At 35.5% G+C, this 72,089-nt stretch overlaps 4 protein-coding genes across 5 annotated transcripts; 3 read left to right on the forward strand and 1 right to left on the reverse strand.

Annotated features, from left to right (window-relative positions):
* Positions 1–12,642: 12,642 nt before the first annotated feature.
* Positions 12,643–13,533, forward strand: LOC129755172 (probable ribosome biogenesis protein RLP24). Its single transcript, XM_055751535.1, has 2 exons — positions 12,643–12,817; positions 12,882–13,533. The coding sequence occupies exons 1-2, from the start codon at positions 12,737–12,739 to the stop codon at positions 13,386–13,388; spliced, it is 588 nt and encodes a 195-aa protein (XP_055607510.1). The 5' UTR covers positions 12,643–12,736; the 3' UTR covers positions 13,389–13,533.
* A 517-nt stretch (positions 13,534–14,050) lies between these two features.
* Positions 14,051–30,571, forward strand: LOC129751867 (neither inactivation nor afterpotential protein G-like). Its single transcript, XM_055747618.1, has 4 exons — positions 14,051–14,269; positions 14,332–14,534; positions 14,611–14,868; positions 29,191–30,571. The coding sequence occupies exons 1-4, from the start codon at positions 14,110–14,112 to the stop codon at positions 30,517–30,519; spliced, it is 1,950 nt and encodes a 649-aa protein (XP_055603593.1). The 5' UTR covers positions 14,051–14,109; the 3' UTR covers positions 30,520–30,571.
* Positions 19,768–29,184, forward strand: LOC129751868 (uncharacterized). 2 transcript variants are annotated; one of them, XR_008738815.1, is made up of 3 exons: positions 19,768–20,707; positions 20,775–24,367; positions 28,568–29,184. XR_008738815.1 is itself a non-coding variant. In XM_055747619.1 (2 exons), exons 1-2 carry the CDS (start codon positions 20,440–20,442, stop codon positions 21,503–21,505), a joined length of 999 nt encoding a protein of 332 aa, XP_055603594.1. In that variant the 5' UTR covers positions 19,768–20,439; the 3' UTR covers positions 21,506–29,184. The 2 variants fall into 2 exon arrangements, 1 of the variants encoding a protein (XP_055603594.1); XM_055747619.1 differs by having other exon boundaries at positions 20,775–29,184.
* A 628-nt stretch (positions 30,572–31,199) lies between the features above and the next one.
* LOC129751869 (stress-associated endoplasmic reticulum protein 2-like) lies at positions 31,200–39,540 on the reverse strand. The gene is made up of 2 exons (XM_055747620.1): positions 39,214–39,540; positions 31,200–32,565 (listed from the first exon to the last, which is right to left on the reverse strand). Exon 2 carries the CDS (start codon positions 32,489–32,491, stop codon positions 32,297–32,299), a length of 195 nt encoding a protein of 64 aa, XP_055603595.1. The 5' UTR covers positions 32,492–32,565; positions 39,214–39,540; the 3' UTR covers positions 31,200–32,296.
* Positions 39,541–72,089: the final 32,549 nt, after the last annotated feature.

A 72,089-nucleotide genomic window follows, 5' to 3' on the forward strand; every position in this document is an offset into this window, starting at 1 on the left:
TGACAAAAATGACAAAAATGACAAAAATGACAAAAATGACAAAAATGACAAAAATGACAAAAATGACAAAAATGACAAAAATGACAAAAATGACAAAAATGACAAAAATGACAAAAATGACAAAAATGACAAAATGACAAAAATGACAAAATGACAAAAATGACAAAAATGACAAAAATGACAAAAATGACAAAAATGACAAAAATGACAAAAATGACAAAAATGACAAAAATGACAAAAATGACAAAAATGACAAAAATGACAAAAATGACAAAAATGACAAAAATGACAAAAATGACAAAAATGACAAAAATGACAAAAATGACAAAAATGACAAAAATGACAAAATGACAAAAATGAAAAAATGACAAAAATGACAAACATGACAAAAATGACAAAAATGACAAAAATGACAAAAATGACAAAAATGACAAAAATGACAAAATGACAAAAATGACAAAAATGACAAAAATGACAAAAATGACAAAAATGACAAAAATGACAAAAATGACAAAATGACAAAAATGACAAAAATGACAAAAATGACAAAAATGACAAAAGTGACAAAAGTGACAAAAATGACAAAAATGACAAAAATGACAAAAATGACAAAAATGACAAAAATGACAAAAATGACAAAAATGACAAAAATGACAAAAATGACAAAAATGACAAAAATGACAAAAATGACAAAAATGACAAAAATGACAAAAATGACAAAAATGACAAAAATGACAAAAATGACAAAAATGACAAAAATGACAAAAATGACAAAAATGACAAAAATGACAAAAATGACAAAAATGACAAAAATGACAAAAATGACAAAATGACAAAAATGACAAAAATGACAAAAATGACAAAAATGACAAAAATGACAAAAATGACAAAAATGACAAAAATGACAAAATGACAAAAATGACAAAAATGACAAAAATGACAAAAATGACAAAAATGACAAAAATGACAAAAATGACAAAAATGACAAAATGACAAAAATGACAAAAATGACAAAAATGACAAAAATGACAAAAATGACAAAAATGACAAAAATGACAAAAATGACAAAATGACAAAATGACAAAAATGACAAAAATGACAAAAATGACAAAAATGACAAAAATGACAAAAATGACAAAAATGACAAAAATGACAAAAAATGACAAAAAATGACAAAAATGACAAAAATGACAAAAATGACAAAAATGACAAAAATGACAAAAATGACAAAAATGACAAAAATGACAAAAATGACAAAAATGACAAAAATGACAAAAATGACAAAAATGACAAAAATGACAAAAATGACAAAAATGACAAAATGACAAAAATGACAAAAATGACAAAAATGACAAAAATGACAAAAATGACAAAAATGACAAAAATGACAAAAATGACAAAAATGACAAAAATGACAAAAATGACAAAAATGACAAAAATGACAAAAATGACAAAAATGACAAAAAAATGACAAAAATGACAAAAATGACAAAAATGACAAAAATGACAAAAATGACAAAAATGACAAAAATGACAAAATGACAAAAATGACAAAAATGACAAAAATGACAAAAATGACAAAAATGACAAAAATGACAAAAATGACAAAAATGACAAAAATGACAAAAATGACAAAAATGACAAAAATGACAAAATTGAAAAAAATGACAAAAATGAAAAAAATGACAAAAATGACAAAAATGACAAAAATGACAAAAATGACAAAAATGACAAAAATGACAAAAATGACAAAAATGACAAAAATGACAAAAATGACAAAAATGACAAAAATGACAAAAATGACAAAAATGACAAAAATGACAAAAATGACAAAAATGACAAAATGACAAAAATGACAAAAATGACAAAAATGACAAAAATGACAAAAATGACAAAAATGACAAAAATGACAAAAATGACAAAAATGACAAAAATGACAAAAATGACAAAAATGACAAAAATGACAAAAATGACAAAAATGACAAAAATGACAAAAAATGACAAAAATGACAAAAATGACAAAAATGACAAAAATGACAAAAATGACAAAAATGACAAAAATGACAAAAATGACAAAAATGACAAAAATGACAAAAATGACAAAAATGACAAAAATGACAAAAATGACAAAAATGACAAAAATGACAAAAATGACAAAAATGACAAAAATGACAAAAATGACAAAAATGACAAAAATGACAAAAATGACAAAAATGACAAAAATGACAAAAATGACAAAAATGACAAAAATGACAAAAATGACAAAAATGACAAAAATGACAAAAATGACAAAAATGACAAAAATGACAAAAATGACAAAAATGACAAAAATGACAAAAATGACAAAAATGACAAAAATGACAAAAATGACAAAAATGACAAAAATGACAAAAATGACAAAAATGACAAAAATGACAAAAATGACAAAAATGACAAAATGACAAAAATGACAAAAATGACAAAAATGACAAAAATGACAAAGATGACAAAATGACAAAAATGACAAAATGACAAAAATGACAAAATGACAAAATGACAAAAATGACAAAAATGACAAAAATGACAAAAATGTCAAAAATGACTAAAATGACAAAAATGACAAAAATGACAAAACTGACAAAAATGACAAAAATGACAAAAATGACAAAAATGACAAAAATGACAAAAATGACAAAAATGACAAAAATGACAAAAATGACAAAAATGACAAAAATGACAAAAATGACAAAAATGACAAAAATGACAAAAATGACAAAATGACAAAAATGACAAAAATGACAAAAATGACAAAAATGACAAAAATGACAAAATGACAAAAATGACAAAAATGACAAAAATGACAAAATGACAAAAATGACAAAAATGACAAAAATGACAAAAATGACAAAAATGACAAAATGACAAAAATGACAAAAATGACAAAAATGACAAAAATGACAAAAATGATAAAAATGACAAAAATGACAAAAATGACAAAACTGACAAAAGTGACAAAAATGACAAAAATGACAAAAATGACAAAAATGACAAAAATGACAAAAATGACAAAAATGACAAAAATGACAAAAAATGACAAAAATGACAAAAATGACAAAAATGACAAAAATGACAAAAATGACAAAAATGACAAAAATGACAAAAATGACAAAAATGACAAAAATGACAAAAATGACAAAAATGACAAAAATGACAAAAATGACAAAAATGACAAAAATGACAAAAATGACAAAAATGACAAAAATGACAAAAATGACAAAAATGACAAAAATGACAAAAATGACAAAAATGACAAAAATGACAAAAATGACAAAAATGACAAAAATGACAAAATGACAAAAATGACAAAAATGACAAAAATGACAAAAATGACAAAAATGACAAAAATGACAAAAATGACAAAATGACAAAAATGACAAAAATGACAAAAGTGACAAAAGTGACAAAAATGTCAAAAATGACAAAAATGACAAAAATGACAAAAATGACAAAAATGACAAAAATGACAAAAATGACAAAAATGACAAAAATGACAAAAATGACAAAATGACAAAAATGACAAAAATGACAAAAATGACAAAAATGACAAAAATGACAAAAATGACAAAAATGACAAAAATGACAAAAATGACAAAAATGACAAAAATGACAAAATGACAAAAATGACAAAAATGACAAAAATGACAAAAATGACAAAAATGACAAAAATGACAAAAATGACAAAAATGACAAAAATGACAAAAATGGCAAAAATGACAAAATGACAAAACTGACAAAAGTGACAAAAATGACAAAAATGACAAAAATGACAAAAATGACAAAAATGACAAAATGACAAAAATGACAAAAATGACAAAAATGACAAAAAAATGACAAAAATGACAAAAATGACAAAATGACAAAAATGACAAAAATGACAAAAATGACAAAAATGACAAAAATGACAAAAATGACAAAAATGACAAAAATGACAAAAATGACAAAAATGACAAAAATGACAAAAATGACAAAAATGACAAAAATGACAAAAATGACAAAAATGACAAAATTGACAAAAATGACAAAAAATGACAAAAATGACAAAAATGACAAAAATGACAAAAATGACAAAAATGACAAAAATGACAAAAATGACAAAAATGACAAAAATGACAAAAATGACAAAAATGACAAAAATGACAAAAATGGCAAAAATGACAAAAATGACACTAATGTCAAAAATGACAAAAATGACAAAAATGTCAAATATGACAAAAATGACAAAAATGACAAAAATGAAAAAAATGACAAAAATGACAAAAATGACAAAAATGACAAAAATGACAAAAGTGACAAAAATGACAAAAATGACAAAAATTACAAAAATGACAAAAATGACAAAAATGACAAAAATGACAAAAATGACAAAAGTGACAAAAATGACAAAAATGACAAAAATGACAAAAATGACAAAAATAACAAAAATGACAATAATGACAAAACTGACAAAAATGACAAAAGTGACAAAAATGACAAAAATGACAAAAATGACAAAAATGACAAAAATGACAAAAATGACAAAAATGACAAAAATGACAAAAATGACAAAAAGGACAAAAAGGACAAAAAGGACAAAAATGACAAAAATGACAAAAATGACAAAAATGACAAAAATGACAAAAATGACAAAATGACAAAAATGACAAAAATGACAAAAATGACAAAAATAACAAAAATGACAAAACTGACAAAAATGACAAAAATGACAAAAATGACAAAAAATGACAAAAATGACAAAAATGACAAAAATGACAAAAATGACAAAAATGACAAAAATGACAAAAATGACAAAAATGACAAAATGACAAAAATGACAAAAATGACAAAAATGACAAAAATGACAAAAATGACAAAAATGACAAAAATGACAAAAATGACAAAAATGACAAAATGACAAAAATGACAAAAATGACAAAAATGACAAAAATGACAAAAATGACAAAATGACAAAAATGACAAAAATGACAAAAATGACAAAAATGACAAAAATGACAAAAATGACAAAAATGACAAAAATGACAAAAATGACAAAAATGACAAAAATGACAAAAATGAAAAAATGACAAAAATGACAAACATGACAAAAATGACAAAAATGACAAAAATGACAAAAATGACAAAAATGACAAAATGACAAAATGACAAAAATGACAAAAATGACAAAAATGACAAAAATGACAAAAATGACAAAAATGACAAAAATGACAAAAATGACAAAAATGACAAAAATGACAAAAATGACAAAAATGACAAAAATGACAAAAATGACAAAATGACAAAAATGACAAAAATGACAAAAATGACAAAAATGACAAAAGTGACAAAAGTGACAAAAATGACAAAAATGACAAAAATGACAAAATGACAAAATGACAAAAATGACAAAAATGACAAAAATGACAAAAATGACAAAAATGACAAAAATGACAAAAATGACAAAAATGACAAAAATGACAAAAATGACAAAAATGACAAAAATGACAAAAATGACAAAAATGACAAAAATGACAAAAATGACAAAAATGACAAAAATGACAAAAATGACAAAAATGACAAAAATGACAAAAATGACAAAAATGACAAAAATGACAAAAATGACAAAAATGACAAAAATGACAAAAATGACAAAAATGACAAAAATGACAAAAATGACAAAAATGACAAAAATGACAAAAATGACAAAAATGACAAAAATGACAAAATGAAAAAAATGACAAAAATGACAAAAATGACAAAAATGACAAAAATGACAAAAAATGGCAAAAATGACAAAAATGACACAAATGTCAAAAATGACAAAAATGACAAAAATGTCAAAAATGACAAAAATGACAAAAATGACAAAAATGACAAAAATGAAAAAAATGACAAAAATGACAAAAATGACAAAAGTGACAAAAATGACAAAAATGACAAAAATTACAAAAATGACAAAAATGACAAAAATGACAAAAATGACAAAAATGACAAAAATGACAAAAGTGACAAAAATGACAAAAATGACAAAAATGACAAAAATGACAAAAATGACAAAAATGACAATAATGACAAAACTGACAAAAATGACAAAAGTGACAAAAATGACAAAAATGACAAAAATGACAAAAATGACAAAAATGACAAAAATGACAAAAATGACAAAAATGACAAAAAGGACAAAAAGGACAAAAAGGACAAAAATGACAAAAATGACAAAAAGGACAAAAATGACAAAAATGACAAAAATGACAAAAATGACAAAAATGACAAAAATGACAATAATGACAAAAATGACAAAAATGACAAAAATGACAAAAATGACAAAAATGACAAAAATGACAAAATGACAAAAAGGACAAAAAGGACAAAAATGACAAAAATGACAAAAATGACAAAAATGACAAAAATGACAAAAATGACAAAAATAACAAAAATGACAAAACTGACAAAAATGACAAAAGTGACAAAAATGACAAAAATGACAAAAATGACAAAAATGACAAAAATGACAAAAATGACAAAAATGACAAAAATGACAAAAATGACAAAAATGACAAAAATGACAAAAATGACAAAAATGACAAAAATGACAAAAATGACAAAAATGACAAAAATGACAAAAATGACAAAAATGACAAAAATGACAAAAATGACAAAATGACAAAAATGACAAAAATGACAATGATGACAAAAATGACAAAAATGACAAAAATGACAAAAATGACAAAAATGACAAAAATGACAAAAATGACAAAAATGACAAAAATGACAAAATGACAAAAATGACAAAAATGACAAAAATGACAAAAATGACAAAAATGACAAAAATGACAAAAATGACAAAAATGACAAAAATGACAAAAATGACAAAAATGACAAAAATGACAAAAATGACAAAAATGACAAAAATGACAAAATGACAAAAATGACAAAAATGACAAAAATGACAAAAATGACAAAAGTGACAAAAGTGACAAAAATGACAAAAATGACAAAAATGACAAAAATGACAAAAATGACAAAAATGACAAAAATGACAAAAATGACAAAAATGACAAAAATGACAAAAATGACAAAAATGACAAAAATGACAAAAATGACAAAAATGACAAAAATGACAAAAATGACAAAAATGACAAAAATGACAAAAATGACAAAAATGACAAAAATGACAAAAATGACAAAAATGACAAAAATGACAAAAATGACAAAAATGACAAAATGACCAAAAATGACAAAATGACAAAAATGACAAAAATGACAAAAATGACAAAAATGACAAAAATGACAAAAATGACAAAAATGACAAAAATGACAAAAATGACAAAAATGACAAAAATGACAAAAATGACAAAATGACAAAAATGACAAAAATGACAAAAATGACAAAAATGACAAAAATGACAAAAATGACAAAAATGACAAAAATGACAAAAATGACAAAATGACAAAAATGACAAAAATGACAAAAATGACAAAAATGACAAAAATGACAAAAATGACAAAAATGACAAAAATGACAAAAATGACCAAAAATGACAAAAATGACAAAAATGACAAAAATGACAAAAATGACAAAATGACAAAATGACAAAAATGACAAAAATGACAAAAATGACAAAAATGACCAAAAATGACAAAATGACAAAAATGACAAAAATGACAAAAATGACAAAAATGACAAAAATGACAAAAATGACAAAAATGACAAAAATGACAAAAATGACAAAAATGACAAAAATGACAAAAATAACAAAAATGACAATAATGACAAAACTGACAAAAATGACAAAAGTGACAAAAATGACAAAAATGACAAAAATGACAAAAATGACAAAAATGACAAAAATGACAAAAATGACAAAAATGACAAAAATGACAAAAATGACAAAAATGACAAAAATGACAAAAATGACAAAAAGGACAAAAAGGACAAAAAGGACAAAAAGGACAAAAATGACAAAAATGACAAAAATGACAAAAATGACAAAAATGACAAAAATGACAATAATGACAAAAAGGACAAAAATGACAAAAATGACAAAAATGACAAAACTGACAAAAATGACAAAAATGACAAAAGTGACAAAAATGACAAAAATGACAAAAATGACAAAAATGACAAAAATGACAAAAATGACAAAAATGACAAAAATGACAAAAAGGACAAAAAGGACAAAAAGGACAAAAATGACAAAAATGACAAAAATGACAAAAATGACAAAAATGACAAAAATGACAAAAATGACAAAAATAACAAAAATGACAAAACTGACAAAAATGACAAAAGTGACAAAAATGACAAAAATGACAAAAATGACAAAAATGACAAAAATGACAAAAATGACAAAAATGACAAAAATGACAAAAATGACAAAAATGACAAAAATGACAAAAATGACAAAAATGACAAAAATGACAAAAATGACAAAAATGACAAAAATGACAAAATGACAAAATGACAATGATGACAAAAATGACAAAAATGACAAAAATGACAAAAATGACAAAAATGACAAAAATGACAAAAATGACAAAAATGACAAAAATGACAAAAATGACAAAAATGACAAAAATGACAAAAATGACAAAAATGACAAAAATGACAAAAATGACAAAAATGACAAAAATGACAAAAATGACAAAAATGACAAAAATGACAAAAATGACAAAAATGACAAAAATGACAAAAATGACAAAAATGACAAAAATGACAAAAGTGACAAAAATGACAAAATGACAAAAATGACAAAAATGACAAAAATGACAAAAATGACAAAAATGACAAAATGACAAAAATGACAAAAATGACAAAAAATGGACAAAATGACAAAAATGACAAAAATGACAAAAATGACAAAAATGACAAAAAATGACAAAAATGACAAAATGACAAAAATGACAAAAATGACAAAAATGACAAAAATGACAAAAATGACAAAAATGACAAAAATGACAAAAATGACAAAAATGACAAAAATGACAAAAATGACAAAAATGACAAAAATGACAAAAATGACAAAAATGACAAAAATGACAAAAATGACAAAAATGACAAAAATGACAAAAATGACAAAAATGACAAAAATGACAAAAATGACAAAAATGACAAAAATGACAAAAATGACAAAAATGACAAAAATGACAAAAATGACAAAAATGACAAAAATGACAAAAATGACAAAAATGACAAAAATGACAAAATGACAAAAATGACAAAAATGACAAAAATGACAAAAATGACAAAAATGACAAAAATGACAAAAATGACAAAAATGACAAAAATGACAAAAATGACAAAAATGACAAAAATGACAAAAATGACAAAAATGACAAAAATGACAAAAATGACAAAAATGACAAAAATGACAAAATGACAAAAATGACAAAAATGACAAAAATGACAAAAATGACAAAAATGACAAAATGACAAAATGACAAAAATGACAAAAGTGACAAAAGTGACAAAAATGACAAAAATGACAAAAATGACAAAAATGACAAAAATGACAAAAATGACAAAAATGACAAAAATGACAAAATGACAAAAATTACAAAAATGACAAAAATGACAAAAATGACAAAAATGACAAAAATGACAAAAATGACAAAAATGACAAAAATGACAAAAATGACAAAAATGACAAAAATGACAAAAATGACAAAAATGACAAAAAATGACAAAAATGACAAAAATGACAAAAATGACAAAAATGACAAAAATGACAAAAATGACAAAAATGACAAAAATGACAAAAATGACAAAAATGACAAAAATGACAAAAATGACAAAAATGACAAAAATGACAAAAATGACAAAAATGACAAAAATGACAAAAATGACAAAAATGACAAAAATGACAAAAATGACAAAATGACAAAAATGACAAAAATGACAAAAATGACAAAAATGACAAAAATGACAAAAATGACAAAAATGACAAAAATGACAAAAATGACAAAAATGACAAAAATGACAAAAATGACAAAAATGACAAAAATGACAAAAATGACAAAAATGACAAAAATGACAAAAATGACAAAAATGACAAAAATGACAAAATGACAAAAATGACAAAAATGACAAAAATGACAATGATGACAAAAATGACAAAAATGACAAAAATGACAAAAATGACAAAAATGACAAAAATGACAAAAATGACAAAAATGACAAAAATGACAAAAATGACAAAAATGACAAAATGACAAAAATGACAAAAATGACAAAAATGACAAAAATGACAAAAATGACAAAAATGACAAAAATGACAAAAATGACAAAAATGACAAAAATGACAAAAATGACAAAAATGACAAAAATGACAAAAATGACAAAAATGACAAAAATGACAAAAATGACAAAGATGACAAAGATGACAAAAATGACAAAATGACAAAAATGACAAAAATGACAAAAATGACAAAAATGACAAAAACGACAAAAATGACAAAAATGACAAAAATGACAAAAATGACAAAAATGACAAAAATGACAAAAATGACAAAAATGACAAAAATGACAAAAATGACAAAAATGACAAAAATGACAAAAATGACAAAAATGACAAAAATGACAAAAATGACAAAAAATGACAAAAATGACAAAAATGACAAAATGACAAAATGACAAAAATGACAAAAATGACAAAAATGACAAAAATGACAAAAATGACAAAAATGACAAAAATGACAAAAATGACAAAAATGACAAAAATGACAAAAATGACAAAAATGACAAAAATGACAAAAATGACAAAAATGACAAAAATGACAAAAATGACAAAAATGACAAAAATGACAAAAATGACAAAAATGACAAAATGACAAAAATGACAAAACTGACAAAAGTGACAAAAATGACAAAAATGACAAAAATGACAAAAATGACAAAAATGACAAAAATGACAAAAATGACAAAAATGACAAAAATGACAAAAATGACAAAAATGACAAAAATGACAAAAATGACAAAAATGACAAAAATGACAAAAATGACAAAAATGACAAAAATGACCAAAATGACAAAAATGACAAAAATGACAAAAATGACAAAAATGACAAAAATGACAAAAATGACAAAAATGACAAAAATGACAAAAATGACAAAAATGACAAAAATGACAAAAATGACAAAAATGACAAAAGTGACAAAAATGTCAAAAATGACAAAAATGACAAAACTGACAAAAATGACAAAAATGACAAAAATGACAAAAATGACAAAAATGACAAAAATGACAAAAATGACAAAAATGACAAAAATGACAAAAATGACAAAAATGACAAAAATGACAAAAATGACAAAAATGACAAAAATGACAAAAATGACAAAAATGACAAAAATGACAAAAATGACAAAAATGACAAAAATGACAAAAATGACAAAAATGACAAAAATGACAAAAATGACAAAAATGACAAAAATGACAAAAATGACAAAAATGACAAAAATGACAAAAATGACAAAAATGACAAAAATGACAAAAATGACAAAAATGACAAAAATGACAAAAATGACAAAAATGACAAAAATGACAAAAATGACAAAAATGACAAAAATGACAAAAATGACAAAAATGACAAAAATGACAAAAATGACAAAAATGGCAAAAATGACAAAAATGACACAAATGTCAAAAATGACAAAAATGACAAAAATGTCAAAAATGACAAAAATGACAAAAATGACAAAAATGACAAAAATGAAAAAAATGACAAAAATGAAAAAAATGACAAAAATGACAAAAATGACAAAAGTGACAAAAATGACAAAAATGACAAAAATGACAAAAATGACAAAAATGACAAAAATGACAAAAATGACAAAAATGACAAAAATGACAAAAGTGACAAAAATGACAAAAGTGACAAAAATGACAAAAATGACAAAAATGACAAAAATGACAAAAATAACAAAAATGACAAAAATAACAAAAATGACAATAATGACAAAACTGACAAAAATGACAAAAGTGACAAAAATGACAAAAATGACAAAATTGACAAAATTGACAAAAATGACAAAAATGACAAAAATGACAAAAATGACAAAAATGACAAAAATGACAAAAATGACAATGATGACAAAAATGACAAAAATGACAAAAATGACAAAATTGACAAAAATGACAAAAATGACAAAGATGACAAAAATGACAAAAATGACAAAAATGACAAAAATGACAAAAATTACAAAAATTACAAAAATTACTTAAATTACTAAAATGACATAAATAACATAAATAACAAAAATGACAAATATCACAAAAATTACATCAATTCAACGACAGAAACGACTGAAATCACAAACCCAACTTCGAATCAAATTTCATCTTTTTTTACGATTAAAATAATTAAATGTTTATCATTTATTTCAGTTCTGAGGTAAGTTTCCAGCAGATCGTTGGCAGAAATTTTCCGAATTCTTATAATAATCAATATTTTATGATTATTATATAAATAAAAGTTTTTCATGCTTGTTTTGCATTAAAAAAAATGTTGCATGATTTTATGCCCTTTCGACTTTTGATTCCTAAATTTGGTTAAAATCCAAGCCGATTGTAAGCCTTTTGCCTTTATCGTGCATCAGGTAGTTTTCATTTGACGGTACTTGACGCACCGTTCGTCTTTCCTTTTTATTTACAAAACACATGTGCTTGTTTTGTAATTCCTCAGTTGGCACAAATTTTCCACTTTTTTGTGCTGAAATCACATCAAAATGAGGATAGAAACGTGTTATTTCTGCTCCAGTAAGATCTTTCCCGGTCACGGGATGGTTTTTGTGAGGAATGACTGCAAGGTAAGTTGAGAATTCTACGATGAAAAATGCTCGGAACTAACCTGATTTGTTTACCTCGCTACAGGTATTTCGGTTTTGCCGTTCCAAATGCCGCCGTGCTTTTAACAAGAAAAAGAACCCGAGGAAGACCCGCTGGACCAAGGTGTACCGGAAGACCAACGGCAAGGAGCTCACGATCGACCCGGCTTTCGAGTTCGAGAAGCGCCGCAATGTTCCTACCAAATACAACCGGGAACTGTGGAGCAAAACGATCGATGCCATCAAAAAGATTACCGAAATCAAGGAACGACGGGAGCGACACTTTGTCATGGAACGGCTGCGGAAGGCTCGGGACCACGAAATCCACCGGGACATTGTGGATGTGCAGAAGAACATCTCCCTCATCCGGTCACCTGCGGTCGGTCTCAAAGAGCGCCGCGCCAAGGAGGAAGCCCAACAGTCGGCCCTGCTCATGGACGTGGAAGGCGAGGACGAGGAGGAAATCGAGTATGTGGACGCCCGTCAGCTGGAAAAGCAGTTGGAAGAATCGTCCGCCATGCTAGAGGAGGATGCCGAAATGATGAAGGCTTAGGTTTTCGGATTCGCGGCTCCATTAGGTTATGTTTTTAAGGATGTTCTCTAAGCTAAGTACCCCCTTTACTTCCCGTAAGTACCGAAATTGAGATATAATATTTAACTTCTTAAACAGTTGAAAATGAAAAGCAAATGGTACACAAGCGGACTGTTTGATTGGGAAAGAAATTCCTTACTAGGCAATAAGTTATCAATGAATACAGTCAGTCGTCTGGTTTGGAAGGTATTCGAGGAAGACTGAAAAAATCGATAGTTGCATCGTTAAACGTCACACTGTTGAGCATGATGGATTGTCGTTGACTTTCGTTTTATTCGTATTCGCCTACGCACGCTACGCTAATGAGATTACTCGAAGAAAACGAAAACATGCCAGATATGTCCCCTTTTTTTGCTAAGTTTATCGAACTTTATTCATTGAAGTGTTGAAGTACTAAGTTGATATCTAAATTCAAGTTTCAATTGTGTTCTTTATTTCAAGAAATTGATCTCTAGAACATGTTTTAACATATTTGTTAAATCTTGGAAATCACATGAAAATTTTGGGAATCGATTCTAGAGTACAACCACTGATCACAGTACAACCCTCGTTACGCTCATAGTACCCCTTGAACTTTTTTGAATGGAAGAAAAAATCGCTGGGCAGTCCAAAATAACTTTTTCCCGATTCAGTATCGCAGTCGGGATCGCCTTGTTAACATTGCTTTTGAAAATCGGTCTAAATGGGTATCCTTCGAAATCTGATTCTGGCCTTTGTCGCTTTTCTAGGCATTGCTCTGCTGTTTGTAACGGCAACCTGGAAATGGCTCAGTTACGAATTGATCCCCAATAGAGTTTATGACATTGGCCAGATTCAGAATATGTCCTTCGATTATATAATTGGTAAGGATTACTGAAAGTCCTTAAACTTGTATTCCTTCTAAAAAAAATGATATTTTCTTCAGTTGGTGCCGGAACTGCCGGATGTGTGCTGGCCAATCGACTCTCGGCAGACACGAACCATTCGGTTCTACTTATCGAAGCAGGGGACGTTTTCGGTGCAGCATCGATTGTTCCTTTGTTCAGCACGGCCATGCAACAAACCGAAGTGGACTGGGCATTCCGCACCACCCCGCAAAAGTATTCCTCGCATGGTCTGATCAACAACGTGAGTATTTTTAGTAAATTTTTAAATTATCTAAAGTAAGCGTGACATTTAAAATGGGTCTCTTTCTCAACAAAAGCAACAATTTCTCCCAAGGGGACGTGGCCTCGGTGGGTCCGGTCAGATCAATTACATGTTGCACTTTGCCGGCTTCGAGCAGGATTTTGAGCGTTGGCAGCAGCTGGGAGCGCCGGATTGGGGCTACGCACAGCTGAAGCCATATCTGGAGAAACACGAGCAAGAACATCAGCCAAAATCAGTGCCCCCAGAAGGCATCGACCTTCGGGATGTTGGATGTGGGACAGCCGGATCGAGGAAGGATGATGAAATATTTGAGGTGAGTGCTTTCATGTTTTTTGTTTATTTGTTGGCGCGCACGCGAGTTTGCAAGCACGTGGTATTGCTAACGTTGGCTGGTAGACACGATAATCCAGTTGAACATTGTGCACACGTTTTTTTTGGTGGACGATATTATGTTGCTGCGCTCCTACATTGCTGAAAATAAAGGAGTGCTTTACAAGCCCTATTGTTTTCAAGTTTATGAGTTATCAGGCATTCGAACAAAAAAGGTCTCGATTTCATAAAATAAGTGTTTAATTTTATGAACCGTAATTTATGTTGGTTACTTAATTAACCGGCCTTATCGGTGAAAAGTCATTTCCTTATTAGTAAGAATATCTTAAGATTATGCATCCGGGCAGAGCTCCGGAGTGTTGGGAAAAGGCATGAGACCAAATCCGGCCAGAAGATTGTTGGGACGTTGTGGGCCTTCAGGAGAGGAAGCAACCGCTTCTGGAGATACTCTTTCATGTACACCTGTCCGTGCATCGTGACCTTGGTCACGAAAGGTGCACTCCGCTTCCCGCACGTGCAAATGGATTGCCAAACCAGGAATTTATTCGCCAATTTGGACATCTTCTGAGTGCGGACATGCTCCGGAACGCTGAACTTAGCCGTGAAAAACAGGTTACTGTCGGATATGGCTCAGATAGGTTGCTTCCGTTTCCAAGACGATTCCCGATCGACGCGTCTACAGTACGTCCGTACGCTTCCGTGCTCACCACTCATCTTCCCGGTACCGAGCTGGTTGTCATTCTCCCACTTCAAACTCTCAAGGTAGCATCATCTGTCATGGTACATACAACTATCAAGGTAGTGTCATTTTTGGGATGCGCATTTATTATAATGTTTAATGTAGAACCCTACATCCCACCCTTTCTTTAAAAGAAATGTTAAGAAATTTATCGTTCAATATGTAATGAAATCTTTAAGTTTACTTGGTTCTGATCGAACCCTGGTTGATCTTCCTGTTGGCTTACTAGCTGTTTGCTTCTCGGATGCCTGCTCTTCCAAACATCCCGAAGGTCCTTCAACATCTATGTCGTCTGGAACAGGGGTAGACACTGATGTATCTCCTTCCGTTGGTTTTACAGGAATGACTTTAAGGTGTGCTGCACTTCTCCTGAATTCCTTTCCAGATGATGAAGAGCGAATCATGACGTCCGTCCCTTGTTTACTGGTAACAACAAATTCTTCGGGAGCGAATTCGGAATTTAGCTTGTTATCTTTTTTCATCCGCTTGGCTAGAACATGATCTCCTACTTCAATTCCACTCGGTCGTGCTCTCCGGCGAAGATCAGCGTATACTCTCCCCTTTTCCTTTTGAATCATATCGTGGTCTCGTGCTTCCTCATCATTGCTTATAGATGTAGGTACACCTGGCAGCTTTGAACGTAAACGCCTCCCGAACATCAGCTCAGCAGGCGCTCGCCCTGTTGTAGGATGAATTGCTGAGTGGTATGTTAATAGATACTGATATAATTCCTTCCGCCAATCTTTTCCTAACTCTTGCGAAATTCTGAGGCGTTTCAAAATTGAACGATTTTGGCGCTCCACTTCACCGTTCATTTGTGGCCAGTATGGTATTGTTGATTCCAGATTTATACCCTGTTCAATACAAAAAGATCGGAACTCTTCTGAAGAAAATTGCGGCCCATTATCCGCTCTCAGAAAATGAGGGATGCCATATCGAGAGAATAATATCAACAGTTGTTCAATAACGCTTGTCGTTGTGATATCCCGCATCTCGATTATTTCTAAATATCGACTATAGTAGTCGATACAAACTAATAGACTTTCTCCCTCGGGGAGTGGTCCTAGAAAGTCTATGGCGATATGCTCCCATGGACCAGTTGGGAACTTCTTCCTAATCATAGGCTCTGGTGGATTAGGAGCGGACACGAGCGCACATCCTCGACAGGCCTTAACGAATGTCTCCACATGTTGATCCATCTTGGGCCACCACACATTAGCCCGCAGATGTGCTTTCATCATTCTGATGCCGGGGTGCCCCTCATGTGCCAGCTGCAAAATACGCTGCTGCAGCTCACTAGGTATGACAATGCGATCACCTCTTAGCAGAACATCATCAACAAAACATAGCTCAGTAACTATCAGTTTAAAACACAAAGGCAACTCGTCAAATTTATTTGCGGTTAGAGCTTCTTGAACCAACCTTATAGTTGAGTCTTCACGACTAGCAGATACAACTTCTGCCCAAGTCAGTGCAAAAGTATTGGTTCCAGCTGAAACTATCTCTTTGATTATGATTTCCTCTGATTCATCGAATGCTTGTGGGGTGAGCGTAGTCAATCGTGACAAGACATCGGCAATATTACTCTGTCCAGGAATGTGAATTATTTTATACTGGAAACTCTGTAGGCGTAATACCCATCTTTCAATGCGAGCACATGGTTTGGAGGTAGGAGCAAACAAGAATGTTAAGGCTTTGCAGTCCGTCAGAAGATTAAACTTCCTTCCTATCAAATAGTTCTGGAATTTTTCAACGCTCCAAACTAGCGAGAGGGCCTCCTCAGGGGTCTGGTTTCTTCCATCTGAAAGTAACAGAGATTGGAAAAAAACCTAAGTATCCTTTGCTTTGTGGCAATAGTTTTTTTTTCTCAATATGACATCGGACAACGATATTCTAAAACATTGTCATAATAACGGCATTCATTGCATAAAACTAATTCTCTTGACTTCCGGCAAAATTTTAATCATAGCATACGGCTATAATCAAATCTGCCTGGAATCCTACCCTGTACTCTTTTTTTTTCATCTTAACACTCAATTTACTTCCACACAGCCTTCTGCCATGTTTCCCTTCACTGTGTCACTGAACATCGCACCCTGCTATGTTTTGTACACACACACTCGGCTTCCGACTAAAATGTCATCCAGGGAAGCACTCAGCTATGCTTCTCTTTCGTCACGCACACATAGCACCAGCTATGATTTTCGCTCCTACTTGGCTCCCGGCACAAGTGTTACTTAGCAAAGCACCCAGCTATGCTACTGATTCGTCATATACACATAGCACCCAGCTATGATATTTTCACCCACTCGGCTCCCGGCACAAGTGTCAACAAGCATAGCACCCAGCTATGTTTCTTTTTCGTCGCGCTCACATAGCACCCAGCTATGATTTTCACTCCCACTTGGCTCCCGGCACAAGTGTTACTTAGCAAAGCACCCCGCTATGCTACTGATTCGTCACATAGCACCCAGCTATGATATTTTCACCCACTCGGCTCCCGGCACAAGTGTCAACAAGCATAGCACCCAGCTATGTTTCTTTTTCGTCGCGCACACATAGCACCCAGCTATGATTTTCACTCACACTCGGCTCCCAGCACAAGTGTCACTCATAGAAGCACCAAGCACCCAGCCAACTTTTCCTGACAAATCTCTAGCACTAGAGTCACCAACACAGCATCCAACTATGTTTTACTAGGCTCCCGGCCATAATGGTTCGCACAATCACACATATCAATCTAAACAAATCACTAAACTTTTTACACTCCTCTTTTTATCTTTGTTCAATCGACAGCTTGGTAGCCATCTTTTTTCGTGTCATTTGGGGCCCGGGCTCCGCGTATATTCGGCATCCATTTTGCCGTCGAGCGAAAATTTAATGACCGGAAAAAACAAATTCACTTGCATTGAGCAAAATCCACTAACAAACATTCGAAATTACGCTTATTCACCTTCGTTGTCGGATATGCCTCAGATAGGTTGCTTCTCCGTTTCGAAGACGATTCCCGATCGACGCGTCTACTGTACGTCCGTACGCTTCCGTGCTCACCACTCTTCTCCCCGGTCCCGAGCTGGTTGTCATTCTCCCACTTCAAACTCTCAAGGTAGCATCATCTGTCATGGTGCATACAACTATCAAGGTAGTATCATTTTGGGATGCGTATTTATTATAATGTTTAATGTAGAACCCTACATCCCACCCTTTCTTTAAAAGAAATGTTAAGACACACAACATTTCAATTCGACTATTGCATTCAACAGACACCTCTCGCACGCGTCGGCGTCGTTAAAGATCTAGGTGTTATGTTCGATCAACAACTATCATTTAGAGACCATATCTCTTATGTCGTCACCAAAGCCTCCAAATGTCTAGGATTCCTTTTCAGAATAACCAAGCATTTCAGAGATATTCAATGCCTTAAAACCCTTTTCTGCGCACTGGTTCGCTCTAATTTAGAGTACTGCTCAATCGTTTGGAATCCCTATTATAACAACTCAATTGAACGTATCGAGAAGATCCAACGCAAATTTTTGCGCTTCGCTCTCCGCAACTTACCTTGGAACGATCCCATCAACCTTCCTGCATATGAAGACAGATGCAATCTTATAGGACTTGATACTCTGTCTTCTCGTCGAGCTGTCTTAGATGCATCCTTCACATCCGACATCATTCTCGGTAATGTTGATTGTCCTCAAATTTTAGAAAGTTTAAATTTTAATGTAAGGCCCAGAAACCTTCGTTCTCAATCTTTCCTGGTCCTTCCACATGCTTCTACTAATTACGGTCAAAATGCACCACTTGCTAGAATATCTAGAACATTCAATCGCGTATCGTCAGCTTTTGATTTTCATTTATCCCGAAACACATTAAAACGTAAATTTCGCAGAGAGCTTTTGTAATTTAGGCTTATCTATACTTAATTGTGTAAACATTGCTAGATTGTTAGGTGTGTTAATTTTAAGTACTCGATGTATCATTTGGATTTAAATTGTAATCTGTTGATGCAAAAGATGAGGGTTTTTACGCGCATATGAGAGGGATCCAATCCAACTTATATGGGCTTTTTCCCCTCCAATAAAGAATAAAGAATAAAGAAAGAATAATTGAAGAAATTTATCGTTCAAAATATAATGAAATCTCTAGTACCGTATTTGTTTACTAGTAACAACAAATTCTTCGGGAGCGAATTCGGAATTTAGCTTGTTATCTTTTTTCATCCGCTTGGCTAGAACATGATCTCCTACTTCAATTCCACTCGGTCGTGCTCTCCGGCGAAGATCAGCGTATACTCTCCCCTTTTCCTTTTGAATCATATCGTGGTCTCGTGCTTCCTCATCATTGCTTATAGATGTAGGTACACCTGGCCGCTTTCACTGTAAACGCCGTCCTAACATCAGCTCAGCAGGCGCTCGCCCTGTTGTAGGATGGATTGCTGAGTGGTATGTTAATAGATACTGATACAATTTCTTTCGCCAATCTTTTCCTTACTCATGCGAAATTCTAAGGCGTTTCAAAATTGAACGATTTTGGCGCTCCACTTCACCGTTCATTTGTGGCCAGTATGGTATTATTGGTTCCAGAATGATACCCTGCTCAATACAAAAAGATCGGAACTCTTCTGAAGGAAATTGCGGCCCATTATTCGCTCTCAGAAAATTAGGGATGCCATATCGAGAGAATAATATCAATAGTTGTTCAGCTTGTCGTTGTGATATCCCGGATCACGATTATTTCAAAATATCGACTATAGTAGTCGATACAAACTAATAGACTTTCTTCCTCGGGGAGTGGTCCTAGAAAGTCTATGGCGATATGCTCCCATGGACCAGTTGGGAACTTCTTCCTAATCATAGGATCTGTTGGATTAGGAGCGGACACGAGCGCACATCCTCGACAGGCCTTAACGAATGTCTTCACACGTTGATCCATCTTGGGCCACCACACATTAGCGCGCAGATGTGGTTTCATCATTCTTATGCCGGGGTGCCGGTGGATGTCATTGTAGAGGGCTGCAATTCGCAGGAACTGAAACGTAAGATTCTAGAAAAGGATCGTTCTCTAACCGAAATTGAAGCGTTAGGTGAGTTCATTCTGTTTTATCTTAATTTATTTCAAGAGGATTTTTTTTTCCTTCGTGGTCCTTGTAGGTGAGTCACTGGAGAGTGTGATAATCCAAGAAAAGGAGATGAAGGTTGGTACCCGGAACGAAATGGTTGGGCAATCTGAGGTCTGCAGAATAAGATCAAATAGAGCACCATCTGATCGTCGGCAAGACAGATTTTTAAAACGTTTCGTCACAGGACGTAGCAAGGGAGGAGAGAAAAAACCTGGAACTGTATGCTACGCATGTGGTCGATATGGTCACATTTCAACGTCCTCAGAGTGTCCAGCCATCGGACAAGAATGTCGCAAGTGCAAGAAAACAGGACATTTCGAAAGCGTTTGTCGTAAACGCTCGCTGTATGCAAAAGCAAAGTCACCGCCGAAAAAAGTACAAGCCATTGACGATATCAGTGTGCCAATTGTGAATGAAGCGAAAGTAGAGCCTGAGAATAGCAACAAAGTCTACTACACTTTCTACACAGGCAGTCAGGCCAACGTATTCAATTGCAACATTGGTGGCACAATGGTGGAAGTCTTCATCGACTCGGGGTCTGAGCTGAATTTGATAACTACTGAAACATGGGAGCAGATGAAAGCTCAACGGGTCGTTGTGTCAAATTGCAAAAAGGGTTCCGACAAGATTCTTAAGGCCTACGGAAGTACGAAACCGCTTCATATTCTTGGTACTTTTGAAGCCAAAGTTGAAATAGGAAAACAATCAGCTGATGCGATTTTCTTCGTAACCCTACAGTTACCGGGGATCTGTTTGAAGTAGACCTTCACATATGTTTCGTCGTCCATTATGCAGCATTCAACCACTTTTCAACTTACGTCAGCATGTTGAGGTACAACTTTCTGGCACGGGTTTTGGCGAACTTGTTCTGCTTCTCTTCGTAATTATAGGCCTTTTGTACATTGAACGTTCGAAGCCCAGCCTTAGTTTTGGCCTTCTGGACATAAATTCAGCTTAGGTGCAGCTTCTTAGCCACATCTCGAACGGAGGCGTTCGGGTTTCGGTTGAATTTTTGGTATTGTACGGAATACTTTTTCCTTCACTGCTGGGCTTCAGATCGATGGTTAATCGTTCCTCGAACCGCTTAATCATTCGCGACATCGTGAAATTCGCGATTCCCAACGTTTTAGCGATGGAACGATGCGAGAGATCCTTGCTCTCGTGATGAATGCGCAAGATTCTATCACGCACGAGCTGTTCTTTCGTTTCCATTTCCGCGAGTGGAAACTCACAGAAAGTGTACTATGTATGTCATGATCGGGGTTCGATCTCATGACCGTTGGTTTAGAAGGTTTGAAGGCTCTACACCACGGGTTGCGGCGACCCTGTGGACACACTTTATCATCATCTTTAACTCACTCAGATGGCTGACACATTCCTCGGCCCACGCGTTAAAGTCGTCAGCTATAACAATGGATCTTCTCCCCGTAAGCATCTACAATCTTGACAACCATAGTGCCGAACCTCTTTAATGACCGTTTTGGGGGAGCATAGCCGCTACAGAAGTAGATCCCGCTAACTTAGGCTATCACCTTCGTTTTCAGTCGCCACCACCTTTTGTATGAGGAAACTACCTGTTTCCCATATCGTGGCCAATTTGACGTCATCGGTCACCCAATTAATGCCATCCGAAGCTGTCAGTTCCTGCCACAAGCGCGACTTCCAACTTTTCCTCAACTGTCATCTCCCGCAACAGCTAATGTGCTGTATAGCAGTAGTTGAGGTTGAGTTGGACGATCTCTATGCTCTTGGCGCCCGGGGTTGTACCATTTGCACCTTTTTATACGCGGGGCACCTAGGGTTGCCAGCAGCGTGGTCTCCAGCGCGGACAGGGCATTTTGCAGTTGGCCGTCTTGTGGCCGGTTTAACTGCAGCGCCAGCATGTGCCACTTCTATCTTGCCTAGTGCAGTCGAACTCCGTGCACTTGAAGCACATGTCCGGTTGCTTGGGGATGGATATCTGACAGATAGACCATCCCACCTTAAGCCGATCAAACTTAAGTGCTGCGTTTACTAATGCATCTGGGGGGTGGGGGCATTCCTCAAACGAACTGACATCTGGTCCGAGCGGATTTTACACTGCTTGACCAGTACCACCCGCAGTTCCTCCTCTGTTGTGATCTCGGCCAGGTTTTTAATCCGGATGATCACTTTTTACGGAGGGCACGTACTTCGGCCTTGTCACCAAGAACTTCGGCCGCCTTAGCCGTGAAGATTCCACTGGAGTTTCCCGCGCCACGCGTAAGTTCCAGGATCACTCGTCGGTGCTGGTCCGACATATTTTCCGGACATTATCGCCGAGATCGTCGAGGTTCTCATCTGTAAGCACCTGTCCTAAGACCAGGCTCGACACCTCCGGACGGATTCCCGGTTCGACTGCCTTTTAATTGGTACCAGGCTAAAAGACCTTCCAATTGGATCCCTGGCTCGACACTTCCGAACGGATTCCCGGTTCGACGCCTCCGAACGATCCCAAGCTCGACGCACTTCCGAACGGTCCCAGGCTCGGCGCACTTCCAATTGGTTCCCGGGCTCGACGCACTTCCAAACGGTCCCGGATCGAAGACCTCCCAATGGCTCTGGCCCGACGGCCTTCCATGGCTCTGGTATCGGCGCTCTTCTTGCGGCTCGAAGCTTCCCTTCGACCTCAACGGCTTTCCCGAGGCCTGATGCTTCTAGTCGTCCAGCTCGACGGCCTTCGCTTGGCTTTCTAATCCTCGCCCCTGTTGCAACTCGATGACCTTCCATGGCACCAGTTCGTCGACCTCCACCGCTATCTGGCACGACGATCTACAATGGCTTCCGGTACGACGACCTCCCAATGGCTCTGTCCATTTCATTTCTGTCCAGACGATCTTCCATGGCTCTTCCTGCGGCCGGCTCTAGCTTCCCTTACACCTCGACGTCTTTCCTGAGGCCTACGCCTCCCAATGGTTCCGGCCCGTCGACCTCCACTTGGCTTTCTGATCCGACGACCTTCCATGGCATCGGCTTGGCGACCTTCAGTGGTACCCCGCATTTAGCGCGCTAGCAGAGTCAGAGAATATAATGGAGCTGGGTTAGGAGGATTATGTAGCCTCAAGTATGGCATTTACTTCACAACTGAAAACAGAGCATTCGGGTGGAAGAGGGAGGCTTTTGTTTTGGACATTGTCTCCACCGTATATTCCGCATCCTGCTTTGCCGGTATCCGTTTTGGAACCATCAGTACAAACGTGGGGCTGTGTATTCTATTTTTGGGCTGACAGTGGGGCCGAATGATGTTGGGATGGTTTCCAGCTTTTATTCTTTGTAGCAGGCTCAAGAATTCATTGCCAAAAGGAACAATGTTGGGGATTGACAGATCCTTGTGGGGCTCCACAGATAACTTTAACAGGTCGGATGTTAGAGCAAGTGTCATTCATTAGGACTTGGATGTATCTATCAGATAGGAAGTCTTGGACGTACCACAACATTCGCCCTTGTATTCCCCATTTGGTAAAGGTGTTGAGAATAGCGGTGCGATCAACCCGATCGAAGGCCTTGGAGAGGTCGAGTGTTCAATGGAATGTGGAGAGCTTCGCCAGTCACAAAACGGAGAAATGTTGACTATCGTCGTGCTTTTTCTGTCATGTGAATAGTGAGGTTGTTAGGGATTATAGGGAATTGCAACGCGGAAGGAGAACAAAACACATACGTTCTGTATGGAAGCAAAGTAACAACTGACTTTATTTTAAAGATGAGATGAGAGAACAAATTGTATTTGTAAAAGCATTGTTGCCAGTAATATTGATGACGTTGTGTCAGACCAGGGGTCTAACACTCCTCCTCAACGTTATCAGCTACGACGCCAATCGATGTCCGGAACGTCGATAGTTTTATTGGTCCAAGTGGCTTAGTTAGGATGTCAGCTTCCATTTCAGTAGTTGGACGATATACGATGTTGACGATACCAGCTTCCACCATATCTTTGACGAAATGATATTTTGTATCAATGTGTTTTGATCGACGGGAGAATCTTTCAGTTGTTGATAATGCAATGGTACTTTGGTTATCTTCATTCACAGGTATCGGTAACTGCAGGGGTTCGCCCAAATCATCCATCAGCCTACGTAGCCACGTGAGCTGCTGCAAGCATTCGGCCAAAGCCACATATTCCGCCTCGGTGCTGGATAAAGTAACGCTATCCTGTTTTCTGCAGCACCAATCGACTAATCCACCTCCCAACTTGAATAGAAAGCCTGTATTTGACTTCCTGTCGTTGATTCCGCTCGCCCAATCGGCATCGACGTAGCATTCCAAGGTCGTTTCGTGGCCGAGATGGAGCTTCAAATTCACGGTTCCTTTTAAATATCGCAGCACTTTTTTAGCCTCAATGTAATCAGCTGTTGTAGGCTTAGCTACGCGTCGACCCAAGATGGAAGTGGCAATTGCAATGTCGGGACGCGTATTAACAGCTATGTACAACAAAGCTCCTATGAGACACTGATATTGGTTATTTGTTGGTAGTGCCTCACTATCCTCCTCCTTTTGTTGTACAAATCCTGTAGACATGGGAACTTTGGAGGGGTTGCATTTATCCATACCAAAACGCACGAGAGTCTTGGAAATATAAGAACACTGATCAAGCACATAATTCTGTTCTTTCTTCTGAATGTGTATACCCAAGAAATGTTTCAGTTCTCCTAACTCAGCTAACTTGAATTGGTCTTTGAGAGCTGAGAGGATGGATGTATACTCTTTTTCACAGCTGTACACCACTATGATATCATCCACATACAACAGGATGAACAAATTATGAGGCTTCATTCGTTTGATGTACAAGCAAGGGTCTGTTTGGGAACGCTCAAAGCTGTTATCCTTCATAAACGTGTTGATTCGCAAGTTCCAGGCACGTGCTGCCTGTTTCAGCCCATATAAACTTTTCTTCAGGCGACACACCGTTGCTTCGTCTCCTTCGTGGTGTCCGGGAGGTTGGCGCATATATATTTCTTCACTTAATTCTCCATACAGGTATGCGGTTTTTATATCGATGTGCTTTGCATACATATTACGCTTGGCGGCTATGGTGAGAACAACTCGAATCGTTGATTGTTTGACGACCGGAGCAAAAACATGGTCATAGTCACAACCATATTTTTGAGAAAATCCTTGTGCTACTAGTCGAGCACGAAAACGAACAACTTTGCCATGCTCATCAAGTTTTCGTTTGTACACCCATTTGCAACCAATTATCTTCCGGTTCAAAGGCAAGCGCGTCAGTTCCCATGTCTGATTTTCCCGAAGAGCAACCATCTCCTCCTCCATAGCGGCTTTCCATTGGTTACTTTCAGGACCTTCGATGGCTTCTTTGTAACTCAGAGGCTCGTCGGCGGTAGGAGCCACCAAACTAATAGTTCCATTATATCTTTCTGGTGCTACTCCAAAGTTGGATCGAGTAGACCTTCTTGGGGAATCTGCCTCCTCCTGCATAGGTACACCGTCGTCGGATTCATCGGTGACACCGTGGAAAAACCCACTTGACTCATCGAATCCCACGTATTCGTCGTCTGAACTTTCAGTTTCTGTTTGGGGGTCCAGTAAACGATAGCCCTTACTATCGGATGCGTAGCCTACAAATGTAAATTTTTCAGCTTTCACTTCAAACTTTTTTCGTTTTTGTTCGGGTATCCAAGCATACGCTGTGCATCCAAAAATTCTAAGGCGGTCAAGGTCGGGTTTTTGTTTGTACCATATTTCGAACGGTGTTGTTTCGACTGCTGTTGACGGTAATCTGTTTTGTATGTAAGCTGCCGTATTGACAGCTTCTGCCCAGAACCGACGAGGTAATCCAGCATCTAAGAGCATACACAAACCCATCTCGTTCAACGACCTATTTTTTCGCTCGGCAATCCCGTTTTGCTGAGGGGCATACCCAGTCGTGAATTCCGCCTTTATTCCTTCCTCTGCGTAAAATGCTCGAATACTATTAGCTGTATATTCTCCACCTCTATCGGATCTTATCACTTTTGGTTTCTTGCCGAGCTGATTCTGGACAAAACGAACGTAGTCACGTAATTTGTTGCCAGCTTCAGACTTTTCTTTGAGGAAGTACACCGTTGTGTATCTGCTATGGTCGTCAATAACGGTCATGTAGTACCGACACCCACCGGGAGTTTGAGTCATAGGGCCGCATATGTCAGTGTGTACTATGTCTAGCGCATCTCTAGATTTTTTCTTGGTAGATACGGGAAACGGTGGACGAGTCATTTTTCCTTTGACGCAGATTTCGCATGTGCTACGCAAGCCACAGTCGCGTAGTTTCAACCCATCACTCAAAGACTTGCGTTCGATTTCCTTAACTGCTTCCGGATCTCGATGACCCAATTTCCGATGCCAGGTGTGGATACAATTGTCGGAATGCTTCTTGTCACTCACTGTCATCAATCGTCCATGAGAAAGATTTAACCGATACAACGACCCACTTTTGTCTGCTTTGGCAACAACTTTGTCTTTATACAACAATCTACAACAGGTAGAGTCAAACACTGCACTAACACCTTTAATGGCTAGTTTTGAAACGGATACCAGGTTACTGTCCACATTCGGAGCGTATATCACATCAGTTAAAGTTATCGAATGTTCTTGTCCGTTTTCACTTATACACTTCAATTCACAATCACCGATGCCCTCTGTATATATAACTTTGCCATCAGCAGACGAAATGTGTGGTCGCTCTTCACTATCAAATCGCACAAATACACTTTTATCATTGGCTATGTGTGATGTCGCGCCCGAGTCAATAAGCCAAGAATTCTTATCGTTTGACTCACACACTAAAAACGTAAACGACATTTCTCTGTCGTCTTCGCGCACTGTTTTAACTCTCTCTCTCTTTTTTCTCAAATTTTTCTGGACGCCATCTTCATTTTTACAAAACCGTTGGATGTGCCCACGGCCACCGCATCCGTAACACACCGGCATTTGCCTGCCTTGATTTTCCACCTTCAGAACTTGTTCTTCCATGATTCCTCTTTGCTTATTTTGTTTTTCGGCCTCATCAATAAGCTTCACTTTCACCAATCCCAATGTTAGCTCTTCTTCATCCCTGGCCTCCAGAGCAGTTGTCAGTGGATTGAATGATTCCGGAAGACCCCGCAAAATTAAGGCCACTTTTAAGCACTCTGACATTTCTAAGCCGGATGTTTCGAGACGCGCATACTGTTTCTCAATCTCTGACAAATAGCTTTCCATATTTTCGCCGACCTTGAAATTTTGATTCGTGATTTGCTTCAGTAGCGTCACTTTTTGTCCCAACGATGTTTTGCTATGGTGGTCCTTCAATGTACGCCATGTTGCTTGTGCGGTTAATTTATCTCGAATTAACGCAATTTGACTTTCGTCAACAGCCAACTGGATAGTAGCAAGAGCTTTTTCATCCCCTGATGTCCAAGCATCGTTCAACGGACACGGCGGATTTCCAGGTTCAACATATTTCCATAACTGCTCCCGCCGAAGTAACGCAGAAACAGAAAATGCCCACGATTCATAATTCGTGTTATTCAATTTGGCAATTTTTGCCCACTCCATAATGGCGCAAAAAACAAACGCGCGCGTTTCAACTCAACTTTGCGAAAAAACTAGACTCTCAAACCGCCGACGCGTTTCACTGAACTGGGCCCATAACCTGTTAGGGATTATAGGGAATTGCAACGCGGAAGGAGAACAAAACACATACGTTCTGTATGGAAGCAAAGTAACAACTGACTTTATTTTAAAGATGAGATGAGAGAACAAATTGTATTTGTAAAAGCATTGTTGCCAGTAATATTGATGACGTTGTGTCAGACCAGGGGTCTAACAGAGGTTCCGTCAATAGAGTACGGAGCCGTTTTGTTGAGAGGAAATTGCTAGTCCAGTCAAGCGTGACGGGTGAAGTTTGCCAACCCTGGTCATATCAGATTGACACATTCCTACTTACAAAAGCTCTGCACCGATGTGTCAGTACTGTGGTGTATTAAAAACCGTCCAACACATTCTGACTGATCACCACGGATTTAAAGAGGCCCGAGAGGAACACAACATTAAAGGAACTGTTTTTGAAATTTTGGAAAATGAAGATTCGCATGAGAAATCACTATTAAATTTCTTGAAAAAATGTGAAATTTTTAAGACACTGTAAAACTTAAACTACATTGGCACGAATGCCAAAAGGTTGGTAACAAAAAAAATATTAAAAAAAATTACAAGGATTGTACATAAATACCTATTTCTTCTTGCATGTGTTACGTGTATGCATGTGTTTCAAAGCTGAAGTGGTGTTCTTGAATGTCGAACTTCGTTTGTTTAAAAGTAAATTAAAAAAGTCAACTTTTCTAGCCCAAGTAAAATGAAATAAAATTAAAAAAAAAACATGTATCGCTTGTGTTGAGTACTGGTCGATAGCTTTAAGAAACAACATCTAGAAAGTTTACGTTACGTTCTTTCAGCAAAACCAATATCCAAGTTTCATCCAAAGCGACAAATCTCCGCAGCTCGAGTTCTGCAGCAAAACTTCACCACCGATACAGCCAACCGTTGAACCTAAACTTCACATTACACCAGTAAAAACAGAAGAAAACCTCCTCACCAAGGCTTTCACCGACGTTGGCTTGGAGCTATCATCGGAGTATCGTTTCGAGGCCGCCAAATATACCATCCGCAAGGGAGTGCGCTGGAGCAGCTACCACGCCTACCTTCGACCGGCATTCGGTCGCCCGAATCTACACATCTTAACCAACACCGTGAGCCAGAAGATTCTTTTTGATGATCGCAAGCGTGCTACGGGGGTTTTGATCAGTGATGAAGATGAAAATCCCGTTGAATTGAAAGCGAACAAAGAGATTATTTTGAGTGCCGGGGCAATACAGACGCCTCAACTGCTAAAATTGTCTGGAGTGGGGCCAGCCTTGGAGTTGAAAAGGCATCGGATACCTTTGGTTCACGATTCACCGAACGTTGGTCAGAATTACTTTGACCATTTGAATCTACCGTTGTTTGTTTCGATTAACACCAGTGCAAGTGTGACGTTGACAAAGGTTCTGGATATCCGCTCTCTGAAGAGCTATCTTCGTGATGGAAAAGGAGTGCTATCGACTACGGCTGTTGCTGGCATTGGTAGTAATGCGAGATCTGGGGGCCACTCCGGGATAATTCTGTTCGGAATGGGAAGCGTTGATGAGCAAGCTTTGAGGCATGTTTCCAATATGGATGAAAGCACTTTTAGAGCGTTTTTCCCGTTGCACCATAACACCAGTCAGGAGGGATTCTTGATGCTGAACACGTGTCACCATCCGAAGAGTCGAGGCGCCGTTTATCTGCGAGATTTGAAGGCCAGTTCAGCACCTTTTATCAATCCGAATTATCTGAAGGATAGATTCGATATCGATTGTATGATCAAGGCAATTCGAACGGCGGCGAAGGCCATTAATAGTGTGGCTTTTCAGAAGTTGGGGGCCAAGCTACACTGGCCAATGTTGAAGAGGTGCGCCAACTTTGGACCGTATGAAGAAGATTTTAAAACTAACCGGCCTAGTGAGCGATACTTGGAGTGTATTTTGCGAATATCTGCCCTCACTGGACATCATCCCGGTGGAACGGCTGCCATTGGAGCTAGTTCGGAGGCTCCCATCGATAACGAGCTGCGCGTCAATGGTGTTTATGGCCTACGAGTGGTCGATGGAAGTGTATTTCCGGCACCCGTTTCCGGTACACCGAATTCTGTGATCGTTGCCGTAGCCGAGCGAGCGGCCGATGTTATTCTGAGAGATAAAGTTTGAGGGTTGATTTTTTCGAAGGGATTTTATCTAACAACTGGGTGTTTTTTGCTTTAGAAAGAAACACTCCATTCAATTGTTGAAATCAATTTTGTAGAAAGTAGGACACAAATCTTGCCCGTCCTTAACATTACATGGCTCATAAAAAAATTGGCACACTACTTTGATCTGGTAATGAGAATTCCTAGTAGTAAATACTATTTATGTTCGTTTTAGACTGCCGCAGAACTGACCTCATCGCTTTTTGGCAGGGTTAATTCAAAGTTGTGCTAGCATTTGCTAACATCAGTGATGTTTAGTTATTTTTTTATACATACTTCCAATAGAGTCATACGTAAGGATGCCACAAGACGTATCCACCTTTAAAAGGACTGATAACTTGAAACAAAACTTGTTGTCTATTTCTACCCTGAACAATGCTGTGTATGAAAATTGCTATTGATAGCGTTATGAATCGAAACGTTTTTATACCTTGTTTATTCAAACATAGGCAAGGTAACTACATTCACGTTAAAACTGCGCAATTTAAAGCAATCTGCCAACGGTGTGAATGCACTTGAATAAATAGATTATCTTGTGCAGAAAAAAAAACTTAAAAACATGTGCCTATCATTAGAGATAATGCATTCTTTCAATTTCTTTTCATTCGTTCATTTCCCACAAAAAAGGACTACCTCCGGGTATACATTTTAAAGACACAATATATTTCTTTAATATTACATTTTCATCGTTTACGTTCCTTCCCAATTATGTGCTTCATAAACCATAATTATTCTTACCAATGCAAACGAATGTCCACCGGATAGATAGCGTTGATCCTGATACGGTCATGTTGTGTTTCACTATTTCTTTTTTTTTACTGAATTTTGAAAACAAAATTTCCTTAATCCACACTTTCTGCATTACTTCAATCCAATAGAGATAAAGAGAAAAAAAATGCACCGACTAACGGAGTTAGTCTTGCTAATAGCTAATCGTGGAATCATGGATAAAAAAAAATCTACGCTCGAAATTATTTGTATAACCATTTGTTTGTGGATATTCTCTTCTTCGCTTTAACAATCATACATTCAATAATATATTTAAAGATTTAAGAATATTGCAAGAGAAAGTGACACGCATTTTACGCACTTTACGACAAATTTTCCAACTTTGTTTTTATCGATTACAGCTTTCTTTCGCTCTCAAGAGGGTAGAGCGAAAACTTTGTCCAGGGTTTACAAATTAAATTTGATCTTTCATCTGCGTAAGCTGCGATAAATGCCTGTTGCTACCAATTTGTGTATGAGAGTGAATGAAAATAAACAATAGACGGTATGTGGAATTTCACCAGTGCACGCACAGTGGTTATCAGTTCCGGTTCTAATAAGATACACCCACACATACATTCATGCTTTGTTTCGTTTTGTTTTTAAAGTTGGGAATTGGTCGTTCTCCCGGGAAAAATTGTGGGAGAAAATTTCCCTTTGGTTTTGTTTTCTGATCCGAGACTTTAGGTTGTTTTAAGGAGATCTCTTCTGGATGAAGGGTGGTCCTGGACCGGAAACCAACGTAACAAGAACCAATAAAACCGAACAGCAAAATATCAATTGTTGGTGTAGGAGTGTCTGTGTGGTTGGGTTTGCTCTGGTGTAAAGGATAAAAAGTGGAGAGAATAAAACTTCTCGGACGTAGTAGAATTGTGAATATTTTTGCAGTTTGTAGCCGTGTTCGCTTCTTCTTTTGTGTGTGTGTTTGTTTTGTAAATTTGAGAGTCACAGCCGGGTCCAAACGATCGACATTACGCGATGCGGATCGATTGGATGATCTGGAATATGGCAGAACCGCACACGACGAAGATGAACAGTGCTAGTAGCCAGGGTCCGACCGGGTACTTCTCCTCGGCGTTCTTGTTCGACTTGGGCACGTTGCCACGCTGGGTGATGTTGCGGCTGGCCTTCTCGTTGGCCATGCGGATTCTCTGCTGGGGAGCCATTGTTTTATTTTGGGGTGTGGTGTTGGGTTGGTTGGATGCTTTGTGCGTACAGTTGTGGTGCAGTTAGCCGATTGCTGTGGATTGGATAAAAGAGAATAAATTAAAAACTAAATGATTTACGTTTTGAAAAAATAGATTATAATAAATTATGGCTTCAGTGCTTATTGAATAATTTCCATTTTTTTCACAGTTATTGTCATTTTACATTTTTCATTCATCTCCATCTCCATTATTTCCATTTTTTCACAGTTATTTCCATTTTCCATGTTTCATTCATCTCCATCACACAAGGTACAACATTCTTCAAATGTTCGATTCTTCTACACGCAATTTAAGATTTGGTCCTTCGAACCGTTTTAGAGGCAGAAAAGATAAATATGTTTTGATGTCATTTATTTGACCTTCATAATTTACTTTCAGGAATAGTACAAACTGTTAAGAAATTAAGCTAGGGTATATTTAACTAATTCATCATTATTCCCGTGTCTGTCTGGGTCCCAGCGGCTGAATATGCGACTCCCGCCAGCTTGGTTCAAGATAAAGATTAAGAGTAGGATAACAACCTAACGCTCCTGAATGTAATCGGTCACGACACTGAACTTAAACTTGATACGGAAAAAAATAACAACGTTGTTGAGAAAATTCCAAAAAGTGACATCCAAATCTACTTGGCGACTTCAACACGAAGATTGGCTCCAATAATCAAGACTTTGAGCACATCATAAGGCGATACAAGGGTCCAAGACAGATGAGCGAAAACGGAGAGCAGTTTGAAGAATTTCGTGGCAACAACAACATGGTGATAGGTGGATCGCTCTTTCCCCATCTACCAGCAAATAAGGTCACTTGGTTGTCGCAAAATGGCCGAACAGAACATAAAATTGATCACATCTGAGTATCAGCCAAAAATGGAGAAAGACCCTTCTCGATATCTGCAATGAACGAAACACCGACATTGTATCTGACCATCTCCTCGTCCTTGTTGAGATACGGCTGAAAATTGGGCGTGTCTAGTGGCGAGAGGAGAAAGTCGGATGTCGATACGACGTCCGCCGGTTGGAGAATCCAGAGGTGAAAAGGGCATACGTTGAACAGCTTGAATCCCGAGCCTCGAAACTGCCGACAGACGGAACAGTCGAAGAACAATGGTGTGGAATCAAGAATGCCTTAATCACGACGAGCCATGGTACTATCGGTAAAGTTTGTGGAAGAAGTGATTGGATGTCGGATGAAACTGAGAGCTTGGACAAACTCCCTAGCCGAAGAGGGAGAAAGAGCCGCCGCCATTGCAGATATCCGATTACTTTATGACATTTCTCGCCGCCTTAGTGGTGCCAGGACTAATGCAAGAACGCCGCTGAAAGACCGAGCAGATCGAACAGATCAACTCAAGCGTTAGACTGAGCATTTTGAACATCGCTTCCGAGTCACAAATAGAGATGGCCAACAGAACCCGCAGCTCGTAGCGCCAACTGTAAGCCGCATTAATGGCGTAAACTCGGAAGCGCCTTCGCTGGCTGAAATAGAAGCGGCAATCAAAGTGATGAAATCCAACAAAAGCGCCTGGGATCGATTGAATTCTTGCTGAAATGCTCAAAGCCGACCCTACCTTGTCAGCACAAATGTTGCACCGTCTTTTCGCTGACATTTGGGACACTGCACTATTCCCGGCCGACTGGTTGCAGGGTATCCTTGCAAAGATTCCGAAGAAAGGAGACCTGACAGAGTGCGATAACTGGCGTGGCATAACTTTGATCTGTACAACTCTCAAAGTACTCTGCAAAGTGATCCTGAACAGGATCCAGGAGAATATCGACGCTACACTCCGACGGCAACAAGCTGGATTCCGATCCGGACGATCATGTGTGGACCACATCACAACGCTACGAATAATACTGGAACAAATCAACGAATTCCAGGACTCTCTTCTGCTAGTGTTCGTTGATTTCGAAAAAATATTCGACCGACTAACGACGAAAACATCTGGGCGGCTTTGAGTTGACGAGGAGTCCCAGAGAAGCTAGTCTGTCTCATCGAAGCACTATACTAAGCATTTTCGTGCAAGGTCCTACACGACTGTGTCTTGTCTGATTCAATCCCGATAACTGCTGGAGTGAGACAAGGATGAATTTTATCACCGCTACTCTTTCTTATCGTAATCGATGAGACTGCATCGATCATCTTATTTATTTTTTAGAGTCTTTGACTATTGTCATACAGACTGATTGTTTAAGATTAACTTATAATTAAATTACATAGTAATTAAGCTAGGTGACGTCACGGATTGCACATTTAAACTTAGATTTTGTAACATAATAGTCAAACAAGTGAGAAAAAGCATTGAAAACTTCACAACATCGAAAGAGGGGGTGATTCTGTCCGAAGACAGTCCTGCTTCTTGGCAGCCAAAACATGGTTTGATTACGCAGTCGGCGTGCTGGAACGTAAATGTTCAATCTCTGAAGCAATTGCGGGCAGTCAACGGCATTTGTCAAGATATCGTAAACGAATGTGCGAAGTTCTTTGGCTCAAAGACGTCATTGATAGCAAGGCATACATCTCAGAATAGGGTGGTAACCGTACGGGATCTTGCCATGCCCAGACCGGTACCGCATATTCCAGAACACTGCGTACCAATGAGCAGAAAACTGTTTTTAGAGCATACGGGTATTCCGACGCAGGAAGCCGAGCAAGGCTTTGGCTGCAGTGGTCGCGGTGTGTTGAACAAATGAGAGCTTTTGGTCAAACGTTATTCTGAGGTCTTTAATAAAAGTTACTCTTTCGAGAGAGGTGTCCCTTAGACCGTAGTCGTAGACAACAGAGGCTCTAGTTCTAAAAAAGCTTATACACTTACATTTTTCGGCGTTAACTTCCATACCGTGTAATTCGCACCATACTAATAATCGATCGACGTCCTCCTGAAGCGCAACACAATCCAATATCGAATCAATGGTCCGGTAGATTTTAAGATCATCTGCAAACAGCAGTTTCGGCGACTGAAGGAATGTTGCCAAGTCGTTAATAAAAATCACGAAGATGAGCGGTCCAAGATGACTACCCTGCGGAACACCAGACGGCATGTCGAATACGGAGGAGTGAGTCCCACGAATGTAAATAAAGCCTAGCAGATACGAATACAGCCATTTAGTTGCCCACTCGGGAAATCCATATCGATCAAGTTTTTCTCTTACGATTCTGTGAGGTACTTTGTCGAAAGCCTTTACAAAATGCACTTACAGTTTTTTACCTGTTGCAGAATGCAAATCGCTGGCATAAATCATTAGGTTTGTCAAGGTTGATTGTTTCTTGATGAACCCGTGCTGGACATCGGTGAGTATTGGAGAGGCTGCTGAGTAGATTCTCTCGTATATCAGGACTTTGAAAAAGCAGCAAAGAATCGATATTGGCCTGTAATTCTCTACACGATGAGCATTTCCTGACTTATGGATCGGTGAGATTGATTCGATTTTCCACAGAGTAGGAAAGGTACCTTCCGAGATCGATCGATTGAAAATCATGCACAGCGGTGTGACAAGCGAAGCAGCTATTTTTACGACAAGCGATGTTGGAATCCCATCAGGCCTAGATCCTTTCGAGGGATCAAGAGAATTTAGCACTTTTAGAACTTCTTGTTCACTGAAAACGGGTTGCGGTAGACTGATGTCATAGCTAGGAAGTGTATCAAAGTACACATTATTACAATCAGGAGTGACTGGGCTACACACGCTGCTAAAAAATCTGTAAACAAGTCAGCTGACTCTTTGAAGCTCTCCGATGTGCGTCTGTGCACCGAACCGAGGATTGCCGTGGAATCCTTCAACAATGGAGCTACTGAACGACCTTGACCTGGACCTGGCAGACGATAATGTTTTGCTCACCCAAAAGCAACCGGATATGCAGAGCAAACTCGACGACCTCACCGAAAGCTCCAAGACAGCAGGTCTCAAAGTCAATGTTGGAAAGATCAAGTCGATGGAGATCAACTCAGGAAATCCCTACAGTTTCATGGTAGCTGGCAACAGGTTAAGAAAGTGGAGTGCTTCCAGTATCTTGGTAGCCAGATATCGACTGATGGTGGTACCAAGAAAGACATCGAAACCCGGATCAGAAAAGCCCGATTTGCGTTTGCGAGTCTCCGAAACATCTGACGCTCACGTCAGATAACTCTACGAACGAAAATTCGAATCTTTAACTCAAACCCATATTGATGTACGGGTGCGAAATTTGGTGCATATATGCGGTGACAACACGAAAACTGCAAAACTGCATCATCCGCGCTTGGTGGCCTGGCAACTGGATCTCAAACGTGGAACTACATCGTCAGTGTCATCAAAAGGCGCTATAAATTGAGATTAGGGAACCTAAGTGGAGATGGATTAGACACACACTGCGAAGAGATGAAAACGAGATTTGCAGAGAGGCGCTTGACTGGAATCCAGATGGGCATCGAATAAAAGGCAGGCCCAAAATTTCGTGGTGGCGAAGTCTAGCCGCTGAAATCCGCACAGTTGACGAGAACCTTGGCTGCCAGCAAGTGAAGACGCTGGCTCCGTATCGCCAGCAGTGGAGATCATTTATCTCAGACCTATGCGTCGATCAATCGGCGCAAGACCCTTACAAAGATGGACGGTGATGGATTATTTTAGTCGATACCAAGGACTAATTTCTTGGCTTGGACTTGGAGACTTGGATGTCCAAGAACAATAACACATAGTAATGCTCAAAAAATTGAACAGAAAAGAATTCGCATAGTTTTGTCGTCAAATACCATAACTCCATATTAATCTCAAAAAATGATCTTGTTGAAATACAGAATCGATCTGATTGATGAGACTTCAATTCAGCCATGCTTTCGGGAGAGCTTGGAAAAGAGATCTTTAAGAATTACCTTGTGATCCAACTCCACATTCGACCACAGGGAAAACACCTGTGGAATTTTGTTATGGAAGAACAATTCGTTCAATATGATAAACTGTAGAGATTTTGTAAACTAGGCACCAACTGATTATCGCGATCAAGACAGCAAGCATAAAGGCAAAGAAGCAGAAGACATTCGATAAAAATTTTCTGAATTCAACAGGGAGATCAAGTTTTGATAAAAAATATAGTATCATCAAACATGTTATCAACTAAATTTGAAAAAAAAAAACGCAGACCGACACTTAAAAAGTGGGCCCAAATGCGGTTGTTGGAGATGACTCAGGAAGGACATTTGAACGCATCGTACAACATTGGAAACGAAAACGGTTGGAACATTATATCAGTTTAGAAATTAAATAACTGGTTAAAGATAGACTGGAAATGCTAACATACGATGAACCGATAACGTATGATGAAGAATCAGTAATAAGAAATTAACAAGAACCTTACAGTACTGATCCTCCAATACCACAAAACGCTGATGAAATTAGTGTCAAGAATGTAGTATAGCACTTATTCTCATCGTAATATAAGAGATGTTGTCTGGATCGATCGACCGTAGACAAAACGAGAATTGCCGTGGAATCCTTCGAAAATGGAACAGCCCAATGATCCTGACGATATTGTATTACCTACTAGTTAGGCCTCGTTTTCACAAAAACTTTCTATTGATGCGTGCATAAATAAAATGTATAACACAGTATAACAGTTGAAAATCGAGTAGTTGAAGCTTTTGTTAAAGCTCATCTTCAAATTTCCGTCATCGATTCACATAGGACAAAGAGTCAAATACAATACCATCCAATACAAAGCCATCTTTGTTATTTGTTTTTTTTTAACCTTTTTGTGAAGTTATTTTAGCTTTGAGTAAACCCCCTTATTTTAGAGACTTGTTTCGCTACCCTGAGAGTTTTCGAACAACAACGACAAACACGAATGGTCAGAAAAACTTTTAAGCAACACATACCCCTCGAAGTCAACGTCGGAGAGACCAAACAGATGACAGACATCACAGAAAATCGTTTCATCCTTACGATAACAGGACAGAAAGCAGGTTGAGAAAAAGAAATACTTCTTGAGCCTTGAAATCTAGATTTGGTGGTACCAAGAAAGACATCAAAACACCCGGATCAGAAAGGCCCGAGTCATATTTGCTAGTCTCCGAAGCTGGATCGCCAATGTACACATACTGGCAATGGCTATAATATGCTTGTAGTGATCATCATGTTCCCAGTCAAGGTCAAGGACCTCCTGTACATTGAAGATAAGGATCGAAATTCAACTGACGTGGGGGAAACTGACGCTCAATACCAATATCTGAAGCTGCTCCTATTCAAATTTCGACAAGCGACTTATTTTTGTGAGAACAGTGATAAGCAATACGTTCCAGTGAGATATAAAAAAATGTTAACTAGTTATCTGCAATTCCCATGCATAACAGATGATGTAAAACCCAAATCAGTCCAATTGAAATGCTTATCTCCGAATGTTCTTCAAGAGTGTTGACCAACGTAATTTCCTGTATCAATTCAGATTATGGGAAGTACCAACAATCTTGGAAAATTTAGTTTTTCCATCAATCAACTGGTATTTTTTGTCATACCAACAAGGAGAACGTCACACCCACCCACAAGAAAATTTCCTTATTGAATCGCCCCACTTCCAGAAGACGTATTCTAAACCCATTAAAATGGAATTAAGATGCCAACAACCTGGGGGAAGTTCCTTCGAGAAGTTGCCCCTCAGCAACAAACTAGCTGAAAAAAGAAAAGAAAAAAACATCTAGAAAAATTTCCACGTACCTCAACTTTCTCGTAGTGCTATTTGCTGCTGTGCTACTTGCAAGTCCCCGTTCTAATTCCCCGGTTAGGAATCTACCAACAGGTGTAGGCTAGCTGTGTTCCGGTGCTCGGCCGAGTATTCCACGCCAAAAAGGACGTTCTCCCGATGTGTCCAGTCCAGGAAAGCGAAATCACACGACACGTTCGGTGTGTAGAAAACTATTGTAACAACGTATAACGAAAAACGACGGCGAAGGAACGACGACGACGACAATGATGCGAACGAGATGCTTGCGCGATACTTTTTGAGAGGATTTTTGCTTTGCTGGAATCGAACGTTTGACACCTCATCAGTTTTTCATCTTTTTCACGGCTTTTCGGAGACGAGAACCGTCAGCGAGACACCGTCCCGAAACCATGGTGTGTCCATGGAATGTCAAAAAGTGTTGATGATACAAGATAATTTCATGCATCAATTTTTTTTCAAAACAGTTTGGTTGATGTCTGAGATAGCGATGATTCCTAATCTTGCCGCTCACATGCAGTAGCGCTGATGGCATTTCAAGGTGGTTCACATACTGGAAAGATTTTTAAAACTTTGATTCTTTTTTCAGTTTTGTCAATCTTTAAGTTGACAAACTACAAAAAAAAATATTTTGCTGTAATTTCAATTGTTTAAACGATTTGTCACATTCATTTAACTTGCTTATCTATATATTCAACACATCGCTAACTTCAACAATTAAGCCCATTTTATTGATTTATTCAATTATATGGAGTCTGTGTCAACTAAAAATTTCGAAATTTTGCATGCCTTTTAAATTCAAACAGTTTCGAGAAAAATAAAATTATGAACATTTCTAGAGTTTGTTTTGATTAGGTCGTAAGAACCACTTGGCATGTTTTGAGAAAATCGATGTTCAAGTTCCGAAACACCTTTTTAATTCTTACTTTGTTATTACTGGTCAAATTCGTCTGCAAATCCGAAATTTAATGTAAAACTGAACGCAGAACATGATGATGTACTTGAAACTTACATAAAATCATTTCATATCAATGAACATGTACTTACGACATACTGCATTTCTCTTCTGGCGCATAAGTCTTTTTGATCATTTGATAATTCTGGTAGATTCTGGTTACAAAAACTGATTTGATTGGCCCAAATCCTCAGTTATTCGTTCGAAGATGTTTGAAGAAAGGTTTTGAATGGTAATCCCATCCAATTAGTACGCGGAAATCATTGAGCGATGGCATTTGTAATTATTGCATTGTGGGACTTGCCATGAGAGTTCTCCCGGACATTTCCGATCACTACCATTGGTGCTACTGGCCGTTAAAGGTGTTAAAAAGCATCGCACATCTGTTTTGGTTAATTCGTTTGCCTCGCTGTAATGAAAAAAATAATACTCACTATTCACACAGTGAAAAGTAAAGCTGATGGTACTCACCAAACACAAATTTGAAGCCATTTATATTATCAGGACAGCTAGGATCACTCCCGGACATAGTTTTCGTTGAAATTTACACGAATATTCATAACATGACAAAGAAAATTTCGCGACGAAGCATTACGTCGTAAAAACCAACCTGACGAATTGTTTTTAGCGACCTTTTGCATCCCGGCAAGTACACGGCAACGCAAAATGACGCAAAAACCAAATTGCACTGAAAAATGAGAAAGTCATCATACGTCCTAAATTCAAATCATTATGTAAAAGTTATTTTATGATAAAATGAAACCAATTTTTTACCAAAGATGAAGTACATGCTTATCAATCGTTTGCAGCAAATAACTCAGTTTTGTTTATATTGGTTCATACGACCTAATCAAAACAAACTCTAGATTTTTTTCATTTTTGAATTTCAAATTTGAATAAATGGATCTTTTCGGAAAATTATTGTATGTTTTGACTATTTTGAATATTTTAACAATTAAACGTCAAAGTTGGCAATTTATTTGTTTTTTTTTTAATTTTGACAATTTTGAAGAATTTGACGTTTCTGAAAATTTGGTTATTCTGACAATGTTGTCAATTTTGACGGTTTTGACAACACCACCACACCAAAAAATTTGATAATTTTGTTAATGCTGGTAATTTTGTCAATTTCGTCAAATTGTCAATTATTATTTCAGTGGGTATTATTAATTTTGTCAATCTGGTCAATCTGTGAATTTTGTCAATTTCTCAGTAATTTTATCAATAATGTCAATTTTGAAAAGTTCGCCAATTTTGTAAAGTTTTAGACAACTATGCCAATTTTGTAAATTTACTAAATTTTGTTGGTTCAAATTTTGACAATTTCGACATTTTTGTAAATGCAGACAACTAAATATGTCAATTTGGTCAATTTTTTCAGTTTTGTTAGTTTGGTGAATTTTGTCAATTTTCACCATTTCCCTAATTTTAACCCGCAAATTTGACCATTCTGGTAATTTTTGTCAATTTAGACGACTCAAATTTTCTTAATGTAGACCAGTTCGTTAATTTTGTCCATATTTTAAGTTTTGCCGATTAAGAGAATATTGTCAGTTCTGGAAATTTTGACAATTTTCCGATTTTTGCCAATTTTGTCAATTTTGTGAGTTTTGTAATTTTATAATTTTTTTGATCTGGTCGAATTAATCAATTTTGTTAATTTAATCAATTTTATCAAATTTTAAAATTATGTCTGATTGTGAAAATTTTGTAGAGTTGGTTAAATAATGATTTTTTATCATTTCTAAAACGCTGACCATTTCAACACATCGTTTATTTTCAAAACATTCAAAATTTTTCACAAATTTGAAAATTTTGATCATTTTGACAATTTTTATAATTTAGATGATTTTTCCAATTCAGTTGAAACCTTGATAATTTAGACAACATTTTTTTACAATTTTTAAAAATTTTTGATTTGGGTTATTTGGCCAAGTTTCGGAATTTTGATAATTCCAGCATTTAATTTAAAAAGGGCGCAACCAATCGAGTTAACATTCATTTAGTTTATAAGAGTTTTTCTTTACTCGATAAATTTTGTCTATTTTTTTAACTTTGTCAATATTGTCAATTTTGGAATAAAATTGAAATTTTTGACAGGTTTGAAAATTCGACAAATTTGAAATAATAAATATGTTGAATCTTTTCAGATTTAATTGTTCACCTTAAATTGAAATTTGTCTACTCGTAAAAAATGTAAAAAAAATAGCACAATTAAATAAATTACTAAAACTGTATCGTTGGTAAAATTTTTTGAACAGTCCACGATTTCCTAAGCCGTCTTGGGACCAAGAAAGCTGAAATTTGGCAAGGATGCTATTTAGGAACGGGAATGATGAAAAATGTTTTCAGATTTTCGGATAACCCCTTTTATCCTACTCGTTTATACTAGACAAATCTCGCGTGAGCTTTCATTACGTCGGGACACGATGAACATTTTCTGCCGTAGAATCTAGCAGCAAGTTCAACTCGATGAAGTCTACTGAATCATAGAGCTACAGCTTGACTTGTTTAATCTGACGATTTGGCCTATTGCTTTGGTGTCGGAAAGGTAATCAGTAGACTCCTCGAGTTCGATTCCTGGTCAAGTTGATTTTTTTTTCATTTGCCATTCCATCAAACAGAGCAATAACAGAAGAATGTATGTCTGTTTGTAGAATACAAACAATTCACACACACTCATACATTATGTTTCTGGTGCTACTAGCCGTTTAATGCAACAATCAAAATAATCGATCATGAATGGTAAATGAAAAAAAAACCACCTCAACCAGGACTCGAACGCGAGTCTTTTGATTACCACTTCAACACCCTACCAATAGGCTAAATCATCAGATGTAAACAAGTCAAGCTGTGGTTCTATATAATTCAGTTGACTCCATCGAGTTGAATTAGCTGCTAGATGCGACGGCAAAAAATGCTCATCGTGCCCCGATCAATTGTGCTCTATACGCCCGAGTCAACAAGTTATAGTAAAAACACGTTTACAAATTGATGTGTAAATCATGATGCAGTGCTCAAAAATTATAATATGTTCGTAGCTTCAGATCCTTGTTGGATTTTTTTTTTATATTTCAGTAAAGATGATAAGGAACATATTTTTTGGCTGAAAAATTAATAGGTATTACAGGAACTACAAAACTGTTCCTCAAGAAAACTTAGTTGAGAAAATTCGTACTTTTGTGGAAGAAAGAAGTGTTTATATGCCCCGGGTGTTCGTTCAGCCCTTATTAGTTAATAACTCCCCTGTTAAACGGTGTTAAAATGTACAACTGTCTTAATTGCAATATATTCTCAAAGTTCAAATCGCTTTATTGTTGATCATCATCAAAATGGTTAACTCTTGATTAACAAAACCGTTAAATTTTGGCAATTTGACAATACCTATTATAAAAAAAATCTTACAAATATCACAATTTCAAGTATTTTTAACAACTTTGAATTTTTGATAAATTTTAGTATCATTGGTGTTTTTAACGTTTTTAAATAGCATGCTCTTAAAGTAAAATCCTGTTCGATAGAGTAGAAATTCCAATTGTTGACTGTTTTTTCCATTTGTTCTGAATAAGATAAATTAGACTTTAAACATCCCTTTTTTTGGCTTATCTACCCTACTTTGACAATATGAATAGACAACATAATCAAAACCAAACATGTTTAGCGAGCGAGCGAGGGAAAAAAATCCAGCCTGTGCATGTTCACTTTGTGTGTAGACGGCCAACAGATTTACAACCGAATTCCACGTTGCCCGCATTTCTTTCGAATACGACGACGCGCGAATCACCAATAGATTGCTGTTCGGTTGTTGTTATCTCTATCGAAACCTTTTATGGATCCTTCGAGATCGCGATAAGAGGGAGGATTTATTTGGCCGCATCGTCATCTCATCAATTTTCAATCCTTTCCAATTTTACAATTGTTCGAGGTTCAAAGTTGACAGTATTTTGAACAACTTTCAAATTGTCTATAAGCGATTTTTTTTCCCTATCTCGGTTGACCGTTTGTAGTTTTGCGATGCCTTTCGAACACTTGTTATCAGGTTAAAATGACATCGTAGTAGAAAGTTTTGCACTTGAGGGATATAATCGTCAAATTTACTCATTGATCCCTGTCAGGGTTTTGAAATGTTTGAATTTGCATATCCAAGATTCAACCTACAAACAGGCTTAACAGAGAGTAGGCCATGTTTCTAGCGTTGTTGTCGTGCCGATAGGAAAAACACTATATGAAATGTTACCTTCTTTTGAGTTTATTAAGATGATTGGTCGAGAACTAGATTATTTAGTTGTTTTGGACATTTCTTCAGCTAACCTGCAACTTATGAAGAGTTTGTAGGACGAGTCCAACCTTCTGAGTTAAAACCCCAAAGAAAAAGTAGGATCATGCTGCGGCTCAGAGACGCAACCGGTTATTATGTTGCCGGACAAAGCGCGGGCTTCCACAGATTTATATCACTTTTTACAACGTCATCCTCTCGCGTTGTCATCGGCTTTGGGGACCTATTGTGCCGTCATTGTTGCCAGTGTGCATTGGGTGGAACTTTGTAAGGCTGTGTTTTTGTATGGGAAGGTGTGTGGGTCTACTCATATCTCTCGTTTGCTATCTTTCCAATTCCGTAAAACTACACAGCATTAGCCCGGGCATTAGTCCCGCCGTCATCATCATCAGCTAGGAGAAGGACTAGCTAGGCTAGAGTTGCATTCTGTGTGTCTGCCTGCATTGTTCCGGTAAAAAACTGTCAAATGCAGCCATCGAGCGCCCGGTTGTATGCATTCGTTCATTCACCGATCGGAGCTGCTTGCTGATGCGTGAAGCTGACTTGACTTCGTCGGAGAAGCTGACAAAATAGTCGGTCCCCCGGGGTAGGTTCCCGGATACCCGCCGGACCATTGGGGATGCATAAATTTACTACCGACAATCAAACAAAGACCGATAAATCCGCACGAATCGTGCTCTCCTGGTAAACAAATAGTTCGGAAGGACCACGTGTTATTTGGTGTATTTTTTTTAAAGTTTCGTAGCAACTGTTTCAACAGCTTTGCTACCTGGGAAAGTTAGCAAAATTATTGCCACTACACAGCAAAAATTAATTCCTGTAAAATTACGTAAATGTCCTGTAACAAAAAGGAGCAGGACATTTGCCGTAATTTTACAGGTCGAAAAACAAATTACGGGACATTTAATTTTAAGTGTACAACTTTTTTTACAGGACATTTGCTGTAATAATAAATGAATCTTCGTTAACTTTTAAGGAAAACAATTTAAAATTGTAGGTTAACCATTTGAAACGACACCTGGGAGTGGACTTCGGTTTCATCATTCCTCATCGGTTCATCAGAGAGAAAAGTAGGGCTAGGTGGGGTAATTATGAACAAAATTTCTTCATTTGGTACACTCACAGCCACCATATGTTTATTTCTTAACATAAATTCTGAAAAGCTGCCAACAATGAATATTTCCGTGCTCTTCATCATTATGTAGAGCAACTTTTATTGTTTGGTCGCAACCCACGTCCTTGAGACGTCTGTTCATAATTACCCCGTCTGTTCATATTTACCCCACTGTCTATGGGGTAATTATGAACACGGATTACGGACTTGGTATAAAAAATTTTAAAAGAAACAGTATTTATACATTAAATTTACCCATAGTAAGCAGTGTATAGTGATTTTTTACTTAAAAAATTATGTTCATAATTACCCCAAAACCTGTTCATAATTACCCCGAGACTTGTCCAATATGATTCATATGGTGTCAGAAAATCTTAATTCAACACCAAATAATGAAAAAAATTAGCAGTAATAAGAAAATGGGTTGTTTTATAAAAACTCAATTCAATTCATGTATAAAACTTGTAAAATAAACAAATGTAATCAAAATTTAGAGGTAAAGCAACACAAAAAATAGCTATTTAGTATTCTTTTGTATTATTTTTTTCTATCTTTTGTTTCGGTAGTTCAATTTTTTGTTGCATCTTTTACGTTTTGGTTGGTTTCTTTTTCTTTCGTTTCTTTATGTCGTTGCAGATCATTTTTATTTGATAGGACCTCTCCATACGTGTGAAATTTTAGGCGAGTTAGGCTAGTCGATAGTTTTTACATCCATTATAAATGTCCTGCGCAGCAAACATCAAGTTTTCGCCAAAATTTCGTGGGTTACGCTTTTCACGTACATGCGAGATATCATGAAATTTTAACCTATACATATACAGAAAATTCTAAATTTTTTTAAAAGATGGTTGTTTCACAAAAACACCCATTAAAATTTTCTAAGATCAGTGAACAGTCGTTTTTTGCAAGGCTTGTCAGTTCTATATGATCGACTGTTTTGAAAAATATTTACACTAATTCATTTTTTTATCACCTGTACGAAATTTTACATTAGTAGCTCTATTTTCTTAAAAAAAAAATTACTGAAGAAGTTTTTCTCACCAAACTGAAAATCTTCAACAAAAAGATTTTCATTATATACTAAGTTTTAAAAATGTATTTGAATAAATAAAGATTGAAAAAAGTAACTAAGTATAAACATCAGACAGCAAGAAAATAGATTTTGAATCTTTGTTATCCGAATGTAACTCATAAAAAATTATTCTTTGCTCTAATTCTAATGCTCTGAATAGCAGCACGTTCTCCAAACTCACAGGAAAATTTATCTTTTTGATCTTTTTTTTTGTGGACTTATTCACCTATTAAATTTATCATGGTTTTTCATATATTTTACTGTTGACCACAGTGATTTAAGGTTTATAATAATGTTTCACGCGGTAATGAATAAAAGCTTGAGCAGCAAACCTTTTGCTAAAAAATGGTGTTTGATTATGAAATTTTTTTTTAGTAAAATTAAAAATTTCTTCAAGTCAACCTTGTTATTCATCAATACCAAAAAAACTGGTTTTGGAAGGACGTAAAACATTTTATTCGGTGTTAGAAAACTATTCCTGGGATACAAGTTTTCGGTTTCGGTATTACCGGTTGAACTATCCGTACGCACCACTCACTAAACCTAAGAAAACATTTGACTTCATTTTTTTCTATCAACAAAAAGCAAGCTCTTATCACTATTTTTTAAACGAAATTAAGACTCGTTTAAATGCGGATTTAGCCTTTTTTCAAAATTTCTGTTTTATAAACTTTTTTAACTCTTGAAGTCTATTCAGTTTTGATAAAATTGTGTTCAAAACTTTTATTAAAAGACTGAAAAGAGCTGGCATAGCTTTTTTTCAATATCCGAATCTTATTTTAAGAAGAAAAAAAAATCAATTTCTCAAAAATTCAAAACTCAACACATTGCGGACCTAATTTGATTATGAAATTTATTAAATTTGGTCCAGTAGGATCTTGGGATATAGAATGCCGAGTGTTGATGTTTTCTGGCTAAGATTTCTTCACGGTCCTGTGTTAAGATCTTACAGAAGGGAGGGGGATGGTTAGTTTTGTAAGAAATTTCTTATTAGGGGAGGAGGGGGAAGGGGGTCTGGAAATGCTTGGGTGATAAGTGAATGGCCCCCTAAGTTGATGAATAAAACATTTGACCATAAAAAAGCCAAATAAATGTCAGGAAATGAATAAGAACATGTGTTCATAATTACCCCATAGGACGAAAACTATGGGGTAAATATGAACACTCATCTGTAAATCTGAGCGAATAAAATTTTTCAAAATTTCTTCAAAATCCAGACAAAGCATCATTAACCGGATGTAAAACAGTTGATAACAACATTCTAGCTGGATTTCCTATGATCAGATATTCAAAACATTGAACACTGTCCAGAACGATTTGGTTTTTGGGAACGGTAATGGTTTTTTAAAACATCTGAAAAATATCATTAGGATTTGAAAACATGTCGGAAACAGCTTATAGCTATCAATTAGATGTTAAACTACCACTTTTGGAACTTTTTGTGTTCATTCATCCCACACACCATCGCGTATGGCACTTGTTCGGAATTACCCCGTGTTCATAATTACCCCACTTGACCCTACTACCGGTAGTAGCCTCGTTACTAACATAACAATCGGTAAACTTACCGGGGAGCGAGCGCTTCCTTTCGCTGTGTCTCGCCGATCGTTGTCCCAGGGACACGTGGCGTTGTAGGTGCGAGGGGAGCGCAGGAGATTCATCGATGATTTCCACTCGAACTTGTTCAAAATTCTCGACATCATTAATTTCGTCATCGACTTCAGGTATCCATTCGAAACAAGTTTCAATTTCTTCGTGCCAATCAACTATGGGCGAGTCGATTTCGACGAGGCTGCTTGTCGACTTGAACCATCCGCAATCGTTGATGAAATAGTCACTCGACCCTGAGTCGAGTTTGAATATTAACCGTCTTCAATTCGATCTACTAATGGCTTCGGAGCATTCAGCTACTGTAATTGCTTCCTTGGCCTGGCAATCTTTATACAGGTGGCAGTTTTTTCCGCATTTGTAGCAGGTCCTGTTGAAAATTGATTTTGGCTTGGTTTTAAGATTCAACCGGTTTCCGGAAAACGCAGTTCAATTTTCCTCGATGGTTGTTTGGAGACATGTTTTTCCTTCACCTCCTGTCCTAGTTGGTCGTCATCGAGATTTTCCAACGCTGTCAGCAACGGATCATACGTCTCCGGAAGGGTTCCAAAGAGCATAATTACCTTATCCGCTTCGGTCAACGTTCCTCCGGCCACTTGCAATTGCCGGATCAGATCCTCGTACGCCTCCAGATGTGAGCGCATGGAATCACCTTCTCGCAACTTGAGACTTCCGGTCTGCTTCCTGACGAGGTTCTGTGTGGCCAGGGACTTTTTCGCGAAAGTGTTTTCCAGTCCCTGCCACATTGTTCTCGCCGTCCGTTTCTTCCGAACGATTTCCAGACAATCGTCCCCCATAAATCCAATGATGAAGCTTCTTGCCTTCCAGTCCTCATGTGCAAATCTCCTTGCCTCTGCCGGTTCCGCTGGTGCTTCTAGTTCCAACACGTCCCATCGCTTCAAGAAAGGCTCGAACACGAAAACTCCAGTTATGAAATCCGGGACCTCCGGTATATTAGGGAATACCTTGAGCCGTATTTTTCTGGGTGCCCATAACCTGTTGTAATACGTATAAGAAAGAACAACGCAATGGATTTACAACTGAAGTTTTTATTTGGGTACTGAGCTGAACAGTTGGGAGGTTTGATGAGAACTAACTTAGTAGAGGGGAGCTTGAAAAAAATTACAGCTCGATTGCCCGATTGCTTAGATTCAACAGTTTCAACTGACCGAAACCAGCACGACAACATACGTTGAACGTTGGGTTCCAGTTTTATTGGGCGGAAGTTCAACTTTCGCCAAACTATACTAACGAAAGTCTTCAAAACACCAGGTTTATCGTATAAAAATTCAATGAATCCAGGCGAGATCGGCATCGCGCCGAATAAGGAAACTTTCTTTTAATGACGGAAGTCTGCATCGCATCATCCACTTTGTTCAACTAGTCGGAAGTGCGCTGTACACTTCCGACTAGTTGAACAAAGTGATTGACGCGATGCAGATTTTCGCCAAATAGGGATAATTTTTTTTAAAAGTTATCTTGCTGACGAAAGTCTGCATCGCATCAGGTTTTGCAGTCAATAAAATTAGGCGGAACTCTCAATCGAAATACTCTTGGAAATTCTTTTAATATCGGAAGTCTGCAAGTCGCGTCAAATACTTTCTTTGTACTAGGCGGAAGTCTGCATCGCGCCAAATAGATATCATTCTGGGATCTTATTCTACTGACGGAAGTTTGCATCGCGTCAGATTATTCAATCAATCTAGCTAAATGGAAGTCTGGAACATTTGTTTTATTGACGTAAGTCTGCGTAGCGTCAAATATTTACGTTGTAGAGCTAGGTGGAAGTCCGCATTGCGCCAAAAGGGATTGCGTCAGATTTGTAATCAATCCTAGGCGTAAGTCTGCATCGCGCCATGTAGGCATCATTCTTGAAAATTTTATAACTGACGGAAGTCTGATTATGATATTTTGCTAAAGCATTGCATGAACTAAAAAAATACAAACAATTTTTTTTTAGCCTACATTTCATTATTCATTTTTAAGTTCTTTTCCATTCATAGTTTCAAATATTAAATAGTAACTTTTGAAAACATGTCCAAAATTTTATTAACCCTTCGTTTCATAAAGTTACAAATTTGCAACAATTAATTAAAACTGTTCTAAACTTCACATTTAGCTAAAAAGTCATTTTTTTTTTCGATGGGAATAATATTTCTAATTTCAAGATCACGTTCAATTAAAAAAAAATATTTTTAGTGTTTTAAAAGGAACAGAAAAAAAACCCAGTTGAATCTGAAAAATATGGAATGTGGAAAAAGCCTAATTTTTCAAATTTTTGGCCTAGTGTAATTCATATTGAGAATTTTTTTTTCGACTCAAAAAAAAATATTTTCGTATTCCCACTAAAGTAATTTACATAATAAACAAAATTTGAGATTTTTTTTTTTGTTTTTTCTCTGATATAATGGGTTTTCAATAACTGTTGCAAATTTGCAACACCATGCAACGGTAGTACCCTAGCTAGTTATATGGGTTCCATAGTGTGTTTTCGAAACTTGCATCGTTTAATCAGTGTATTTGTTTCCCGATGACAGTGTTTTCGTTATTAATGATTTATCATCATGTTAAGGCCGTATTAAGAGGGGGGGGGGGATGAGAAAAATTGCGCTCCCCCTCCTGAATAAAGAGGGCCCCCGAGGTAAAAAAAATAAAAAGTTTTGCTCTATAAACCAGGGGTGAGCAACCTTTTGAACCAACGGGCCAATTTAAATTTGAAATCTTGTCGGCGGGCCGCACTTAAAAATGACATTTTTTTTCAGTAATTAGCAGAGCTTCACGTAATATTTTAGAACTACAAAGTTTTTGCGAAAACAAATCTGAAAAAAGGGCATTCACGTGTTTTAAAAACAGAAATTCAACAGGCCTTTTTTAATGCCCAATATTGAAAAGGTACATTACTACATCTTTGTCATTTTTAAATTCTCTGAATTTTTTCAGTAGTACTTTTTGGCGAACATTCATTCTTACAACATTCTTGTTAAAACCTACGGTACTATTTGTCAGCGGCTCCATTAAAAATCTTCTGGAGTTTACCACGGTAATAACTAAGAGTGAAAAAAATATATATTCAAGGAAATCGCCGTCTTTTTTAGCGTTTGTTGTTGAATCGCTAATTGACTTTCTATTTTTTTTCCACAAGTAAAACTTGTCCTCAAAGTTTTTTTTCCTACAAAGGGTAAAAATCCTGCCGGTTTTCCAAATTGAAGTTCTGTATTGGATCATTACATTGAGAAGTTGATCAAGGTTGTTGAAATAACAGAAAAATGTTCAATTTCACATATTTTTAAACAACTTTCTTCAGAACTACATTTTTGATTCTAAATTTTTTATCCAGATTTTTATAAATTTTTATCTTTGTAGATATCATTGGGATAGGATTTCTAAAGGTATGATATGACTTTGGTAATGTGGAATCGAATTATATGTGAAATAACTCAATTTATCGATGTTTGTTATAAATTTTCAATCAAATTTCTGAAAAACCATCACAGATAATCGTCAAAGACCTTTTTTGTCGAATCACAGAATTTCAAATATCTATTGTTTTCACCAAGAACTAATAAAGGGGCTTATTTTGCGACTCGAGTGACGTGGCTTACGAAATTTCATAACGTTTTTCTGGCTTAAATAGCCTCTCTAGCCTCGAAATTTTCGTTTGGATTAACTGTTATTGGTCTTCAGAGCTCATCGATACACATATTTTCTTTTCTGAAGCATTTTCTGGAGTCAGGACGAAGACGTGAAATTTCGTGAGTCACTTCACTCGAGAGTCGCAAAAAACGCCCCAATTTTTGTCGGTAACTTTGATGCCGGCTGATTCATGTTGATTAAAAATCTAAAATCGTGCACCCAAGCTTAATCATAATACTTTCTTAATTTCCGTGAATATTTAGAAATAAGAAATATTTCTCAACGTTTAGTTTAAGTTTTTTTTGTTAGTATTTGAATGCTAGCAGATCAAGCCTTTTTGTCGAATTGGATAGAATAATTAAAAAAAAAAAAACTATCTGCTGAGCATGTTTTATCATATATTTGATCAAGTCATATAATTTTTTCTAACAATCCATTGTAGAGAAAAGTAAAGGCATTAAAATTTGAAAAAAAAGCTTCGCGGGCCGCACAAAAGGGTCTCGCGGGCCACATGCGGCCCCGCGGGCCCACGCGTTGCTCACACCCCTGCTCTAAACCGTTATCAAAACTAGAAATATATTATTAAAAGTTCAAAATTTATCAAATTTTAAACTAGGACGGGTCCGAATAATTAACTTATTTAGGATTTGTAATTCAGCGTATGTAAAACACATTATTTAGGTTTTTTTTTTAAGGCCCATTGGTATAACAAATACATATTTTGAATAAAAAAAAATGTCGGATGCCTTCATAACTTGCAAAATAAGCATAGGGTGATTTGCCAATCGTTGTCCCCTAACCCATTGTTGCACAGCATGACTTAAATTGTCAATATTTCAGCTGTTTTTCAACTTTTCCTCAAAAATAATACTGAATCATGTAATTCGGAATGTTTTCTGATGAAATGAGGCTTTTGTGATATTTTCTGCTGGTAAGTGTGTATCTTACGACAGTTTTAATTTTTCTTGTTTTTTTTCGTGCGGTTTTTGTGCTAATTGTTAACAAAAACCTTAACATTCCATCTTCGGCAAATAAGGTTTTACGTCAGAACAAAAAATTTTTCGTATCAGTTTTCTATACGAAACGTTTGTTGGACAATTTTAACACCATGATTTTGAAAAAAAATTATGATCCATACTTAACCAGAAAATATGTTGGATCGTGCAACAATTAGGTCGCTCAATCTCCTCCTGCCCCATTGTTGTACATATTTCCACTGCAAAATTTGTTTGGAAATTTCAAATTTATAAATTCGTATACCTCCAATAACTTTGTTTGGTTGTTTTTACAGCTAAAAATAACAATACAAATTTTGGAATCGATTGATTAAGTCCTGAATTATAACAACATGTTTTGAATTAATAAGGAGGGTTGTACGGAAAAATCCAAATTTTCATTCAAAAACCATCAAAGATGAACTGATCAAAAGACATAATTTTTATTTTAAAAATATTGCTTGGTTCTTGCAATACATTGCGTGTAAACAAAAACTAAACCTAACTTGTACCTCAGAAATGATATTCGTTGTCATACAAAAAATTCAAAATAGATAAATATTTTTTTTAATTTTAGTGTTTTGACAGCTAATTTGAAAGCTGGCTAACCGGATGAAAATAAGAATCGCATTATACTGCTTTGCATAGCCAATAAGTGTGATGATTCAAAACTTTCGCAAAAACATGTCATGAAATTATTGAAAGCTTCAGAAAGCAAATTCTGCAATTTTACAATACTTTTCAATGGATTACGATTTTTTATTTCGAAATGGCTATAACTTTTTTCATGAAGTACTTTGCTTCTTCCCATGCTGACAGACAGTTAATCTTAAGAATGGGCAAAATCAATAATTTAAAACAAGATTCATTTCAAACTTATTTGAATTTCTTATATATGCGAAAAGTTCTTCAAATTGAACACGTTCATTGACTACATGCAACTAAAACAACTCGAATTGTCTATTCATATGACAGGTTTTTTTTCTGAATAAGTGGATATTCACGTTTAACTAGTAATTTTAGTAAATTCTGTGCTTTAATTAATTATTTTCCACTAAGAATTTTCACATTTTTTGATTTTTAATAATTTATTCAATAATTCAAAGACACTTTATATATCCATAAGTTTATTTTTTCTACCTTCAAATCTTGAAAATGAAGTTTTGAAATTATTAAACTCGTTAAAAAACTTATGCGTACATGAAAGTCGGGCAGTTTGCATTGTCTGAAAAGTGTCAAAGTCAAGTCAACTGCATTGGCTTTGAGCGGCAACTTTGTTATCAGATTTAGTTTGAAATCCTTTATCCCGACCATTTACTCAACATTTTATGCAAAAAATCTAAAAGCTGTTCTGAAAAAATCTGTTTCTGTAATTTCGCGACGACAAATCTAAAAGAATTTTATTCCATGTCAACAGCGATCCCTTTGATATTTGTTATTAATATTGTCTGAATATTGTACAGGAGGAAAACTACGATCCTTATCCCAAAAACTAGAAGTCGAAGGTTGGAAGACCCGAAATATTACTTATCTGACGTGCAATTTTCTCAGGAATTCGAATCTGCCGTCAAGTTGCCGTCACTGGAGACATCTATGTGAAGCATTATTTGGCCCTTATCATCCAGAAAAATAAACAGTCATAGCTTTGTGAAACTTAATTTGATCCAGCCGGAAAACTCTTGAGAAGCATTTCTATGTGATGTGATTGTTTCCTGAAGATTGATAAAATGCTTCAGAGGTTACATTAATTAAAAATAAACCCACTTATTAGAAAAAGATATTTAAATCAATAAACTTTTCGAAAAAAAAATTCTTATACATAATTGTATATCATGAGCATAAATCAGTCAAACGATCTGAAACTTTGGGCGGGGTTGTGTCTATTTTAAAGTTTTAAATTGAGATTCTTTATGTAAAAATCGATCGACTTCCAAGTGAGTCCTGAAACATTTGTTTTATAAAATCGCATTTTCTTCATAGGGGTAAAAGGGGGCAAAACAGATCACGATCTCTAATCTTTTCACCTGTTAATAGCCACTTAAAAATTAAGCAGTAAATACCTTTCAGTTCATTCTATGGGATTCTAAAGACATAAAATTTTATGTTGGTAGGACATATAAAGAAAAAGGCTCAACACTGGGCAAATTAGGTTAAATAACACTCCACTCAAATGGCTTCGGGTAAATAAAGTGGTTGATTTGAGTTTCTGAGAAAACTTCACGTGTGATAAATACTATTCCAGACACTCAAACCGGCGGATTTGTGTTTTTTTTGGGGCCGAATTGGAATTGGAAAGTGCATCGGACGGTTTATATGGAAGACCCTCCCCCCCCCCCTCACAAGGGGCCGTCTAAAAATTAGATTGCATTTGAACAAGAATTTCTCATGATAGGCTTCCGTAACAAATATCAGCCTATTCGACCTCATGGTGACTGATTTTTAAAATGTGCAACCATTGGAAAAAATCGGACAACATTATGCACGACACAAAATTTGCCTGTGCAACTATTGGGCACAAACATGCTGTTTTAAATGATTTTTTTTAATTTTTATGTCACTTTTTCCGAACACTTGAACTTTTAGATCTTGTAAACCAATCCTGTATGAGTGCATCGACAAAAAAATCGAGTGAATTTGGTTGAAATGGCTAAAATACAGCATAAACACCAAAATCATGTGCTTAGCTGTGCAACGATTGGCAAATCACCCTACACCAATTTTCAAAAGTTCTATATTATTGAACGTGATTCAAACTCAAGTACGGGGCTTAATCCAGAGAGTTTAAAAATCTAAAAACAAACAACGAATACGCTTTTTTATTTTTCCACTTGAAAATTCAGTACTATCTGCCAACATTCGATAACCGAGGTTTGAAGTATTGTTTTGTTTTTTTTTCTTAGAGATGAATGAATTTGATTGAAAATTACAATGCTCATTATTTTTTACTAAAGTATGAGCTGTTTCTTATTATCAATCGACGAAAAATGCTCTTTATTTATACTATTCAACCTTTTCCTGGAAGCTCTGGAAGTGGATTTTAAATTGAAACTTTTTGTTCTTGAATTTAGTTTTATTTTTATTTTTTTTTAATTCTTAAACTGATTTCAAGTTTGAATTCTAATTTTAGAATCATGTTCCAAATTCTAATGCTCATTCCGAAGAAATCTTTACTGTTCTTTTAATTTTGCCAACAAATGATATTTAATAGTTTAATGTAATTTGAAATTGGATCATTCCTTCAAAACTAAATTGAGACTTTGCTCTTCAATACTCAAGTTTGTTTATTAAAACTGGCATATAGTTATGGTATGATTTAAGATTTAGAATCTTTATCAGAACCAATTTAAATACGTTTTCGGAATTGATTTGTGTTGATTTGTTCAAGGTTATGTTCAGAAAAGTTGTATAGGTAAGAAGCTTTTCATTTTGCCGCCGGTCGTGGCCTAGAGGATAGCGTTCCAGTCATCTAAGCCAGAGTCCATGAGATCGAATCCCGATCACGGCACATATAGTGCTCTTTCCGTGGTCTGGTGGTAAGATGCTAGCCGTAAAATCCTTGAAAGATGTACGCCTTAGAGTTAAGTAAATTAGATCTCTTAAAAAACATGAAGTTTCACTGAGATCCTATATGTGTGTGTTCGTTTTTTTAGCACCTTCAAGCAGTAGGTGGTATATTATCGCATAACTACTCCTAGCTAATTTCTCGAGAGTCTTTGTAGTCTAGTGGATAAGCTGGTGCGAGTCTGGTTCCGATGTGCCAGGCTGGGTTCGATTCCCGGTATCGGCGAGACCACTTTTGGGTTCGAATCCCATAAGAAGCCGACAGGTAAGATGTGTTTCCTCTTATAACTGATTATATGAATGTTTAACCAGCTGCCACCTGGCCAGGTATATACACGGATGCCGGAATACCTTTAAGTAACCTGATTGACTCGTTCTTCCAAAATATACCTACATACGAAGCCATGGGGTCGGTCCAAGAATGCATTTGAGCACATACTTAGGCAGAAACTGCGGTGAATCCGTGCACCCATGGTTGAAAACCAACATACATAACTACTCCCAGTTAAATTCTTAACTTTCCGGTGTCCAGAAATCTAGATTTGCGAAGTTCCTGTGCGAAAACTATGATTAGTGCAAAAGAAATTAGGAATAAGCATTTATTTCCAGTTGTCGAGTGTGAAGAAAAAAAGGTGTAACCGTTTCATGTTGTTGCAAATTTGCAACAATTAATATTTTTGCTAAATAACCGAAATATGTGAATATAATATTTTTTCCTTATTTTTCCCTTCATGTATTCATCATTGCGCACTATTGAGAATTTTTTCGAGAAAAAATAAAAAATCATGAAATGAAGGGTTAAATGGTAAAATTTAACATAATGAAGCCTTCAGTAAGTTCCCTATACTTTCATTGTCGGTTAGATCTTCGAATTGCTGAAGAATATGGAAGATTAAAGTTATTTGAATTGGGCAAAAATAAGCTTTTTTAAAGAAAGCCTCGAATTTCTTTGAAAAAAAAAACTTATTCTATGCTAAAGTCAAGTAAGATAAATCTAGCCAACTCATGGGCAAATTTATTTATTTTTTGAATTGATGAAAATTGTAATTCAAATATTCAATAATAAAAGATATTATAAATTTTCGGTTCAAATTTGGTTCATGCTCACGCGATCAAAATTTAAGGTTTCGGTTCAAAATTTGGCTCTTGGAAAAAACGCAATTTTAAAAAGTTCATCAATCCACCGAGAAAATACGGCAATCTCTGCAGATTTTTATTACCTGAATGTTTCTCTAGCAGCAAATGCTGTTCATTTAAAATCGATTTCATGTATGAAATTTTGTGTATAATTTTAGAAAAATTAAAATCTTTTTTCATTAAACAAAACTTGCAAATAAACTCAAATATTATCGTGATTTCCCGCTGATTTGTGTAAACAAACTGGCTGTGATTCAACATTTTAAATTTCGAATTTGATTTACCCGACAATCCAAATTATAAATCTATTATCTCCTGCTATTTGAATTCTTTAACGAACTCTTAACTCTTTAACTCTTGATATTTTTAAAACTTGATGAATCTCGTTCATATTGGTCACTCTAAAATGGACTCAATAGAGATTGTTTCATAAACCCCTGAATCAGCTGCCATAATTTTAACCCTAAATTTTGCCAGTTCCTCATTGTTTCGTTTTGTGTCCATCTTCAAAGTTTTGGAGGGAAAAATTTTAATTATGAATGTTAAGAAAATAACTGTCGTTCTTAAGATTGTCGTGATCAAGATAAGATGTATTTTTTTTTTCAAACCATTCCAAAGGTCAGCCCAAACAAAACTAAACTCATTTTTTAGCGGAATTTGAACCTGAATTATGAGGTGAAGGACGGTTGTGATTTTTTTTGCTGCTAATTTTAACTTCTGGAAAAAAATATTTCTAAGCCTAATTTATTGACAAAATTGGTGTATAATGTCTAGTGGCCGCTGCGACAGCTGGAGCCGGTGCCAGAGCTGATTGGAAATGACGAAGAAGCTAGTAACTAAAGCATCGTTATGCCAAAAGGCTTTATGCCAAAAGGCTTTATGCCAAATGGCTTTTTAAGAATTAAGTTTAAGAATTTCGCATCTGAATCGTGAACAAAGAGTCAGGATGGTTTTTAAAAATTTTTTTTTCATATTCGGAAAATTGTTATCTTAATATTGAAAATGCATTTGAGTTTCGAAAATTATTAATCAAATTTTTAACAAAATGTAAAGACATATTTGAACAAGGATTGCAGAACAATATTTAGTTTTTTCTTCTAACGATGATTCGAACTGAAAATCAAGAATCTCAAACTGAATGCAGAATCCGAAAAATGAAAAAATTTATTGAATGAAACAAAAAAAAAATGAAAATCGGGTAAGTAGCTCCTCACTCAGTTGAGAATTCCAACAGCAGCTTTCTGTTCAAGTGATTTGTAGATTGACGATTTGTATTTGCGCTATCAAACCATTCATATTTTAACAAGCAATAACACTATGCTTAGATCAGCACTGAAAAAATATCAGGTTTTTAAAACTGACTTTCGGTTTCCTACCGAAAAATCAGTGTGATGAAAAAGCTACCGTTCTATTTCTCCAGGCATCCGTTTCTTCAAGTTCAAGTTCTTAATGGTAATTTTCGGTATTGCAAAAAGTTGTGTATGCAACTCGTTGCAAAACTTGATTTGTTTATCTCTCGTCAAAATTATCCAACTCGGCAAGCCTTGTATGTATGTACGTCGCATGCTTCTCTACTTTTTGTAACTTTTTGGATAAATAACTGTATATTTTCGATTGAGTTCAAAGATGATTAGAATTGTCCATCATCAATATTGTTCAACGGCTTGTTTTGACCCTTGGCATGTAACATGTCAGCAAACAGTATAGGTCGGTAATCGAAAAACAATTGAAGGATAAAATTTCAGAAACCCCCAAAAATCAACATGCCATGACCGTACATTTGCTGAGAAGGGTCTGCCTATGCTTACTTCGATCTCGTTGTAGGTCGTCGTCGTCTGCAAATGGGAATTTTGACCCATCCTCATAGCCCATCAAGTAGCCAACCTACTGCTATAAATCCAGCTTAACTTCACTTAAAATTCTATTGTTTAAAGATCCTCAGTATTCCTTTTTAGAACCAGAACCGGAAGTGGTGAGGGAATTTGCTGGGGGAAAACCTGCTCGACATAATTAAAGTATGAGACGGCGGCATGTTGGTCTGAATTTGGCAAAGGCTGCATCAAAACACATCGGTGGAGTGCTTGCAGTTTCTCTATTCAATGTTCGATAAACATTGGCATTCTCTTCGTTATTTTGGCCGGGCAGTCGGCTGCTGTTGGTTTGAAGCAATTCAGCATAGGCACAGGGCATGGGTGCACACCCGGTTATAAAGTTCAGCAACCAGAGACGCCCGGCCGATTCTCGAATGGTGCCCTCTACTACAGCATTGATCATTTTTGTCGAAAATTCCCTACCAAGTCTAGTTGAGTTCAATTCACTGCAGCTTGCGCCAAAGCATAACAAATAACCCTAGCGAAAAATAGCGATATCGTCCTGTACCCTGCCGTATTAGAGCTTGTCGAAAGGACTGAAATTCGGTTAGCAGTACTTTCTTTCAGAAACTGTCAAGTTTTGTCGTTTAAATAAAAAAAAAATATACATGGGGAAGCCTCAAGTGGACTAAGATCACCGCCCATGGGAACACCATTAACGGGATGAAAATTTCAAAGAAGGCTCAAAAGTTTTAAATGATTTTCAACACGTTCTGACTAAGAGTATCGATATTTGAGCCGCAGCCCAAATGCCGGTGAATAGTGATGTATTTACCGGAAGTTACCAACCAGAAGCAACACAAAACCGAGAAAGTCAATTCTGGATGATGTGACACATACATGGCCGCTTGCCTACATACAAAATTGAGCCCTAGCTTCGTGTGCCTGCCTGCCTGGTGGGCTGACATGAATTAAGAGCCTCCAGTACTCCGTTACCTAGCATGTAGCATCGGCAGCATCCTCTTCTCTAGATTCGCATTTGAGGATGTGACATTTCTGTTGCCTATACCCGGGCGCTAGCTGGCTGTTTCTCTAATTAATATTCATGAGCTGCCAGCAAATAATATCGGCTTTTGTTGATCGAAACGATGTGCCGTGCATTTCAATACCTTGCGACGACGACGACGACGACGACGACAGATTAGCGCTGTAAAATGTCAACTAAGTAAAAAGTCGCGGTCGCGATGCGGCGGGCATTTAGCGATGATTGTGATCCCGGGTGCAGGGCAATCGTGTGTTTCCAATTTCGAATGATGAATGAGTGTTACTTTGAATTCAATTTGAAATGAAATGCTCTGAAAGGGCTGATATTTTATTCATACGTCAAAACTAAATAAATTTAATTTTCCCATTGTCTAAATTGTCAAAAATTCTCAAAATTTTGAAAATTTTAACAAATTTTGAAATTAAGAATTAAGTTTGTTTATTTGTAAATTTTTAATGTGAGAATAGCTGATCTACGGAAACCCAAATGTAATATTCTAATTATTATTGCGGTGAGTATAATGTTGGTAAGTATCGTAATTTCCTAATTCCTTAACAGCATTTAATGTATAAATATTTTATTTATACTTTCCCAATTGACATAAATTCATATTTAGATCTTTACATATTCAAAACATTACATGAAGCGTTTGGTAGGGATCTCCACGCTTCATTCCGCCCCTGTATCCTGTATCTTTCGCGGTTTTCATCACATGGTTGGCCTGGCCGTAGTAATATCTGCAATGCATAGGAATATGTAACAGATAATACGCTGAAAAGAAAAATGATAGACGCAAGTCTTCCATTTTCCAGGATGCCTACATGTTTTGGCCATGTTGATGTAAGAAGAAGAAGAAGAAGAAGAAGAAGTTTGTTTGTTTGTAAATTTTAAAATTTTTGTAAATATGAAATTATGTCAATATTGTCCATATCGATAATTTTGTCATTTTTGTCACTTTTGTCAACATTGTCAATTTTGTCAATTTTGTCACTTTTGTCAATTTCGTCAATTTTGTCAATTTTGTCAATTTTGTCAATTTTGTCAATTTTGACAATTTTGTCAATTTTGACAATTTGGCAATTTGTAATATTGTCATTTGATCCTATATGTCATTAATGACATTTTCGTCAATTTTGTCAATTGTTTCAATTTTGTCATTTTTTGTTTTTTCATCATTTATGTCAATTTTGTCATTTTTGTCATTTTTGTCATTTTTGTCATATTTGTCATTTTTGTCATTTTTGTCATTTTTGTCATTTTTGTCATTTTTGTCATTTCTGTCATTTTTGTCATTTTTGTCATTTTTGTCATTTTTGTCATTTTTGTCATTTTTGTCATTTTTGTCATTTTTGTCATTTTTGTCATTTTTGTCATTTTTGTCATTTTTGTCATTTTTGTCATTTTTGTCATTTTTGTCATTTTTGTCATTTTTGTCATTTTTGTCATTTTTGTCATTTTTGTCATTTTTGTCATTTTTGTCATTTTTGTCATTTTTGTCATTTTTGTCATTTTTGTCATTTTACTCATTTTTGACATTTTTGTTATTTTTCACATTTTTTACATTTGTTACATTTTTGTCATTTTTGTCATTTTTGTCTTTTTTTTTTCATTTTCGTCATTTTTGTCATTTTTGTAATTTCTGTCATTTTTGTTATTTTTGTCATTTTTGTCATTTCTCTCATTTTTTGTCATTTCTGTCGTTTTTGTCATTTCTCTCTATTTTTGTCATTTTTGTCATTTTTATCATTTTTGTCATTTTTGTCATTTTTGTCATTTTTGTCATTTTTGTCATTTTTGTCATTTTTGTCATTTTTGTCATTTTTGTCATTTTTGTCATTTTTGTCATTTTTGTCATTTTTGTCATTTTTGTCATTTTTGTCATTTTTGTCATTTTTGTCATTTTTGTCATTTTTGTCATTTTTGTCATTTTTGTCATTTTTGTATATTTGTAATTTTTGTTATATTTGCCAATTTTATTATTTTTGTCATTTTTGGCATTTTGTCATTTTTATCATTTCTGTCATTGATGTCATTTCTGTTATTTATGTCAATTTTGTAAATTTTTTCATTTTTTTTCAATTTTGTCAATTTGTAGTTTTTTACAACTTTTGAATTTCTTCAATATCGTGATTTTTTTCAATTTTGCCATTGTGTTTATTTTTATCAATTACTTCGATTTTGTCTATGATTTCAATTTGGTAAATTTTGTTAATTTTACCAATTCTGATATTTTTGCCAATTTTATAATTTTTGTCAATTTCGTGAATTTTGCGTTTTTTTTTCAATTGTGCCGTTTTGGTTATTTTTTTCAAATTGGTTTATTTTTGCCATTTTGAAACTTTGTTGGCTAAAATGTCAAATTGTAAATTTAGTATTGGATTTCGCGTTATTTTCAAAACTTCATTTTTCTGATTTGCAAAGAATTTAGCACCGGAAGGAAGGCACACCAAATTCCCCCGAAAGTAAGTTAAAAACTTTCACGAAACACCAATATAAAAGTTCATTTGAGACACGTGATGGAATCTGATGAACATTCCTAGATCATTCTGGCGATACCACCGCCAATATATACTGTAGGTGCAAGCTGCTTACTGCTAGTAGATGGAAAGTGCATCGTAAGGGCAGAAATCTTGGAAAGTGTTGAGCGAAAAAAAAAATCCAACCGTTCGTTCGTTGCCAGTAAATTCTAGCAAAGTTTGCATTTTTCATGTTTATTTTATTTTCACCCGCCCAGGCAGTACTGTACTAGCTGCGGGTCTACACGTGCTTCAGTCAAAGTGCACGTGTTTCCAATGTAAAATGGATTTTTGTGCTCGCCAACAAGACTCGACGAAGAAGGGAAACAGGATACGGAACATGGATTTGTGGAGCGACTGATTTTTATGCTACCGCGGCGTTATTTGATATGCAGGATCATAACATTCGAACAACTTCTCGGGTCGTAGGAAGTCTGATGTGGGGAGTAGGGACAAAATCCATGCATTTCCGTCACGAAATTCGAATGATCGATGATGATGACAGTGAGAAACTGAACTCAATCGTGCAAGCAAAACATTGCGACACTCCGATAATTCTATAAAAGGAAAACTTGAACCCAAAAAATGCTTTTTGTAATTCTCGAGAATAAATTCAACAATAAGATCTGTTTTCCTTATTAACACTAAACGTACCGGAGGCGGTCAAATGACGGTTTTTGAACTTTGAATGATGATTACGCCTAATATAATTTTTTTTTCGCCAATTTAACGACAGAACAATTATTATTTTCAAAATGCAAGTATTTTTGCGTTTTTTAAATTTTTCTAAGTGTTGTGGTTTTCGAATAACGCATGTGGTAATACCACATTGTGGTATACCTATTCATACCGCGAGCGGTCAAATGACGGTTTACACTGTTTTCGCTAAAACTCTCTTATTTCTCAACCGATTTCTTTAAAATTTATGGTTTTGAAAATCCTGTAATGTGACTTTAATAGTTTTTTCAGACAATTTTCAGCTACAATCAATTATTTTAAAGTTATTTCAAGTCCAAGAAATTTTTTATGAAAAAACATGCTTCAGGAAAACTGCTATGAACCAGTTATTAAGTGCTCGAAAAAAATTTCACTTAGTGCCTAAAAAAGCTGAAGTTAGAAGCTATATCCTGCATATACGGGAATTTTTATCAAATTTTTTTTAAGATCATGCCCACAAAAAATGTAAAAAAGTTGTGTAAAACCCATACTTTTCAATCAATCAACCGCCAAAGCTGTTCGTGTTACAGTAGAAAAAATTCAAAAAATGAATTGGAAAGTTAACGTAATTTGTCACATTTTGGCATCTTTAGATTTTTTAAAATACTAGATACATAATTTATAACGACTTTTCAAAGATAGCTGTTTTTCAAACTTTTCATCAATTTGTACATATTTCTGACAAAAATTCCTACACCTAAATTCAGCTTTGCACTGGATTTTGAGTACGTTAACGTAAGGCTCAGGCAATAAAACTATATGCAAAAGAAAGCAAATTTCATACCGGTTCTAGTGACGTAACTGCATTGGCAGTGCAATGCTTGACAAAAATATGATAAATAAAACAGTGAAGCAGTTTCTGAATTTTGAAAAATTAGCACAAATTCTTGCTTGGCAGACGGGCGCAGTGGGTGGTAATATCTCAAAGCTATTTTGCACACGAAGACGGGTGAAAGGAAACGAAAAAACAAACGAGCATTCGCTCAAATTTTCTGGTTTTACCTTCAGAAATATATTTATTATATTTTTGTCAAGCATCGCACCGCCAATGTAGTTACGTCACTAGAACCGGTATGAAATTTTCTTTCGTTTGCTTATAATTTTTTTGCCTAAACCTTACGATAACATACTCAAAATCCAGTGCAAAGCTGAATTTAGGTGTAGGAATTGTATCAAAAATCCGAATTGATGAAATGTTTGAAAAACAGCTACCTTTTAAAATTCGTCATAAATTATGTATTTCGTATTTTAAAAAATCTAAAGATGCCAAAATGTGACAAATTACGTCAACTTTCCAATATTTTTTTTTAAATTTTTCTACTGTAACAGGAACAGCTTTGCCGGTTGATTGGTTGAAAAGTACGGGTTTTAAACATTTTTTTTACATTTTTTGTGGGCATGATCTTAGAAAAAATTGGATAAAAATTCCCGTTTATGCAGGATATAGATTTTAACTTCAGCTTTCTCAGGCACTAAGTGAAATTTTTTTCGAGCACTTAATAACTGATTCATAGCAGTTTTCCTGAAGCATGTTTTTTCATAAAAAATTTCTTGGACTTAAAATAACTTTAAAATAATTGATTGTAGCTGAAAACTGTCAGAGAAAACTATTTGAGTCACATTACAGGCTTTTCAAAACTATAAATTTTAAAGAAATCGGTTGAGAAACAAGATAGTTTCAGCGAAAACAGTGTAAACCGTCATTTGACCGCTCGCGGTATGAATAGGTATTTACAAAGTGTCGGTATGTTTAGTGTTAATAATCTCAATTTTCATCGCAAGGTTCTTTTTTTTTATATGAGAGTCATTTCGCATTTGTATTTGGATTTTACAAGAAGGTGGTTTAAAGTTCTCTGTGGTTTAAATATGACTTCTACAGCTTGAATTTCTAATTGTGAATCCTACGCTCAAAACTTCGAATGTGAACATTCAAAAAAGGTTTCATAAATTCATAAATCAATTAGGGATTCCACATTCACTTAAACTAACGCTGAAATAATAAAAAACTGCGGTGTTGCAATTGCTTGATTGACAGCTGAGGTTTTCTTTGATCTAAAATTGAAGAGTTGGATTGACACGATGCTCAACCCTCTACTGCATGGACTATAAATTCATTGAGTTGAATAATTTCCGTTAACGGAAATAACTTTATTGACCTTTAACTAAGCAATTTCTGTCAAAAAAAAATGGCTTTTTCAATAGTTTTATTGTTTTTTTTTTAACAGTGAGAGATAACATTCTATTCAACTTTTTTTTTTAAGTTTTGTAATTGCTAATTGATTTTTGATGCATTGAAATTGTTGGATTTCTTTACAGTACCATAAAATGGGGTGGATACCCAAGCAACCAAAAGTCTCGTTAAAAAGGTCGAACACAGCTTAATCAGCATTATCAATGTGCTGAAGTTCCTTTTATTCAGCCCAAAATTTAAGTTCTTATTGAAACTTTGAAGTTCCATTACAGATTTGTACGGCCTTCTATTCAGCCCACAAGTAAACTTTAAATCAGCGAAAACAAAAAAATAATTTTCCTATTCTTTGGTTTCTCGACATCCATCATTATCCCCTATCATCACCTCCCTCAATACTTAAATTGCTTTATTTTTAACTTTGTTCGATACATTCCAGCACGCACGCCATTTCTGCTGCACAATTATTTGATTCGCTTACTCAAGCAATCAAAAAACCTAATGGAAAAATTAGTCCTGGTACAAGATTTGAACCCGATCCTCCGAGATGATAGCCGAACACGCTGCCACGACGCCACGCCTACATGTTGCCTTACCGGCAGCTAAAATTTGAAGAGGTTATGAGCTTTCTAGAATATCCGCAAAGGCAGCCAGCGGCCAGCAGCAAAGACGTATGTTGATTATTTCTAAGAAACATTACGAAACGGCGTATAAATCAATCATCCGTTAAAATAATATCAGTTTAAAAATAAATGAAATTCCATGTTTATAACTGTTAAGCATAAAATTATACAAATTCTTGATTTTATCTTGATATTTAATTAATGAATTGCTTCAAGTGACTTTAATGTGTGATAAATTCGTGGTAAGTAAATACAGTTGAACGAAATTTTATAAAGTCAAGAACTCTTTTCTAAAACAATCATTTGCGAGTTAGCTTTAAGTTGTTTTGAGTTGAAGTTTCAATATAAATAATACATTTCAACAATTTCCAAGCTCCAAAAAATAATTTATTTCTTATATGCCCTTTTGTGAGGTTCGTTCACATTACATATTCATGATATGGCGGACATGTCTCAAAAAAGGTTATTTGAGGAACTTTTTGGAACTTCGAGTCCATAGCAGGCTTTTGGAGACCCAATTTGTAACTTTTATTCTGAATGATCCGATTGACGTGTCACAGAAGGCTATTTGAGGAACTTCTTGGAACTTGAAGCTCACATAAGGCTATTTGAGACTTAATTTGTAACTTTTATACTGTGTGGATGCGATTGACATGTCACAAAAAAAGCTATTTGAGGGATTTTTGGAACTTCAAGTCCATAGAAGGCTATTTGAGGAACCTTTTGTAACTTTTATGCTCACATTCGAGAAAATTCGGTACCAATTCCATTTGAAACCTTTGTTCAGCGAAATTCGAACTTTGGAGGAACGAGTTTAAGTAGATATGAGACTTTTGGTTGGGTAGGGACATGGATGTATATCGGGACACAAATGTGGAAAATGGTTCTGATCCAAATTTCCAGCAATATACACAATTTTTAGTCTTTTCAAACTATATCATTCCTTAATTTATTGCATATAAGAAGAAAATAATTCAATTTACTTTATGTAGCTTAAAAAAATGTTTTTGAAGCATAAGGAACTGCTGGCAACATTGGCAAGTGAAGTTTGTTTTTGTCTAATCGGTGCTTAAAAATCGTTTAATTTCGGGTGAAATGTGCGGTGTTTCGATTATTGGACCAGTGATTCGGTCGTGAGGGGTCGTATTTTCTTATAGTGAAGTGAAATTCTTGTTGAATTTAGATGATTAGGTGCAATTAGTTTTTGTATTGTTCGCATAAAATGGAAGATGATAACGCAAAGAGTGGATCTGAGCAAAGCTCCGAAATGGCGTTACATGCGTTACTAGTAAGAAGTTGCATAAAAAGGTTGAATGCAATATTGAATGGCAAATGCGGTATGGTCAATTTGATGACAGAGACCTCTACATTTCGGATTTCAAAACTAAAGCTAAGTATTATCACGGTATAAGTATATAAGGTAGGCTACTAACACGAGTAAACAACTCGTTTGAATGCAAACTAGTGACGTCATTACTATCTGCCTATAGCGTGCCAGGCAAAAAGTTTTGCGCGCGTAGATCACTAGATGGATAGTAATGACGACATTATCGGGAAGATATCACCTTATTATATTGTACACCGTGAGTATTATTTTTTTTAAACCTCCGAGAGTACTAGAACTTATCATAACAATTTAAAAACTGAGGTTCATCAGCAGAAATATTATAGCGCCAGCACTAAATTTTAATTTAGAAGTCAGGACTTCCGACAAAGAAAAATGAAGTACTAGATTGTCGGAAGTCTGTGTTCAGCTGTTGGTTCACAATTAACGTTTCCTCAATTATTATTTAAATGTACAATACTATCAAATAAATGTACTTTAAAAGTATTTAAATTAGCCAGGAGGATATGTTTTCTTCTTTTCGACAGTTTTTATTAGTAGTTTTGAAATTTTTTAGGAATTCTAGATAAAAAAGATTAGGAGAAGGTCAATAATAAACAAATCGATTTGATTATTCAATTAATCAGCCTAATTGAGATGAAGTAGTTTTTTCTTTCGATCGGAATTTTTTTTTTATTTTATATTCCTCTACATTATACTTTCACTATACTCTATACTATACAAATGTCCAAATTATTAACAATCATGAAACAAAAGATGTAAATTGATGTGTTGCATAATATACGAATAATAAATGTAGCTATAACAGATTGATACTCTTGGAATTTGACTGATTGAATTTAAATGATCTGACATTATTTTCATCATGGCCTTTTTACTGGTGAAAAATTCGAGATAATTAAAGGAAATCCAAGGCACACAACCGATTTTCAAAATTTGAATTTGTAGTAGACTTAGTGTTATCAAAAACAAAAAGAAATTGGTTAAATTTAGAAATTTTTTTTTACAGGTTAGAATTTTTCATAAAATATCAATTTTGAGGATAGGATTATAAAAATAGATTAGATCGCACTGGTCAAAAGTGTTTCCCGAACATATCCTTCCACCCATACTCCGAAGCATTTTTTTTTTGCTGGAATGCAGAGGTAACCTCGGTTCTAAAGCGCAAAGTTGTATCTTTCATCCCTTTCTTTATTTTTCATAACTATCTATTGACTACTAGGACGTAGCCGGCGCCGTTATTACTAATCCCAAGTACCATTCTTTTGACCTTTGTACAAAATTCATGGCCTCGGTCAATCACGGAGTAGCAACCATTGGCGATGTGGAATTATTTCTACAGCCATAAATGACATCATTAATTAATTATTGCAAGAATCAAAGTTATTCTGAGAAAAAAAAAAACATAAAATTTGTTAATAATGCATTTCGGGTTCAATGATCTAGGTGGATGTGAGTAGTCAATCAAGCTAAGCTAAGCTAAGCTAAGCTAAGCTAGGCTAAAAAAATGTTTTTGAAGCATTTAAAATCGCCATATTTCATACCATGACAAGTGTTTTTTGGCAAATAGTGATGTGACTTTGGACTGAGTCGATATGCGGTCAATTTTGAATTTCTCAATTCTCTATTTTGTACTGAAAAACCAACATCATTTTTGTTTCTTCTGTGGAATCGAGTCTGTTAGTAGTTATTGCGGCGAGGGAGCGTAAAATAAGGCGACCGCTTCGATAGCGAATCCAATTTTATTGAATAGAGCTTCAAAACTGTAAAGAAACAATCATCAACTTTTGTTCAATGTAAGTTAGTATGTTTGTAATTATTTGTGCTTTACTATCGTTTAAATTAATAATTGCATTAATATTAACCTGTTCTTTCTTTTCAGGTTTCAAACCTAAAAGTTCAAATTTACTCATGTAAACGTAACTTAAAAATCATGGGTAAGTTTTGAGCCAAAATGAAGCTTTTTAGACCCCAGGTTTTGAGAAACTCAGAATTGACCCCATGTTGACTAATGTGACATATCTAAAATTTGATATATGGTGAAGAATTCTTCCAACATAGTTTTTTGCGAAAAAAGGAAGACAATTCAAACTGCTTCGAACTGTGTCACAATTTCACAAAAAATTCTTTGGCAAATTAATCATGGAGTTGATCGGAACATGTCAATAAATTTTTCAAAATCCTCCAAATTAAATAAAATTCACTTTAAAGATGATTCTAGAAGAATCGAGCTTTAAGTATTCACAGGAAGCCTGAAAATAGAAATTTAAATTTTATTTGATGTTTTTTTTTGCTCCTAGCAGAACAAATCCTTCTTTTGTCAATCAAATTTAGAAATTCACGAGGAGGGAGGGGCTGGATGATTATTAAAAATACAGACACAGACGTCTGTTCAGTTCGACGGCAAACAGAGAATGAAACCGGGTCGACCGACGAGCAGCGTTGCTACGTTAAAATCTGTATTTTTGAGGCAACAAATCGAATTGATCATCAAACGACTCAGTTTTTCCCTGGGAGAGGAAGACTGAATAAAAAAAGAAAAAAATCTTTCAAACGTCAAATTTCTCTCATCAATCTACCGAGCAGTGCGAAGGTTCAAAATTTTACTTTCTTATTTAGAGATTTTCAATAAAACTTTTTTGATGTTGAAAAGCATTTGTTTTGCATTAAACAATCATTTAATTAGGTTTTGTTTCACTCTGGCAAATTCTTGCATGTTCAGGCATAAGTCGCTCAAATTTCGTTGAAGTTTTTGAAGGTGATAAATAAAAATTGCTTGATCAATGGTTGTTCTTGAAAAGAGCTTAAATAACAGATTTAGATTTTGGGTAGTTCCCTTGGACCGAACAACATTTTTATATAGTTCAAAGTTGATATTTACGACAGAGTTGACAGACTGGTATCGAATAATCTAGCTGTTGGATTCGATTTCGATGTTTACTTTTGAATTTGCAGCAATCAACTCAGAAGACTTAAATGTAGCACCTAAACAACTGAGTTACATGGCTCGCTACACAAAATTGATCATCTAACGATAAAATTTGAACGATTATAAATCTTTTCTACAATTGCTGGTTTTTGTCGAACAGTAAAAAAACGATACAAAAAACGATACAGCGAAATTCAATCTTCCTCCCCCAGGTTTTTCCGAGTAGCGGCTTCTCAGACGACACGAAAATTGGCACTCAGCTAATTCGAGTGCTTGAAGGCGACAACTGGATAAATGTTGAACAGTTTGTTCAAGGCCTTCCATCACTTTTCGCTTTTGTCTGCAATAAACATCGGAAAACCCCTAATGGTAAATATCAGCTTTTAATAACCATTCATGAACAACCATATAGTTTAGATTTTATTACAGGGCAGGATAATGGAAAATACCGTCATCTGTGGATATACGAATCATTCTCGGATGTGCTCCAGCAGCAGCGAGGCAAATCACTGTGAAAAAGCAACAATAGTGAAAATAAAGTTGAAGATTCCTGGAAAATATAATAGAATATTCCACAATATTTTACTGGTTTTATTCTTTTGATATATGTATGTACATTATTGATCATTTAACTGGGTTTGACTATTCCTACATAAAAGAAACGTCCAAAATTCGCTCCGGAATGATTCGCGTATTTTGAGTAACCCCTACTCAGTTGTCATGAAAAGGGCTGTTAGTCAGTTCTGAGTAAAAGCCGTTTAGTCAGAACTGAGTAAGTGCGGTTTTGACGACAACTGAGTAACCGTCACTCTGAACTGAGTAGCTGAAAGTTAGCGAGAATAATGTCGGTTGTGTAGGAATCTCGAGATGAACCCTGAAAATCGGCCGTCCGGGATCCCACAGTTCTTTTCCCGACAAAACATAAACAAAAAATCTCATAACAAAACCTTAGTTGGACAAGATATAAATATCCGACTGAGATAGGTTTGAGCAACGATTATAATCTTCTGATCGGGATGGCGCTAACTCACTTCCACTTCTGCAACAGCACGTTTATATTTGTGTGTTCTGTCTGGCAACGGTTAAAAATTCACGTAACGCCACATACATCACGACGCTTGTGCGGTTGCTAACTATGGGTGACACAAATTCATTGATGAAAAATTGCAGTTTAAAACTTCAATTCAATAATTATATTTATTAGAAAAATAGACTCATAATCTTTAATGGGTCATTACCAAATCAGGCTGCTTATCGACTTACACCCTTCTATGTATTGGCATAAAAAATTACTTCAGCAATACCGCTGAATATTGAAATAGGCCTGTCAACGATCAATCGAAACGT

The sequence above is a fragment of the Uranotaenia lowii genome, chromosome 3 (assembly GCF_029784155.1).
Source record: "Uranotaenia lowii strain MFRU-FL chromosome 3, ASM2978415v1, whole genome shotgun sequence".
NCBI classification, from domain to species: domain Eukaryota; kingdom Metazoa; phylum Arthropoda; class Insecta; order Diptera; family Culicidae; genus Uranotaenia; species Uranotaenia lowii.

What these genes read in the sequence shown, in the direction of transcription:
- LOC129751868 (XM_055747619.1), top strand. Translation starts at nt 20,440, where the DNA reads ATGCTCCCATGGACCAGTTGGGAACTTCTTCCTAATCATAGGATCTGT. An exon ending in AACCGAAATTGAAGCGTTAG is followed by an intron (nt 20,708 to 20,774) that starts GTGAGTTCATTC and finishes TGGTCCTTGTAG; the next exon opens with GTGAGTCACTGGAGAGTGTG.
- LOC129751867 (XM_055747618.1), top strand. Translation starts at nt 14,110, where the DNA reads ATGGGTATCCTTCGAAATCTGATTCTGGCCTTTGTCGCTTTTCTAGGC. An exon ending in CGCATGGTCTGATCAACAAC is followed by an intron (nt 14,535 to 14,610) that starts GTGAGTATTTTT and finishes TCTCAACAAAAG; the next exon opens with CAACAATTTCTCCCAAGGGG. An exon ending in AGGATGATGAAATATTTGAG is followed by an intron (nt 14,869 to 29,190) that starts GTGAGTGCTTTC and finishes ACGTTCTTTCAG; the next exon opens with CAAAACCAATATCCAAGTTT.
- LOC129755172 (XM_055751535.1), top strand. Translation starts at nt 12,737, where the DNA reads ATGAGGATAGAAACGTGTTATTTCTGCTCCAGTAAGATCTTTCCCGGT. An exon ending in TTGTGAGGAATGACTGCAAG is followed by an intron (nt 12,818 to 12,881) that starts GTAAGTTGAGAA and finishes ACCTCGCTACAG; the next exon opens with GTATTTCGGTTTTGCCGTTC.
- LOC129751869 (XM_055747620.1), bottom strand. Translation starts at nt 32,491, where the DNA reads ATGGCTCCCCAGCAGAGAATCCGCATGGCCAACGAGAAGGCCAGCCGC.